This window comes from Acanthisitta chloris, unplaced genomic scaffold (genome assembly GCF_000695815.1).
Source record: "Acanthisitta chloris isolate BGI_N310 unplaced genomic scaffold, ASM69581v1 scaffold3436, whole genome shotgun sequence".
Classification (NCBI taxonomy): Eukaryota; Metazoa; Chordata; class Aves; order Passeriformes; family Acanthisittidae; genus Acanthisitta; species Acanthisitta chloris.
The window spans coordinates 1-66996 of record NW_008677549.1 but is presented as its reverse complement, the minus strand read 5'-3'; the positions used below and the strand labels follow the sequence as shown (position 1 = coordinate 66996).

The following is a 66996-nucleotide window of genomic DNA, read 5'->3' as shown; positions in this document are numbered from 1 at the left end:
CTTTCCCTCGACGACATAATCTCACCATTATCTTCATCACACATAGCCCCACCCTCTGACCCTTCTCACCAGATAAGCCCAGAGCCAACATGGGATATCAAGAGGGAACACGATGTAAGGAAACCAAAGGAGCTTTCGGTGAACGGTCACAAAAAGAAAAGGTTAGGAGAACAAAGAGAAAGGTCAGCAAGTCCTAAGAAGGTAGACAGGTCAAAGCATGAAGAGGCTTCTTGGAAAGGATATGCAGAAGGCAAACATAAGATGACTGATGGTGGCAGGCCCACCTCAGAGAGCAAAGCGGTGGGACACAGCGTTATGATCGAGGCTGGCGCAGCAGAGCACGTGTGTGCTGGAACCAGAGATGAACAGTTTGGGAGGCTGAGGAAGCCAGAAAGCAAGAGAGGAGGATCTCTTAGCAAAAAGGAAGATCACAGATCCACGAACACCAGTGAGAAGAAGTCAGCTGCAGCACCTGACCGTGTCAAGATCGATACGGGTGCTACCAAGACGTACAGTAGCAACCGCTGCAGCTCTCCTGGAAGTGATATGGACCAGAGCCAGAGGGACCCTGATGGGAAACCCAGCGAGTTCCCCAGGAAGGGACATCTCCACTCCATTAGCACTCGCGGCACCAACACCACAGTTCGAAAGGCAACAGTGTCCCCAGGGCCGTGGAAAATCCCTGGCTCAGATAAGCTACCTAGCGTCTTGAAGTCTGGTACTTCTGCCATGAGCAGATAAGCAAGGGACTGTTGCCCTCTAACTGTCTCAAACTGACGCAGAACATTCTTCTTAGTTTTTGTCTCACATTGGTTTGTTTTAATTTATTTTAACGATCACACATATACACAAAGCATTGAGGAATGAAAGCATTAGTGTGTAATTCCATGACAATGTGCACAGTATCTAATAAGTTCAAAAGCATATAGTCAACACAGAGATTTAAAATCGACCCTAAAGTCCCAGTTCCATTTTAGGGACTTTGGCAGCTATGGAAGAAACCAAAACAATATGAAGGACAGTACATCAGAGAAGGATAGTGCAGTGTAGCTTTAGCATTTTTTTCCCCACTGCATGAAGGACTTGGATTTCATTCAAACTTTGTATCAAGAAACTGGAACAAGTTAGAGCAATCACAAACTGGAACATCGCCTTAAATAAAACTGCACGGAGCAAGCTGAAACCGAGAGAGGATCTTTTCATGGAGCTAAAATGTTGTAAATAAATTGTTCTCGACATATCTAGACAGGGGTTAAAGGGTTTCTTTGAAGCATTGTTCGGAACTGTACACCCATGACACATCTCCACTGTTAACGCTTTGGGTTAGTCCACGTGGTACCCTGTAGCATAGTTCACTGGGCGTTAGGGGAGGAGTGGGGAATCCAGTGGATTAGTTTCTGTGATACCATTTCTACTGCCATTTTTGTGAACAAACCATCTTTCTGTACATTGGAAAGGAGTTGAGGTGGAGTTGTATTTGCAAATTATTCTCAAAAGCGATTTATTACTGGTTCCCCAAGTCCTGCGAGGTAGCACACAAACCAATTGGTCAGGCTCAAACCCCAGACATCTGCAAGGCCCTTGCAATGAAAGGAAGAGTGCTACAGAGAAAAAGCTGCAGTTTCCTTAAGGAAAGGCCTTTCCTTCCTGCAGAAGATGATAGCATCACTTATCAACAGTGCTATGTTTCATACCCATCCACATTTCCTTAGGACACTCTCACCTTCCATCCCCTCAGTTTGGCAGAGCAGGTGCCTCTCAGGCACATGTTGACAATAATTAGACTGGTTTCTGAAATATAGTTGTCGGTGTCCTCATTCAGTAAATTCGATGTATTTCCATCTTTCAAATGGTTTCCAATTTATCATTTCTTCCCTACCTCCATTTTGTTTTCTTTTTTGTCTTTTTGGGTTTTGATCTTTCTTGCTTGTCTGTTTTGAATTTCAAGCCTTAAGTGCCAGGTAAACATTCCAGTCTGCCTTCACAGGAAATAACTCCGAGTTCAGTCAGTCAGTCATTCTCCTGTTTCCAAAAGAAGCGTGTGTGTCTGTGTAAGTGTGCATTTGCCTATTCGTCTGTCAAAAATTAAAACAAAATCCTGGGCAATAATACATTGGTAATTAAGAACAAAAAAAAAAATCATAAGGCTAAGTACTGTCAAAAATTCGTACTTAAAAATTACTGTTCACTAGCAATCTTAGTTCCTCACATGCTCTGCTGAAAAATTAGATTGAGATTGGCTTTGTTCCAATAAATTAGCACATTACTGTATGTCTCAAACATTGCACTGGACTGCGAAATTTATAGACATGTTTCTTCCTGTTCAATTATTTGAAAAGCCTCAAGTCAAGGATTTTGCAGCTTTCAAACAATTTAGTTTATTTTTTTTTAGAAGGAAAAGTCCATTTATAATTTCTAAAAAAGCACAAGTCCATGTAGCTGTTTATAAAACTCTTATTTAATGGGAAAAAAAAATCTTTATCCCCTGAACTAGAATCCAATATAATTTGCCATTAATTTATTGAATCTGATTTTGGACAATGCTTCTGTAGTGTAGATGCACGTCCCAGTATCTTATTTTTATGTATAAAGAAAGCAAACAATGAAATCTGAAAAACAGTTGAGATTATGCTTGCATAAACTCTAATTTGCACAGTTCACAGCTACTCCTTGTGCAGTAATTGCTTTATGCGGCTGTAATCGATAACCTGTGAAGACAGCACATCATCTAAACCCCATTCCAAATAATATTTCTGTGTAGTGTTAGCTGTGAATTTACCCTGTACAGCTCTATCTCTATAAATATAATTCCATGTATTAATAGTCACAGAAAGGCTGTAAGTGAGCAACTATTTTTATGAAACGCACCACTATGGATAAATTAACTTTTACAGAAATCTTGTTTACTGTATGATATTCTAAACCACTGTCAAATAAAATATATATCCAAAAATCTTTTTTTTTTTTGCAATTGTACATAGTCTGTGTCAATTTTGAGCGAAGACCTTCAGTGTTAGCCTGAGAAAAATCAATTTCATGCATGGAAGTAGAGTTAATAAGCTATTGCCTTATCAAAAGGGGAATCATAGAATCATAGAATCAGCCTGGTTGGAAAAGACCTGAAAGATCATCAAGTCCAACCCTACCGTGGTCACTAGCCCATGGCACTAAGTGCCACATCCAGTCTCAGCTTGAAAACCTCCAGGGATGGTGAATCCACCACCTCCCTGGGCAGCACATTCCAATGCCTGAGCACTCTCTCTGGAAAAAATCTCTTCCTAATATCCAATCTAACCCTCCCCTGGCAGAGCTTGAGTCTGTGGCCTCTTGTCCTACTGCTCCAATTTAATTTCCTACTCCAAAGAGGTGCACAATTTATAAGTACAGACGTAGGTGACCCAAGTCCAAGTTAAGGCCAGTGAGGCTACACAGACACAGAGATATCTCTCCCATGGTGGAGAAGCCTAAACTCCTATTCTTCTCCCAGTCCCAGGAGACACAGGACCAGGGTGGCCACACTGACAGCACAGACACAACTGAGCATACATCATACACACAAAAACAACCTGAGCATACACCACATTTGCCCCAGAAATCTGGCAGTTCTAACTAACCCTAGAAAGGTTTTGTTGACAAGCTGAGTGAAGGGCACATAATTGGATTTCCAATTTACTTACAGAAATAATCACAGAATCATATAATTTAAAGGTTGGAATGAACCTTACGGATCATCTAGTCCCAACCCCCTGCCATGGGCAGGGACAGCTCCTCACTAGATCAAGTTGCTCAAGGCTCATCCAGCCTGGCCTTGAACACTGCCAGGGTTGGGGCAGCCACCACATCCCTGGGCAACCTGTTCCAATGTCTCAGAAAACATCATAAGGGTGTATAAATATTGGTAACAGACAAACCCTTCTGGGGCCAAATCCATGCCTCACTGAACAGAACAGAAAAATGATGCTTGCCTTCAGTTAGGCAAAACAAATCACCCGTTTGCTGACTGTAGACACTGTAAGATTTGCTGCCTGGGAAACCACCAATATTTTTCACACAAATATGACATTTTTTTAAATAAATATTTCCTCTTTCCTTAAAATATGATGTTCTTCAAAAAATAATAATTTGCCTTCATACTGCCTGAGTCAACTTCTGCAGAGCCTCGTTTTTCAGAAGATTAATGTTCCACATAAAAAGTTTCAACCAGCTGAACTAATAACATCATTTTGCATTACAATAAACACAGAGCAAATATGAAGCATCTCTAATACTCGAAAAACCACCTTGCTGCTCTTTAGTCCTTTCTCTTTTAAACATGGCAGTTGAGCTTTTGCTGATCTTATAACCAATTTTAATCTCTTTTTTTCATACCTATGCAATAACACAAGGAAATAGATGCCTTTTTTTAGGGGTTGGAATGGACCTTATAGATCATCCAGTTCCAACCCCCTGCCCTGGGCAGGGACATCTCCCATCAGGGCAGGTTGCTCAAGGCTTTATCCAACCTGGCTTTGAACACCACCAGGGTTGGGGCAGCCACAGCCTCCCTGGGCAACCTGTGCCAGTGTCTCACCACCCTCACAGTGGGTGATGTTGATTCTCTGTTCAAAATCCCAGTGTATGTAAACTTACCAGCCTGTGATCAGCAATGCACACTTGGGGAGGAGTTTTGGTAAAACCTCGTAGGCAGATGTTGCTGGAGACCTTTTCTTCATCAGTGGCAAATGTGGGTTCTGGAGCTCACTCCTTCTCCAGGTACTTGTCTGCTTTAGGCAGTCCACACAAACTGCAGAGCCTGGAAGATCAGATCTTCAAACAAGTTTAATAAAAATCCCCCATTTTAATAACTCCCACAAGGTCTCACCAAAGACATTGGATTTTTTTCCAGAAAGCTGCTGGACTGAGATCATTCTTCATTTAGTTACCACGGAGCACAGGTTGCACTCATTTCACTACACTATGCTTCCCTAAACAGGTGGGACATTTGTAGCCCATATATCTCCCTACTTCATGGCCTCAGTGCTAAGACTGCCAACAATTTAGCTCCACTGTGCATAGCTGCCTCCTAGGAATTGATGCAGAAGTTCAAACACAGCCCCATATCATCCCTAATATTTCTCATCTGAATGTGCAGCAAACCACCATTGCCAAGAACTTCTCATCTCCATCAAAGATCAGATTCCACATGCTGAACACAGACATCTCATGCTTAGCACCCTCTACATCCCATGTGCTCTCAGCACCACCAGATTTATTCTGAATCTCTTCCTCCACAGCTCCCCACTGATCTTGTTCTTAATCCTACCTCTAAGTGCTGCTGCCTTTCAATGATCAAGTCTTCCATTCTCTATTTTTTCCTTCTGTCCCTCAGAACTTTGTCTTCCTCTTATTCACTCTTTCTTCTGCCCCACTCTCACCATCTGGTATCATTTGTCACTCTCAACCTCTACCTGACATGTGTCAGCAGCTCAACAGGAGACACTTATTCTCTTTTTGTACATCACTGCTCCCACAGAAATTCGGGGCCAGAACTGCAGAGGCATAAGAGAAGAGCACACCTCAGCAAATGAGGATGTCACCCTCCATGTTTCTCCTTCCTTGGAGGAAAGTTTTGCTGTGAAGGGGAAAAGTTTCTTGGTACACTGCCATGGAGCTCAGAGTCAGAGAAGGCTTTCGACTTGCTCAGGGATGACTGATCCCTTTAGGGACTGACTTCAGAGTTCACATCTGTAAGTCTCCAGAACAGTCCTTTCCCTCTTTTCTCCCCTTGGTGCCTAGGGTATTTTTTGTAATTGTTGCTAAAAAGGCTGCCCAGGCAGGGCAAGCTGCCTATTCTCATGATTAATAGAGGACTTGAAGAGAATTGCCATGGCTGTGTCATGCAGAGCTCCCACCCTCTGTGCCTGTCACACTCAAGGACTCCCAAGGCTCTTTCACCATCTATCACATCAGAGCCAAACATCACCTTTACCTTCACAGCTCTCATCCAAACTGTGAGCCATTTTAATTAGCCATCCCTCCCAAAGTGAAATCCTGTGCACTATCTGGGCAGAAACAGCTGTGCTTTGGCCAGGAAGGACTCACACACCACCAGTGCCCCAAGCACCTCACAGATACCTGCTCAGCACCTGGGGCCATCCTCTCCTTTGGAGGAACAGCCTCTCCCCACCACCCAAATGAGTACCTGGAGGCTCTGCATACCCCACCACCCTCCTGGAGCCAGGGCACATGTTCTTAGTCCAGCCTTGAGGATTCTGGAGTGTTTTTCTCTGTATTTCTAACAGCAATGATGTGATTGCACATTTATCTCCATAGCTGGCACCTAAGCTTCGAGTGTCTTGTCAAGACACAGTAACATAAGCAATATCTCTGAATTATAGCCAATCTAGAAATTATGTTCTGTCCTTCCTGTCTTTAGTGCCTCTATGGCAATAAGTCACTCTGCCACTTCAATTAATTGATAAGGAGAGTTTGCTTACAAGGTACAAATGTCATAGAATCATAGAATTTAAGGGGTTGGAATGGACCTTACAGATCATCCTGCCCTGGGCAGGGACACCTCCCACCAGAGCAGGTTGCTCAAGGCTTCATCCAACCTGGTCTCGAACACTGCCAGGGTTGGGGCAGCCACAGCCTCCCTGGGAAACCTGGGACACTGTCTCATCACCCTTAGAGTAAAAAACGTTCTTCTAATATCTAACCTAAACTTCCCCTCCTTCAGTTTGAGCCCATTACACCTTGTCCTGTCCATGCAGTTCCTAACACAGAGTCCCTCTCTGGCTCCTTGTAGGCCCTCCAGATATTGAAAAGTTGCTCTGAGGTCTCCATGCAGTCTTGTCTTCTCCAGGCTGAACAGACCCAACTCCCTCAGCCTGTCCTCACAGGGGAGATGTTCCAGCCCTCTTATCGACGTCATGGCCTCCTCTGGACTTGCTCCAACAGTTCCATGTCCTTCTTATGTTGAGGGCACCAGAACTGTGTGCAGTATTCCAGGTGGGTCTCACGAGAGCAGCATAGTTTTAAACAGCTGGGGGAACACCAGTGCACAAACACCTGCTCCCACTCACACACACAGGGGCCTGGAGCACTACCTTCCACCCTGACCCAGGACCTGCTCAAATACCCATGTCTGAGACGTGTGACTGCCCCTCTCAGGGGAAAAAAAACATATAGGTATGCAGACTACTCCAGAAAGCTATTGGTCTTCCACAGACCAACTGCTGTAAGTGCAGGAAGATATTTAAACTGAAAAAAATAAGTAAGAGATGTGTGTGGAGAAAGAGAAGGAGCAATGGGACTTTTAGCGATGTGGCCGCTTGCTGACCTGCTCTATTTTCAATTACTTCAAGCTTAAAAATGGAAATAGATGACCTATTAAACATGACGAGCACTGCAACAAAGTACTGCAAGAAAGAATATTTAGTGATTACACTTCAGAAAAGAATTAATTTATTGAAGTAAAAGGCCTGGGCTGGTGCCAAGGAGAGGAGAGCACATTGTCCTCTGCCCTCCAGGGGCAACTCCAGGGTGTCAATGGGCTCCTCCAACACAGACTATAATCCCCCCATTTCTCCAGAGGCTGCAGCCATGCTAAGCAGCCTCAGTACCAGGCTGGAACTGCTGGGCAGGGAACAGCAATTACTTCCCTGCAACGCAGGGAGGTCAAGAATCCAACCCCTGGGATGCTCCTCTTTATCTCTGTGCCCCAGGAATGCTGCATAGCACCAAGGGACAGCCTTGTCATCCACCCAAAGATGTTGTAGACATGGGAGGAGTAACTAAAATATGAAAGCCAAACCCAGGCCTACGGTGAGAGTCGCAGTGCAGCTGTAAGCTGGAAGAAAGGTTCTGAGAAGCTACAGCAGGAGTGAGACAAGAGCACTGGCATCCTCCTGTCCTTCCCCTCTCAGTAAATTGGGACCACTGGTGTCACTGAAGCCACCTGAATATTTACACTGCTTTTCTAACACTCCACAAGAAATGGATTTTGCTTTCTGGACTGACCTTTGCTGCAAAGCAGTGACCAACAACAGCCACCCAACCACTCCAAGAATGTCCTGCCATCACCAGACAGTAGAGCTGCCCAGGGCTCTGAAGTTTCTATTCATACATCTATACGGAATTAATGAATATGGGTGTTTGTCCTTTCCCAAAGTGATTAAAAAAATGCCAAGAGCTTTAACCAAAGCACTTAAATAATTGCAGTCCAGAAACCAGAAAATTGTTCACCCTGTCTCTAAACCAGCAAGTACAAAGAGCTAGATTTAAGCACTTATTTAATTCAGACAGAAAAATCAGACCTTTCCCTGCATAGTCCAGAAATTCTCCATGTGTGAAACACCGATTCCAATTAGCACTTCACTTACTACAGAAGCTTTTAAAAAATAAGCCCAGCAGGCAATATGGAGCACTGCAATGTGCAAGTACAAAATATTTCAGAGTACCTCTCAACCCTTCAACATCACAAACAATACTAATTAATTACTCTTTTCTATCACCCCAGGAAATCTGAATGCCAGCATGTGCCTCCCCCTGAATGAGTCCTGTCTCCTGTATCCCTGGTACTACCCAGGGTTGATTGATGGTAGAGACATACCCCAGTGTCACCATGCCATGGTGACTGCAGCAGGTCACAAAGCTTTTGAGAGGCACCTTCTCATCTGACTTGCACACCAGCACCACAGCACTCCCTCTGCACCCAGGAGAGCAGAAAAACATCCTGTGTGAGAAAGGGTCACAGCTGCAGAAACAGCTGCAGAAACAGCTCTGCATCCCTGGGCACGTGGCACTAAGTCCTACCTTGTGACACCTCCCAACAACTAGCACCTGGCAGCACAAGCCTCCAAACTAGCCTTGTGTCAACAGCAAAAGCTCTTGCCCTAAGCATCACAGACTCTATTTTGGGGTGTACAGCCCCTTAACCTGGCTGTTTACTCGTATTAATTTATAGTTAGGTACTCTTCATGAGAGAAGGCAGCTACAGCAGCACTTCTGCCCAACTTCACATCCCAATACAAGATTGGCTTCACATCTGACAGAACTGCAAGAGCCTGGCCTCAGGCTGCTGCTCATGAAGCATCTCTGAGGATCAGCAACCTCAGTCCCTGTGGGAAGACTCCTCAAGCAGCCTCTGCCCAATTCCCCACTCTCATCTCTCATCCTGTTCTCTTTATATTGAACATTTTTCATGCTGGCATACAAATTGCAAGTGTAGCCCAAATTGATCCCCTTCATTCCTTCAAGTCCCCTGAGGTTAACAAGTAGGTCTCTACCTCACAGTTTTCTAGGTCCATTATGTTCTTTGATTAGCAGCTCCTTCCCAGATTCAATTGCTTCGGAATATGAAATTCAGAAGGTTGGATAGCTAGTGCTTTTAAAACTGGTTCTTAAAGTGTTTTGCAAATGACATAGAAATTATTCATATTTCAGCCCTACTTATAAGCACCAACATCCCTGGGCTTCATCAGCTGCAGCAAGCACCCCAGCAGTGCGACTGGAGGTGACAAGGTGACCAGAGGTGATGCCACCAGAGCTCTCTGCTCTGTCAGACCTTTCTGTCACAGATCCCTGCTCTGCTCTACATGCCCTCTGCAATCCCCACTGATAATGCAGCAGAGGAAGTCCAGAGGGAATTTATGATGGACCAACCTGGTGACAAATCCCCCCTGACATTCCCATTCATTTCAGGCATTTCCCTCACACCAGGAGGACGTGGCAAACACCATGCAGAGCAGCTCACTGTTCTGCCACCATCAGCCCCAGAGCAGGCTGGCCTGGGGCAAGCTACCCTGCAGAATCTGGTGCTGAGTTTTACCATCCAGGTCTGGATTGACTCCTGGTGACCCAGCCAACACAGAAAAGTGATTGGGGACCACTGATCCAGGACTGGCCATGCAAACATTGCATGCTCGGGTGGAATAAATGGGCCCCACAAGTCAAAGCAGGGTAGTATGAGCTGTCACTATACAACAGTAGCAATTACTCTCACATCAAGCTACCAAGCACAGGAACTTCAGCCAACATAGCCTGAGGGACAGTAAGGAACTATTACATGTTTTTTTTATAAAAGAGTGTATTGAATAGATCCAAAAGCAAAAAGGCAGTTGTAGCATGTGAAATACAAAGTATCAACTGACCCAGTCATTTAATGGCATGTCTTGCTCCCATTTCTTCCAGTTAGAGACATTCTTTGTATGCCAAAAAGCTGTCCATGGCCAGCTTTTCTAGGATACAGGAGTGGTGAGAGCTGCTCTGTGGGGAAGGGGGCTACAGTCAGACCAAGTGAGTTGCTGCTGCCCTTCTTTGGTGCCCTGGAACACAGAGCATGTTTGCACACACACAGGCACGTGTCTGAAGCAGAGAGCAGCAGGCAGCTCTGCCACTGGTGCTGACTCTTCCTCCCAGTCTCCCCACTGGGAAAGGACAACTCAGACCTGTGATCTTCGTGGCTGCTCCAGCCCACAGCCAGCTTTGCTGCTGGGCTGGTGGGACTGTGCTGCTGCCAGGCAGGGTATGCCCTGCTGCAGCTCTTCTGCTCTCTACACAGGGCTATTTATAGGCAAGGGAAAATAGACTCTACAACCCAGTGCTGCTCTTCTGAGCTCTAGCAATAAGCATTAGTAAAACAAATGCAAACTTCATATTTTCTACTGAGGTCTTTCAGGAGAAGAGATTCAGCAGCATAATATAAACCATAATACTTTAAAAGGAAACAATTTGATCCTCTAAGTCATAAATAATATACATAGTCATAGAATTCTTAGCATTAGCTAATATTGCGCCATTTAAAAAAGTGTTGTAAATTGCCATGTAAGTATGTGACCTTAGGGAACTACCAGATATTTTATGATGTCTAATGGAATGAGGGCATGAAGACACAGACCAAAACTGACACAGGAGAAACTACCAAGTCATAAGAACTCAAGTCACAGCAATATAGTTACATAGACTGACCTACAGCTGAAGTAACCTAATCAATATAATCCATAAAAAGTAAAGAAAACTAGAATTACATAAACTCATAAAAGTAGTAGTATGAGAAAATCTATTCATAAAAAAGTCAAACTCTGAGTCTCTGGCAGAGAGGAAATATCCCCCCCAGGGATGGTATCTATCAGGTGTCTGGTCAGCCTAACACCAGCTGGAGTCTTCTTCCCAAGAATAAGACTTTTCTGTCAGGAATACCATGGTGAGTTGATTATGCAATGTCTTTTTAATTAGTTTTCCACTTTGAAACAAACTTTTTGGGGTTTTCCTATTTCTTCCAGCATGACAAATATGGTGTAGTGCATTGCTCTCAAGATCCCAAAGGACACACAGCCTTAATCAATATTGGGAACGGGTTATCAATGGATAAGTCTATACAGTACAACAAGGAGTGCTGAAAGCACAAATATCCTAAATGGCAGCACAGGAACTCTTTAAAAGATGTGTTAAGGAACAGGCTGACACCAGGTTCTCAAGGTGACAAACACAAAGCACAAATTACCAATCTGTGGGCCCAAGAGCTGGGAAGATCCACACAGTTAAAATCATAATGTGAATACCCTGCATAGGGTGACAGTGCAAACAAGGCAGCAAGGGGGTACACAAGGCAGTTGTGGACCCTTCAAAACCAGGATCAAAGGACAGAGAGAGAAAATAATTGCTCCAGCACCCTCTCCTTGGTTAAGGACTCTTAACATGAGCAGCATTGCTGTGCATCTGCACCAGTTCCTTCATCAACCTCCAGCAAAGAAAGAGCTCTGCCCTTGGGTTTCCCACTTACCACATTCTGCTACTGCAGCTTAAGCAGCTGCTTCGATGAGGTTACCTTTTACTATGTCACTGGGTAAAGAAAAGCAGGATTTTTAAGAGCACTGTGTATGTGTATATGTGCTCTCTGCTCCAGCTTTCCCCCATGTGCTGATGATGCTGCAGTGCTCAGAGGCAGAACTAGTCATCATGGGTTAAAGGCAGGTCCTCACTCCCTGTAAACATTAATACAGCATAGAGCAAGTGAGACTGAGAATACTCAGTAGCCCAATGGCTGGAAAGATGAATGTTAGTGTCTCAAGTTCAGTCCCTGCTCCAGAGACTAATGGGATGCAAATGCAGAGCAGGATTCATCTCATTCAAGTTTAGATATCTACATTACTGTCACTCATCCCAGGCTTTCTGCAAAGGATACCAATGGGCACTTTTAGAAAGAGATTTGTCCAACACATTTAGGATTAATTAATTGTTCTGCAGAAGCATCTCATTCTTTCCACTGACTGGGAAGGGTATGCAGGGCCACTAGCCGCGAGCCATGTCCAACATCTCCATTTCTGAAGTCAGGATAGATAAATCCCTACTAAATATATTCCCTTCAATTTCCATATGAGGAGCATATCTGTAGGCTCAGTCTGCATGAAGGAGCTAAGCAGGTAAACCCCAGGGGCTCAGCCAGAGTTGTTTGTAATATTATCTCTGTGCAACATCTCCACTCAGGTGCCCATGGCCAGGACAGGGCTCAGCCCCACAGGCAGTTAGGAGGGAGCTGAGCTGCAGAGCTGCTGATCTGGGGCAAACCTGAACATTACCACAGGCACTAACAAAGCAGGAAGGTGACCAGGCCCTTCTGAGAGTTGTGACCTTCCTACTCTGCTGAGACCAAAGCTCCCAGTGCCAGTTATTGCCCTCCCTGTGCTGCCTGCACAGCCACTGCCTGTGGCAGCCCCAGAACACAAGTGCAGTGCTCAGAAAGCAGCACAAGAGTGAATAACTGCAGGTGTCACAGGTTTATAAGAACGAGTATTTCGCAGTGCATCGAACTAGCAGGTAATTACTAATGTGCTTGCAAAGGTGTCATGGTGGTAACTTACAGTCTCTCTTTCCAAAGTTCACATTTGCATCACAGATCCTGTGTCTTCCTCCAAAGAGATGACACTGCTTTTCACCATGCTGTGCATTCAGGCTCAGGGCTTGCTGTACAGCTGGTGGAGAAACCAACAGACTATGCACACAGCTTCCCTAAGAGTGCAAGTCCTGCAAGAGGTCAACACAGGTCCCTTCCTTCAGCTTCTTCTGCCTGGAACCCATCAGTGCATCTGTCCTAACACACAGCCCACCATCCCAGCTCTAATTCCTCAGACTCACTTACCTTTTCTTCTTGCAGATCTCACAAATGATTTGATTTGTTAGGTCTTTTCCCCTATAAATTGTCCTTCCTAACAGTAGCACGAACAGCCCTGGTCAGAGTTTTGCCAGTAAAGCCTGTGCAGGTACGTTCAGGCCTGACACTCACAGAATCACAGAATCGTAGAATTTAAGGGTTGGAATGGTCCTTACAGATCATCTAGTCCCAACCCCCTGCCCTGGGCAGGGACACCTCCCACCAGAGCAGGTTGCTCAAGGCTTCATTCAACCTGGCCTTGAACACTGTCAGGGTTGGGGCAGCCACAGCCTCCCTGGGCAACCTGTGCCAGTGTTTCAACACCCTAAGATTACAAAAACTTTTCTAATATTTTTCTTAGGGTGTTCATGACCTTGTATTTATGTGTATGAAATTATTATTCTATTCTCATGGAAATAAAAGGTGACTCATAGGAAAACAATGAGATTCACATTAGATGTTAGGGAAAATTATTTCCCTATTAGGGTGTTCAGGCTCTGGAATAGGTTGCCCAGGGAGGTGGTGAAGTCACCACCCCTGGAAATGTTTAAGAGGTGTCTGGATCTGGCACTGGAGGATGTGGTTTAGGGTTTAGGAGTTCCAGCAGTGAGAGGTTAATTGTTGGACTTGATGATCTTAGTGGTCTCCTCCAACCTTGAGGATTCTATGATTACAGTCATGATATGCATAGCTGAACTATGTTTGTCTGTTCTAGAATTAGCCCATCCATGATTTTTCATATTATAAGAAAAAGGAGATTATGGTACTACCAAGCAGTAACTGTAGTTATTATCTACTTGCACCATTCACAGCTCACTCTGACACTCCATCACTACTAAGTGACATAAAAGGTACAATACAATTTGGGGCACACAGGAGGCAATTTTTTTATTCCTTACCTAGGTGGTGATACCTTAATCAGTTGTGTTTGTAGCATAGGGATTTTGAGAATGGGAATTCAAAAGTACTTTTCTTCCTAATCCCTTTTACTGACTACAGCATCTTTGTTTCCTCCTAATATTTCCTCCAAGGAAGCAAAAAGCCTTTGAATTAAACTAACGTTAGTTGTCTATTACTGGATAGCACAAAGAGAGACAGAAATTAAGGACTAGCAATATTCTGAAGCTAGCATGACCTTAAATTACAGCAGGTTAATAAATCACTTCAAATGTAAATTTCTGTCTGCTCTCACCTTGAGATCTGAATACCTTTAATCAAGTAGCATAATAGAAATTTTGATGATCAAAGGCTGCAACTGCTGGTGGAGTGAAACTACAAGTTGAAGAGACAGCTGGGACTTAAAGTTTGGGCTCTTCAACAATAAAAATGCTTTGGAAATTCAGTCTCTCAGGAACCTGTAAAACATAAAGTGCTTCAAAATGTTCCAACACTTAACAAAAGCCATTGTAACACCTAGAATGGGTGATGCAGGTGGGAACTAAGTGGCACCAAGGAGACAGGAAGGGAATGAAGACACTTTGGGGCGAGTCACAAGATCAACCTTCACGAGCATGGCTGTGGGATGAGCTGGGGCAGCCCCTGGCCCCCGCAGGAATCTTCTGTAACACACCTCCCCAGGACAAGAACAGTTGACATCACCAGCATTCAGAGACCTGCACCTTGCAATACAAGCACCTAAGGGTGCACAGGAAAGCCAAGACTCACAAATGTGAGAGAACCAATGATAAACATGAGGTTTCTGTCCTGCTAAGGAACCAGAGGGCAACTGCAGCACCAGCATCCTAACACAACTGCTCTGCAACAGCTCTTTGTGGGAGCTGATGCAAAGGTCCAATGTTGCTCTCTCTGTGGTCTCCTTAAACATCAATACATATAAAACCTGTATGCACTCGAATTACCTAGACCACTTACCTATTCATTACCTAGATACCAAAAATCTGCAAGTATAAACAAGCAGTGTTCATGAGCCTTCAATCTGAAAAGCTGAAAGAAGGAAGACATACAGGCAAATTCAAGGCAGAAGAAAACTCAGAGCAGCACTAACCTCCTTCACACACTTCCCTCCCCACATGGATGTTGCACTGGGCTGCTAAATTTGTAGTGTTCATGTTCTTGTGAGCATGTCCTTGTTCATGCATTTGCTCTCTAGGGTCTTCCTAGTGAGGTGCAAGGCAGCATAAAGCTGTCATGGTTTTCTCCCTGTTTATCAATATTACTGGTTACAGTCACAAAAACACCCTCATCTCAGAGACATAATTTATGGGTATGTCTGTTCCTCCACACGTAGGAAGCATCTGAAAAGGGAAAAGAATGTATCCTTGCAAGAATAATAAGTTTTATAGAACTCTTAATCATATAAATCAGAGCAAACTGCCTTTGAAATAAAAAAGAAAGATTAGGTCCACTGAAATCAACCACAAACCTCTGATTTCGAGGTGGACAGAATTTCACATAAACCTGCAACAAAAAAATGGGCTGTAATGCCTGGTTTATTGCAGTGCAGGGGAAGCATTCCCAGCAGAGTACCAGGATACTTGAGCTCTTCAAACCTTTTTTACAAGGAACGTAAAAGCCAAAGCTCTGGTGCTGAGTCCCCTGCTGGGCTCTCTCCAAAATGATGAGTAATTCTCACGTATGATGGAGGATTTCAGCACATTCTCAAATGCAAATATCTACATTTGCTCCATCTGAAGCAAAGCAGTGGCTGCAGATCTGCTGAGTACTGCAGCACTGCTCTGCCCTGCTGTGTTGTCTCCAAAGCTGAGCTGGCCTGGGAATAGGTATAACCACAGTCACAGGGCACTACACCTCAGCTTAGAAGAGTGATGCACTGCAGCCAGCTCTGATTATCACTGTAACAACTGAGAGCTGGACCACCTGCAGTCCAAATAACCCCTTCACAGAGAACCAAACCCTTCCTTGCTGCTTTGCACCCCAGAATAGACAACATTCAAGATGGTTTGGCTGTCGTTTTGTTTAGCCAGCATTTTCTGTTTGCTATGTAAGCCAGAGCATACTAAATGCACATATGTGTGTGTGCAGTCCCATATATTTGAGCCAATTTCTTCCAGTGTTCTGCACCAATAAATTGTATCTATCACTGGTGCTCAGGTTCCTTCTGTTTCTCAGCAGAGGACCTGGGAAACCAGCTCAAGGGGAAGGACTGCTGCTCTTTAAACACTGCATGCCCCACTTCATGAAATGCTGGTCTCAGGAGGAGGCAGAGCCTGCCTTGCAGAGGATGAGTAATTGCCTTCTGGAAGTGAGCTGCAGCACTCGGAGCATCTGCGCCTTCAAAATGTAGTTTTCAGTCCCCATCTGCAGGCAGGATGGAGCAGGGCAGCTCAGCACCCCAGCTGGGCTGGGGGGCACTGTGCTGGGCTGGGGTGAAGCCATGGCACTGCCATTCAGGGCAAATCGTGGCAGGGATCTGCAGATAAGGTCTTATCTACCCTTCATCAATCACCAGCCAGTGCTTTAAGGGTCTGGTCTCCTCGTGTGGCTGGAAAAGAGCAGCTGTTGTGCAGTTCTACCAGATCAGCTGGGGGAGAGATGCAGGTGTGCAACATGTACAGACACCTACTTTGGTGAAATGGCAGAAAGTAGTAATTTTAAAGTTAAGGAGGAAAAAGCTACACACAGATACATAACGTGTTGTGCTGGTTTGGGCTGAAGTGGAGTTAACTTTCTTCCCAGTGGCTAGGATGGGGCTATGTTCAGGATTTGTGCAGGACACAGGGTTGATAATGTAGAGATGTTTTTTGTTACTGCTGAGCAGAGCTCACACAGAGCCAAGGCCTTTGCTGTTTTCTGTACTGCCATGCTGGCAAGGAAGATGGGGGTGCATGGGAGACTGAGAGGAGACACAGCTGGGACAGGTGACTCATCCTGAACAAAGGGATATTCCACACCATAAGATATCATGCTCAGTATATAAGGTGGGAGGAAGAAGGAAGAAAGTGAGGATGTCTGGAGTGATGGTGTTTGTCTTCCCAAGGAACCATTACACGTGATGGGCCCTGCTCTCCAGGAGGTGCTGAACACCTCCTGCCCATGGGAAGCAGTGAATTAATTCCTTGTTTTGCTTTGCTTATGTATGTGGCTTTTACTTTCTCTACTAAACTGTCTTTCTAGCTATTACCCTTCTGATTCTCTCTCCCATCCTGCTGGTGAGGGAGTGAGCAAGTGGCTGTGTGGTGTTCAGGGGGTGAAACCACGACACGTGTGCTGTTGGGGCAGAGCAGCACATGGGTGGCAGCACCCCGTGCTTTGGGACAGCACCAGGGATGCAGAGAAGAGCAGCACAAAGCCTTGCAGAAACAGGGGATGTGCATCGAGTGCTCAGGCTGATGCCTTGCTCTGGTGACCCAAAGCACCCCCCAAACCACAGCAGCTTCCCTAGCATCACACCAGACTGATTTCATGACAGCTGAAAGAAGACAAAACTACCTGCTCAGACAGCAACATATGGATCATTGCATGACCAAAACCAGATCAATTCCCAGATTTCCAGCTCAAGGAAGTGGCTATACACATGACAAATTTGGGGAGAGGGGAAAGTGCAGTTGAACTCAGAGCTCCATAGCACCTCTGTGGTGGCTCACTGCTCCCTTGAACACAAATAACCACCAAGCTTCCACCTATACCAAAGATTTTGTCTGCTTGATAAATTGGTGCCCAAACCCTAAGGCAGTAAAACCTTAAAGGCAAATTTTCCTTACTTCTTTACATTGGAAAGCAGTGATTGAGAGCAAGATTTTGAGCTTCAGCCCAAGGCAAAAGAAAAGCACAACTCAATCAATACTTTCAGGCAAAATACTGTTCTCTTTAGCCGAGGAAGCACAAGGAATCCAGAGGTTTTGATTAAAGACACCTTCCAGTTCTTCCTCAAGTTACCTAAGCACTCTCCTCTGCTTGGAACAGACAGTTTGCTAATATAGGCAATATTACCCAGATTTGTCACAAGTAATTTCAAATCCCATCAACATCAGCAAACTGAAAAGGGGAATATTAACCACTAATTCCAGCTAGTCAAGAATTGCACTTTCACTAGTTGCTAATGAAAATTACTCTGTAGTAAGTTTGTCTTCATCTTTTGTTGTGACACAGTCCTTTAATTAATACATTTTTACATCCAGAGTAATGAGTTTTCTCTATCATATCTGTCTGATAATACATCTTCTAAGAAAAATTAGATTAATCATTATTTTAAAACATTGGCTTCATGGCGGGGTTTTTTTTCATTGAATTTATGATATCTGCATAGATAAAGCAAAAAAAAAACCAGTTTCCATCGCCCTCAGAGAATGGGATTAAATTTACTCTAACGAAAATGGATGGAGCATCAGAAGTGCTCACTCCAAATACGCTCACAGTGACTAATACCATGAATATGAAAAGCTATCTTAACTGATTCTAAGTTGCAGATAGATCTTGGCAGAAAGGAAGCCAGAGGAAATGAATGTAATCGCTGCAAAAATATGTAAAAATGACAGAGAGAGGAGAGTCTAGACAATGTGAGATGATTGCCCTGCTCTCCAGCTTGGAATGCAAAGCTTGTCTTATGATTGTTCTGAGGTTGAAGCTGCCAAACACATGTCGCTCTTTGAACCCATATGGGCAAGTCATTGGCCATATGTTTCAGTCCATGGCACAAGCACCCAGAGATGTACCACAGCTAATGCTGCAAACAGCACAAAAGCAAGAAATGCCACCCATGTCTCTCTGATATATAAACAAGAGGGTGGAGTGATCCTAGGTTGTTTGCGAAAAGAGTATCAGCCCTCTAAGTGGTATCTTCTCCTTCTCCATGTGAGCATTCCCTGATTCCCAGACCCTGGTGCCAAAGAAAGGGATCTGGAGCTTTGGGTTGATGGCAACTTGAATAAGAGTGTGTCCAAGCAGCCAAAAGGGCCAACTTTCTCCTTACTTGCATGAATAAAAGACCCAGGGACAATTGTCCCTCTCTCGTCCCATCTGTTCTGAAGCATGGGAAGAAATAATAAAATCATAGAATTTAGGGGTTGGAATGGACCTCACAGATCATCTAGTCCCAACCCCACTCTACCATGGACCTCCCACCAGAGCAGGTTGCTCAAGGCTTCATCCAGCCTGGCCTTGAACACCACCAGGGTTGGGGCAGCCACCATGTCCCTGGGCAACCTGTGCCAGTGTCTCACCATCCTTAGAGTAAAAAATTTTTTTCTTACATCCAGCCTAGACTTTCCTTCCTTCCTTCAGTTTGAACCCATTACCCTTTGTCCTATCATTGCAGTTCCTAACACAGAGTCCCTCTCTGGCTCCTTGTAGGCCCTTCAGGTATTGAAAAGTTGCTCTGAGGTCTCCACACAGTCTTCTCTTCTCCAGGCTGAACAGCCCCAACTCCCTCAGCCTGTCTTCACAGGGGAGATGTTCCAGTCCTCTTATCAACTTTGTGGCCTCCTCTGGACTTGCTCCAACAGTTCCATGTCCTTCTTATGTTGAGGACACCAGAACTGTGTGCAGTTCCAGGTGGGTCCCACGAGAGCAGAGAGGGAGAATCACCTCTTTTGACCTGCTAGCTACACTCCTTTGGATGCAGGCAGGATCAGGATTTGGGCACCAGGACTCAAAGGAAACCATGTGTACTCCACTTAGCTTGATACCTTTCCTCTCCTACTCCTCTGGCTCCCTACACATGCAGAGGTTATGTGCAGTATGATCAAACCTGTGCTTTTGTGCAACCTTACTCCCAGTTCCCATCATTATTCTAAATATCAACATTCCATGCACTCAGTCTTGAACTAATCAGGCAATGCCATCTTTCTGTATGGAAAACATGATCTCTTCAAGATTCTAGCTGGTAATTCTTGGTCTTGTCCTAAACCTTTCTTTTCCCTCTGTGTACCCAGAAAACACTACTCTCCTTTTCCATTTCTCGGTGATTCCTCTCTCTTCATTCACACATGACAAAGATGTCACTCTATCATAAAACCAACATCTCCTCTAAATCTGAAAAGAAGCTGTCAGCTGATGGTGGCTAATTCAGATGCACAAAACTTCTAAATATATTGAAAAAAACCTTTATTATTGAGTGGACCATCTAAGCAGCTTGTACAATCTCATGTACTTACCAGTGTTATGTTTTTGCTGATACACCATTCACCTGAACAGCTGCCAGACCTCAGGACATCCTGGTTTAAACCAGGCTGTGGACACTTGCACACAGGATCTCTCTGGTCTTTTGAGTTTGATTGTATTGATGCTGGTCAAAACTATTTGCAGAATCAACAGTGTTTGCCTATAGTCAAACATTCAATAATTTACTCCTGCTTAAATCTTCAATGTACCTTCAAGAAAAAATTTCAACCTGATTGCAATACTAAGATTTTTTTCTCTGCTACATCAACTAAAAAGAGTAGTATCACAGGCATAACCAGATAATCCTGCTGCTGGTATTAAATCAAGTGCATTAATAAAGCACAGAAATAATATTATTCTTAGAATCTCAGAAGAATAATATTAGAAGAAGAATTAATAGTGCCTCCAGCTAATTCTGTAGTGCCTGCAGAAGCTGGGCATGCCCTGTGCACAGCCTGCAGCAGCCCCAGTCAAAGGAGCATGCTGTCTGGGCTTATCCTCACAACTCTATCCCAAAGGCTCTGGAAATGTTTTCTCAGATAATAACTGCACTTGAGAAGGAGCATCGCAGGGAATTAACCTGCAGCCTTGCTTGTGGGTCTTTGTTGGCTTTTGCCTTTTGCTTTGTGTTCTGATACAACAAAAGCCTTTGCATTTTTAGAACACAGAACTGCATATGCAAGGAAATCTGTGTCTGAAATAGGCAATTTGTACCCATTGTCCCTTGTCTTCTCTCTTCTTGTGAAGAGAGATTTTCTATCCTCTTTGTGGTCCCCTCTTAAGTACCATAATACTGTGATGAGGTCCTCCTGAGCATTCTCTTCTCCAGGGAGGAGACTTTTCTTTAGTCTTTCCTCATAAGGCAGGCGTAGATGGTGGTTTGATCATCTCCTGAACCCTCCTCTGGATCATCTCAAGCCCATCTGCATCTGAGGTCAGTAGACATTTGTTAGTGTTCCATACCACAACCACTACCCAAGCTATCTAGTCTACATGAATTAGTTCTACAGAGCTGGTATATTCATGAGTAGAAGCCACAGCTGCTGTTAGAAGGAGTTGGTTCAAGAGATGAGATCTGGAGAAAAAAAAGCACTGTGATTCTCAGTATATTCCCCACCTGTGAGCTCCAGGTGTTAAATCTGCATTGTCAGTAATAACTTCAACAAGGCATCAACCTTATCTTCAGTGAAATCCCCCTTATCTTCAGCAGGGGAGAGGGAGGTTCAATGTTATTTTCCAGCAGTAATAATGTATTTTGCCTTTCATTTCAAGAAAGGTTCCTGGCCCAGTTAGGAGAATTTGAAAGAAACAAAATATAAAGGTAGTGGCAAAAGCTGCTACTACGCTAGTCCCAGTAGGCCATTCTTTGGCTGTGAATTATTAAGCCAACACAAAAGAATATTTTCAGGAATATCATTATGCTACTGCATAGAGAAAAATGTTTCTGATTAGCATGTACTCGATACGCTTGGAAAATTAGTTCTCCTTCAGAGAATTCCAGCAACAAGTGAAACATCTGTTGTTTCTTCCAAGTTATAACAATTATTTCACAATTACTCTTTTGCATACTGTGAATTCCTCATTTTTTATTTTCATACAGAAAGCCAGGATTTGTGGGGCAATTGAAATGCACAATGTACACATGAGTGTGGGAAAGAAGAATAGGAAATAACAGCAGGCCCTGACTGCAGCGTCATGTCACCTCAAGGCCAAAATTGTTGGCTACCTACATTATTTGTATCCATTGAAATTAATTCCACACTAGACACAATGGGAATTAATCCCATTTCTATCATTTCAATGGGCTCCTATTTGTTCCAAGGTTGATGCCAGTGATGCCTATTGTTTGTAGCTACACAATATGCTTTCTGCAGCCAAAGTGCCAATTTCCACTGCCTTACCCCAGCACATTGCTTGTGCAGCTGCAGCTCGGGGTGTAAACACCCCTGAAATAAACTGTGTTGAAAGAAAACCACAAATGGGTTGGAGTAGCAAACAGCATGGAAGCAAAAATCGTGCAGAGGCACCCAGAAGAGGCAGGAATTGTTTAAACCATCTTCACCAGCAGTGAAAACAAGTCACAACACAGGATTGCAAGAGCTGCAAAGTCACATCCTACCAGAGCACAAGTGGAAAGACCAACCAGAAACCTTGTCCCACGGTGACATTCATAAGACTAGGGGTAGGCTCACCTCATTATATTCAGTGCAGGTTATCTGCTATCACGAGCTAACAAAGGAGAGGTGAGAAATGCAGGTTAAATACAGTACTTAGCTCTTCCTGCTCTGTTTGCCTGCACAGTAAGCACAAGTGCTACAGAAACAGAGCTCCAGCATCAGCCTCCGGGGGTCATTGTAAAGCTATTTCTGTCATCCACATAGGCTGGAGGAATAAACAACATACCAAATGCACTTAGAAGCAGTCTAACTTCATAGCACAAGAACCAGAACACCTTGCTGAAGGACAAGGGTAAAATGTCAGTGGTTCCCCCTCTGCAAGCTGGAGATATTTTGTGCTATTTTTATCTGCCCTGCAAACACTTTTAGGCCAGCCAGCAAAGGCCTTCAAGGAGTATCTTTGACTCAGCTGCAAATCTACAGTCCAAAGATAACACAGAAGGCATATGGAAAGCCTTGTCTGTGCCATCCCTACTCCCTCTGAGCACAGGGTACCCTTGATTGCAGCTGCCAGGAGGACACATCACAGTGTCTGCTCTGCACAGAGATCTTTGCCAAGCAGGGAGGACACTCTGCTCCTGGATGGGTTTTAGAGCTTATTGGCATCACACCTTTACATCTGGCAGCAGCATTGCCATAAGGGATTCCCAGTGTAACAGGCAAAGGATGAAAGCAAAATTACCCCTAAAACTCCTTGCAAAACCAGGAGCATTTCCCCATGTGTGGGGCCAAGTTTGGAGCTAATCTTACCCAATCCTCAAGTTATTCATTTTAGTAATAAAGACACAGATCACAGAGTCAGCAATGTTGGAAAGGACCACAATGGGTCATCTGGTCCAACCTACTTGCTCAAGCAGGGCCACCCTAGAGCACATGGCTCAGGATTGTGCCCAGATGGTTCCAGAATACCTCCAGTGAGCAAGAATCCACAACCTCCCTGGACAATCTCCTCCCAGGCACAGTAAAGTTCTTCCTCATTTTCAGGTGGAACTTGTGCATCAGTTTCTGCCCATTGCCTCTTCTCCTTACTAAATAAATTAAATTCATTCATTAATTAGTCTTCAGGTACACCTGCATGTTACTCTGGCATCAGCTGTGCCTGTTTTGGGTGCTGCTGCTGTGCCTGCTCACAGGGAGAGACCTGAGTGCTGGTGCAAGACTCTGAAATTCACATTTAAGAAATCTTTTCTAAGACAAAACTAATAAAATAAAATCTAAATTAAAAAATCTTCCTTTCCAGTGGCAGCTGAACTAATTACACAGCTGCAAATGCTGAAACTGTGGAACAAAAAACCCTCACAATATAACACAAAATAACACAAATATTGTGGAACAAAACAGCAAAGTCAGATTATCTGCCCTTAATTTAAGTGGCTAAAAGTTTTGAATGATTCTAAATTATCCACACTCTTTTCCTTTTACACTCAAGAAAGAAATACCCCAGAGGATCACTAAAATCAAAGATCAACTGAACAAATCCCCCTCTAAAGGTAAGTGTGAGCTTCTAGTTACTGCTGAGGAACCCCTGGGACAATTTGGTCTCTAACTTCTAGACAGCTCAGGCTGGTTGGTTTTGATCCCAGTCAGCACTACTGGAGAGATGGTTTAATGAAATATTGGAGCACTCCTTGATACACCAAGCAAGTATTTCACCAAAACTCACCGTTATGGTGCCAACTTCCATTTAACTGCATTTTCCAATTAGTCAAGCAATTCACTTCTCATCCATTCACATGCATGAGACAGAGCAACAGCAAGAGATTTCATTTGATTCCTAACCACATGTCTAGAGACTCAGACTTAGATTTTGACATGGGCAGGAGGCAGAGACCTAATCCACACCAAATTTCATTATCAATAAGACCATGCTCAAGGAGCAGGAGCTTGTTTGTAAGGGCTAGAAATGAAAAGCTGGTGGCTATTTAAGACTGTAGGCATGCCTAAACATAAAGTGTTAGCATTTTGAAACAAAAAGACTGAAGTAACAAATGAAATTAGTGGGCTATTTTTGGGAGCTTGTCCCTAAAGTGCATGCGCTTTCTTTTGCTTGAATCAATTAATCAATTAAGAAAGGCATGGAACTGCTGGAGCAAGTCCAGAGGAGGCCATGAAGTTGATAAGAGAACTAAGCATCTCCCCTGTGAGGACAGGCTGAGGGAGTTGGAGAAGCTGAAGTTGTGCAGAGGCCTCATAGAAACCTTCTAGTGTTGGAAGGGGCTCCAGGGAAGCTGCAGAGGGACTCTGTGTTAGGAGCTGCAGTGAGAGGACAAGGGGCAATGAGCACAAATTGAAAGAGGGGAAATTTAGGTTAGATATTAGGAAAAGGTTTTTTCCTGTGAGGGTGGTGAGACACTGTCCCAGGTTGCCCAGGGAGGCTGTGGCTGCCCCAACCCTGGCAGTGTTCACAGCCAGGTTGGATGAGCCTTGAGCAACCTGCTCTGGTGGGAGGTGTCCCTGCCCAGGGCAGGGGGTTGGGACTAGATGATCTGTAAGGTCCATTCCATCCCCTAAAATTCTATGATTCTATGATAATCCAACACAGGGGGGAAGGAAAACAAAGTAAAACAGATAAATCTTTCTGCAGCATGACCTTATTTCTTATTCCAGATCATAAACTTATTCAAACTTCTACTGAAAAAATTGAATCTGATCTGCCATCAATGCTGCTTATTTTATCAGAGCTGATTGTGTCCACACTGAATGTTGTGGCTTCATCTCTCAAGAACTAGAAAGGAAAAGAAAATCTCTCTTGATTTCTCCTTGCAGAGAATCCTGCTACTGATAGCAGGAGACATGGCATTGTTTCCAGCCCAGAGAACTCACTTTTTATCATGACACCTAATCTGTAGCAACTTCAGATTTCTGAAATTTTGTTTAAAGATAGCAAGTGTCAGCTCAAGGGTCAAATTATTAAAGAGTGGCAACATCTGAGAGTTCTGGCACACTGAAGTGTCACCTAGAGATGGATGTTTAGAAGAATGACTCCCAGAAGTTAATTTCTCAATGTATGCAGTGTCATGCATGACCACCAAAAGAAATTTTAAATTGTACATAGCCTACATTTGGAATTAACTTAGAAAGTGAACAAAAGGACAGTGTAACCTATTGCCCTGTAATTGGTGGTCACAGGGATACCACTAGCAGAACATGTTAAAAGTCACAGAATCACAGAATAATCAGAGTTGGAAGGGATCCTTGAGGACCATCCAGTCCAGCTCCTGGCCCTGCACAGGACATCCCTGACAATCACACCCTGTGCCTGAGAGCACTGGCCAAACTCCTCTGGAGCTCTGTCAGGCTTGGGGCTGTGACACTGCCCTGGGAGCTGTTCAGTGCCCAAAACCTCTGGGGGAAGAACCATTTGCTAATCTCCAGCCTAACCCTCCCCTGACACAACTTCAGACCATTCCCTCAGGTCCAGACTAGGTTCAAAGACTACATTGTCAAAAAGCCAAAATGAAGCCAATTAAAATGGGTGTTTCAAACTGCTAATAGAACAGTTTTCTGTTAGAAAAATACTTCATTAATCAGTAAACAAATAGAGAAGAACTCATAAGTTATCCCACATTATTTCTGTCCAAATATTCCATAACATGTTATTGGAACTTTCAACTTGGATCTCAATGAGTACTTCAGTTCATTTCTACCTTGTTTTTACAGGGAAATTTCTCTTGTGACATAACAATACAGTCAGAAAGGTGATTGAAATTGACCCCCTAAATCCTAGTGAAATAGGACTGAATTTTGTTTTAATGCCTTGCAAATCGAAAAAGTTATTTGGAAGCTAATCCAGTAGTCTTCATGAAGTTTAACTCCTTTGCATAACTAAAAGTGTCTGAAGGTTTGTGTTCTAGCAACCAACTGCAATTCTGACAACTATCCATTGCACTCTGTGCAGGATTTCCCTCCCAAACATGCTTTAAGGATGGATTTCAGTCACACCAGGCAGCCCAGAAACACACTGCATGTTACTAAAAGATATAGCTCACCACATTGTTTTTTTTTCTTTTTTTCCATCAACCATAGAAAGCTTTATTCCAAGCCTGATCACACTTTCAGTTACAAAACACGTGGCAAAAAATAACAGTAAACACGCAAGATCTGCCATATTTCTACTTGCCTCTATTCTTACACTGGACTTTCCACACTGAGGGATGGAGAATAAACCTCTCTCACTTTTAACATAATGAATATACCTAAGGGTAGCAAATAAAGGGTTGGTTTACTCTTTTTAATTCCATTTCACAAATCTTTTCCTGCCCCCAAGCCACCACTTGTTAGTGCAACAATCCAGCACAGTGCTAGTTGCTGAGGTATACATGGTTAAACTAATTTCACCTTCAACCCAAGCTGCAGTGTTTTCTCTCCCTCCTTTTATTTTGAAAGTAATGAAAGCCACATATTCACTATTTTACATCTCTCAAAATAATTCCACTCTAGAGTAACGAATGGTTTTGTAATCACAACAGGCTGTAAAAAGCCTCATCTTTTATCACCCATAGAACTCCTGCTGTAGATTTTTTTTTTCTTAAAATATATTTTGTGCAAAATTAAGTTCTGTGTAGGTCTGTACCATAATTTGGAAAAAACTGTGTATAAAACGTACTTAAAAACAATCCCAACGTCAAACAACAGAGAAAGGAGAAACAGATCAGATGCAGCTGAAGTTTTCACATGAGAAACTAAATATCATATGTTCTTAAAGCTCCAGTAATACATTCTTCCAAAAAACCAGAATGCACTTTGGTCATTATTAAACATTAGTACAGAGGCAAATAAAATACAAAATGCTTGTTTGTGTTGCTTTATATATAAAAATATTTCTATACCACATAAGTTTAAGACTCATTACTTCCAACCTTTCAAGACTCTGAAGATTAGCAAACACAGTGCAATGTCCAGACTCTTCCCACCAACTTACTAGTCATTTTTCAAGTATGAAGCCACTGTTTTAGAGACAAATGTAAGAATACTTGTGCCTGGTGATATTGATCCTCCCAAAGTACTTTGTAGAAGGAAAATTTGTTCCAAGTAACTCAATTCTACAGGGATGAACACGTAATTTTGTCACGCTGAAGAACCACAAGCCAAAGGCTGGTCCACTGTCTGCCTTCAATCTATCCCAGGCAGGGAGAGAAGGCACAGGGAGAGCTGTGACACTCAAATGCTGCAAATTCCCAGTGGAAAGCACTAGGGAATGACACCTGCTGGGAGGAATGGGAGGAAAAGTTACCTGAAGACAAAAACCTGCCCAATACCAGTCTTCATGAGCTCTGCTGCTCACCAGAGGAACTTGTTCTCTGTGCTTAACTGCTCTTAAACTTCAATGTGGTATGAATGGCATATACTATAGTGTACAAGAGTAGAGCACCTACCTATCTTATGCTCAGTCATTCATATCATTCCTTTCACCAACAGCTTGCTTGTTTAAATATTCAGCTTCAAACATAGAACACAAACTGCTCCATAGTTCACCATAATATATTCCAATTAATATACATTTATATGTATAAAGTTTCTCATCAAAAGTAACAATAAAAAGTGCACAGAGCTGTGCAGAACAGCCCAGTATTCCAAATAAATACAATATTTAATTCTTATCAAAATATCATACAGCATGGTAACCATTTACAATTATTGCTCTAACAAAAGTGTTACCCAAGAACACTTGTTGACTTGTTATATAACACCTTTTCAATATCTCAGGATATTTAAACCGCAGGCTATATGAGTTTAGATCCTGGAATTGCTCCAAATATTTGAAACTCCCACCTGCTTCTCATAGGAATATAAAATATTTCTGTTACCTGTCATCCTGTATTGTCAGTTCTTTATCCTTTTCTCTATGTCTCACTTTGCCATTGCAACCAAACATCTACTGATGTTACGTTGTCCTCATAAATGCTTGGCGCAAATGAAATATTCTAAGCAATTTTACCACACTATCAAAAAAACCAAATGACTTCCATATAGTGTTACTGTAACTAAAAATGTTCAGCATTGGCTTCAGCTGTAACAACAGATAAGAGGAATTTAGTGTAATCAGTTTTCAGGATTTTGACTTCTCAGACACACAGTTTTTTGACCCTTTGCAAAACGAAACAAATAAGTTTGAAAATAAAATATAAATGTCAACTAAAATGAACCTATACCAGAGAGAAGATGAAATAAATACAAAGATTGCACAAGACAGTCAGATGTAAACACTTCAGTTTTCCAAATGACATCCTTGAAGAGGTCTGAAATACAGATTCAGTGGCTGCTTTGAGGCAGTTTTGTCCATCAATGAGCTTTTCTGTAACACTGGGTTATTTCATCTTCTTTCTACACTGTCAAGATTTGATCTTCCAGAGCTGGAAAATAAGAGCAATATATCAAGATTATTTCTCATCTCAGTTTTCTGTTCATCAGAACTGCATTAACACCACTGTGGTTTTTTTACTTATTGCATTTGCTGCATATTCTATGATACATGAAACATATTTTACATTCATTTACTTCTAATAGGGAAAAAATAGGTAGAGGTAAGCAAACTCAATGGCCAACCAATGGCACTGTGACAGCTGTGAGCTTGTGGAAACTAACATAACAGCAGCTCAGTGTGAGCCAACAGTGTGCACAGGTGGCCAAGAAGGCCAAAGGCATCTTGGCCTGGAGCAAGAAGAGTGTGGCAGCAGGACTAGGGCAGTGATCATCCCCCTGGACTGGGCACTGGGGAGGTCACACCTCAGTGCTGTGCTCAGCTTTGGGCCCCTCACTGTAAAAAGAATGTTGAGTTGCTGGAGTGAGTCCAGACAAGGGCAACAAGGGCAACAAGGGCAGCAAAGGTCTGGAACACATGTCCTGTGAGGAAGGGCTGAGGGAGTTGGGTTTGTTTAGCCTTGAGAAGAGGCTCAGGGGTGACCTCATGGCTCTCTACAACTACCTGACAGGGGTTGGAGAGAGGTGGGGGATGTGTGTCCTGCCATGGCTGCAGGGAGAGGACTAGAGGGAATAGCCTTGAGCTGAGACAGGGGAGAGTCAGATTAAATGTTAGGAGAAATGTTTTCCCTGTTAGGGTGTTCAGGCACTGGAATAGGTTGCCCAGGGAGGTGGTGGAGTCACCATCCCTGGAAGTGTTTAAGAGGCATCTGGATCTGACACTGGAGGATATGGTTTAGGGTTTAGGGGTTCGAGCAGCGACAGGTAAATGGTTGGACTCAATGATCTTAGAGACCTCCTCCAACCTTGATGATCCTATGACAACCCAAATCTTGAAATATTTACCAGAGTCTGTAGCTCAGAGGGGACCAGAGAGAAGGACCTAGCAAGACCTTCAGCCATGACAAAGTAACACTGTGTAGGATTGGTCACAGTAATACTGTATCTACTACAATGCTTTACTGAAGGTGCAAGACAAGGATAGTTTGCATTTTTCTGTATCCCTTCAAGAACTACCTAGTCAACAGTGAGGAATTCAAGGGAGACATCAAATCTGGGATATGAAGAAAATTCAAAGAAGGTCTTGTATTTAGGTATACAAATGTCTCCGGATTTATGTCTAGGAATTCTTGTAATTAAATGTCTTAAATGAAGTTAGAAAGCCCCATTAAAAAGAACAAAAATACTAAAAGGGCTTCTCTGCCAAATACATTGCTAGTCTTCTGACATAGCTTTAATATAATAACCATTTGCAAGCAATAAATCTCCAATTAACACAGTTAAGAAATCCCTAAGCTACAATGTACAATTCATCACGATGTTCTGAACCCCATAGTGGAAACCAGGATGGTTCTTAGGTAGTTACCTTTAGGTTAAATCCAAGCAAGTCACTGATGACACCAGAAACAGCTGACAGGATGACAACCTGGGTGATGTTGTAAAGCAGTGGATTCATTGTAAGCCCATATAACCTAAAGGGACTGTCCAGTTCCTAATAATACAAAACAATCACATCATTAAAGCTTACACAAAGGGGTTTTGGTCACATATGGATTGAGCATTATTAGAGTTAAGGAACTCTTCAAGTCCCAGTGGAATAAAACCTTCTCCTGCTATTCTGCATATAAAAAACAATGGACAAGAAAATCCAACTCATTATCAGACAGTTGACTGGTGGTGTCTTACAACCCTTCAAATTCCCTTCCTTTTCCATTCATTTTGAGACTAATTACTAATCGACACACCCAGAAAAGGATGATGAAGAAAACAATACTCATAATTATTTGACTGCCAATATTTTTCTTTGTTTTTTATTGGAAGGAACAAAAAAACTAGCAAAAAGTAATCTGCAACAAAACTTGAACAAAGAGGCTATTTCAGCAATTTTCAATGATTGGTGTGTGAATATAATCACCCAAACTTTTCTGGCCTAGAAATATGTCAAATAAAGGAAGAAAAAGAGTTTTAAAATATAAGTGTGGGTTATATAAAGTATAATAACTATCACTACTTTGGCCATTCATATCTTCTAGCTTTAAATTCATCTTCACTCCTCTCCTGCATTACATCCTGGGCTTTGAACAAGGCCTTATAAAACCTTTTATAATACAGAAGAATTTCAGAGCTCTGACTCTTCTTTCAAAAGAGGTGAAATAAGAATGAACAACCTTTTCATTTAGATGTAATGCAGCACAAAACTCTGCTGCAAACATAAAAGGCACAAAAGAGAAGGACAGCAGAGAAATTCTTTAAGGAAAAGGTTTCTAGATTTTGGATTCATCTTAGCAATTTTGTGAATAAGAAAACAGTAAGAATATTCAACATAATCCAGTCTTCAATAAAAGCTTAAAGATCAAAACCATCCAAAAGCAAACTGAAAAAACCTGAGTGCATTTAGCTACTGGGCATAAAATACCTAATTGTGCTGATCACTGACTACCAAGAATTTGTTTAAGGCTCATAGTAGGTGGCTTGGAAATCTCACTTCTGGGCATGTTATCAGAGTAACTAAGTGATGGCCTGGGTCAGGGATTTGTGCCACAAAAGCCAAGTCCCCTGTTGAAAAGGCCATGTCAGCTGACACACTCCTAGAAAGAGTAAAACATGAACACACTGTTTGAAAACACTGAGAAGAACATGAAAAAGGCAGAAGCAAATCAGAACAAGAACTGATCAACAATCACCAGTTGCAGCTACTTCTCACCCTACCTACATTCTCACCACAGACAAACATTTCAGCTCATGAGATGATACCCTGAACCTTTTGTGCTTTGTGTAAGTCTACTTGTCCAGTCTGTCCTAGAATCCAGATAACTTTTGTGCATCCACATTGTCCTCTGACCAACAAGTCTGCTACCTAATGCACAGAGGTTTTGTTTGCTCCAAAACCAGGTATTAAAAGCTTTGAGGTCCCTTAATCTTATACCAGGAGATACAGTGAGTATCTGACTTAGCCAGGCTCTCCTTATTGCCATAGCAGAACTCTCAGGTTGCTGCTTTGTCAGCTTTGAGTCCTTGCTGACTCTTCCAGTCCTCTCACAGAAAGTACTGTATATTTGTTATCTTTTTGAGGGGACCATCACACACCTTGTTAAAGGTGTGCTGGTAGGGAGAATGACTCACCTAGCTAGAAGAAACACTCCATCACCTCAGCTATTCGCTGGCTAGATAAACCAAATTCAAGCTGCATTTTCAGAACTGCTCCTGGGTGCACAGGAATCAACTGGCTAAGGGACAAGAAGTCAATGTGTGGTAGAATGAGGCCACAAGGTCTTAAAGAACCACTATATCAACACTCAGACAACAAAAAGCATCATTTATTTCCCAAAGGTTCACCATCCTGCCCACTCTGAAGTACCTTCTCTCACACTGCTCATATACCATCAAAGGATAAAACTTACTGGAATACTAACTTGCAATCCACAATGATAACAACGTAACAGGCTGCAGAGTATGAACAAGCAGCATCACTGGGAGAGAGACAGAGCAGATTTAACCCAAAGCACAGTTTACTGCCTGCAGAAGTAATACAAATGACTAACCAATCCACTCTGCACCTTTGTTACACATAACACAGGAATACTATCTTAATTCTTACCTTCAATAGCTTAGTAGCAAGCTTTAAAACATTGTTCACTAGTGTCAGTTCCTCCTTCTTATTAGGCTTTTTCTCCATTTTCAAGTACAAGTTTATCTGATTTAAAAAACAAAGTATCACCACTGAGTCAGAACTTAAAAGAATTCATTTGGAAGCATTTAACAATACAATGAAGTGATTACTCAGCAGACATATGACAGAACTGCAACTGCATTTCTGCAAGCACATTTTTTTAAATTATTTTTTAATATTTAAGAAGAAATTCTGGCTCAGCACCATACGGAAATACAATGCTTTATGATCTAACAAAATGCATCTGACACTATTCATAGTATCATAAAATTTAGGGGTTGGAATGGACCTTACAGATCATCTAGTCCCAACCCCTGCCCTGGGCAGGGAAACCTCCTCACTACATCAGGTTGCTCAAGGCTCATCCAGCCTGGCCTTGAACACCACCAGGGTTGGGGCAGCCACAGCCTCCCTGGGCAACCTGTGCCAGTGTCTCACCATCCTTAGAGTAAAAAACATTTTTCTCACATCCAACCTAAACTTCCCCTCCTTCAGTTTGAACCCACTGCCCCTTGTCCTATCCCTGCAGTTCCTAACACAGAGTCCCTCTCTGGCTCCTTGTAGCCCCTTCAGATACTGAAAAGTTGCTCTGAGGTCTCCACACAGTCTTCTCTTCCTCAGGCTGAACAGCCCCAACTCCCTCAGCCTGTCTTCAGAGGGCATTTTTATTATAGCAACAGCTTGAAAGTTTAGTCTAGTCTACAAATTAAGCAAGAAAAACCACCATATATGTAAGGTTTGCATAATTTTCCTTCTCCATCAATTGCCTGGGGTTTGTCAATTCATTCCCAGAAGGGTTTCTTTCACTAGTAGGCAGGACCTTACAAGGCTTAACATCCACAAAAGGTATTGAATAGACTGAAATACTAAAACACAATTCTGCTAAAGTGTAATTTCTCTTAAAGGATTTCAGTCTAATTTAGTACTTCATGGGCACCTCCACTGCAGAAAATCAATCTTTCCAGTGCCTTGAGAAATGATTAAACTCTTCAATGCTGTAGAAGAACAGTATATTGAGCACTGCAATACTTCTGTGATGCAGACTCTTTTAGGTCATTGTCTCTGAGAAACTTCAGTTAAGAGTACAAATTAGCTCTCTTTTGGCCTCCTAGCAATTCTCAGACATCAACTTTCATTCCTGAACGACCTATCTTTGATACCCTAGACCAGACAAAGGCTAGCTTTGCTTTTCTCTTGCATAACAAATGCAAATCAAAGGGGAAAAGATCTTGAAAAGCCATGAACTTTTTATTTTAGGATGATAACCAGTGCACAATTTAGCAACATGCTGAAATAGTCCTTCAGATGACAATTCCCAAGCTACAGAAGCAAACTTGCAGAAGAGAATTATGCTATATGGTAATATGATATATTTAACCACCTTATTGTAAGGTGGTTATTGAAATAAGGGCCACAGACATCTAGACAAAGTAACTGAATATTATCAGGACTCCTTAAAAAGGCCACTGTAAGTTTCTTATACAAGTTCAAAATCAAAACCTATGCCTAATATATTCCACGGCATATCAAGCTCCTGAACTATCAGCTTCATTTTAAAGTAAAATTGTGCTTTCAGAGGCAAAGATATTCCAATCTTTAAATATAAAACTACTGATTTCAACAACTCAAGCATTTATAAACAGGAATAAACTAAGAATAAAGGCTCTAATTAGCAACTCTGAAAAAAATGGCAGGTTAATAAACCCTAGGAAGGTTCAAGTCTCTTTTAAGTTACTATGATTTCATTATTTATGAAAAAAAATCAACATTCAATAACAAACTGTGAATCAGGAGGGGAGTTTGGATGTGTACATGCACAGCCATCTACCACACCTTTTCTGAGACTCAGCACTGGCAAGATGACAACTTTGATCAGACCATAGGTTGTCTTTTACTCAACAAAGAACACTGAGGGGCTTAATTTACAAGACCAATTAAAAAGACTTTCAGAAGGACTTACAAAATTACAGGCAAACAGCATACAGTAAAAAAAATCCCTTTAGGTAAAACAACTGAGCTCTTTAGTTGTCACCATGACTCCTAGTTATGAAATTCATAGGTTGAGTATAAAGCACAGAGAAGTGCCAGGAACTTTGCTGGCAGAAAGTAGAATTTGCAATTTCATCTTATCCATGAACCATTTAAATTGAATCTGGGCATTGTTTTTGCTGTACTTTTCTGTTTGTTTGGTTTACAGCTTTGTTCTCTTCTCAGTAAGCCTAATAACTCTAGTGTGTGGTTTTCAAGGACATCAGATCAGATGTGCTCTTTAAGATCAAGTGTCAGTCAATTGTTTGGGGTTCATCTCTCCTGAAAAGCCAAACTTCATGAGCCCTTCTCAAGAATACTGTAAATATGCTGCAGTATCCACCTAGCAAGTGCAATCAGTCCAAACTGAGTTCTACCTAGGGTGAAGTGTATTTCATTTTCTGAGAAACAATTCTGAATTCCATTTTGGTTTTCATCTCATAAAGCTCTCTGACATTTCTGAAGAACAAGACTTAGAACAGGATAAGCCAGATTTAATCCAAAGATAAGTGTCTGATGACACAGCACTTCCTGAATTTTTATTTTTACTTTATTTTTTAAATTCTGGGGACATACAGAAAGTAGTTCTTTCAATGTCTGTGCTGGATAAAAAAGTTCAAACACCAACTTCCATGAAAAGCATCATACAGAAACCTATGAAAGCAAAATAAAGGTTTGACAATCTCTCCCATTGCTCTCTGCATGTTTTCCAAGCCTTATTCCAAACACTTCCCTGCATTTTCATTCCAGAAACAGTGGACAAACTTCACTGGGACATTAGGCTATTTGAGGATCAACAGAACAATGCGAAGCTCTCCAGGCTGAGGATCTCTGAGAGGTTTTAGACTGGCACAAACCACCATATGCAGGGCAAGGCAGACAGGCAGTCTGGATTCTCCATGTCCAGCCTCATCATCTTAGCAAAGACAAAATGAATTGAGCAAAATATGTACATGATCAATTACACCACCTGTCATAGGCTTCACATCCTAGCTTTGGGACACACAGTTTGGAAGATTTTTATTCTCCAACTTCAACACATTTTCTGTAGGAAACCTGTGAAGGTTTCTTGAACTGCCTATTTGTCTTGCCCTGAATGCTATGTGTTGGACCAGGGTGAAACTTCTCCAAGAAGAAAGAGATTTCTTCTCATCCAATGTTAACTGAACATGCTTAGCTGGGAAAACTATTAGCAGTGCCAGGCAGAGCAGAGAGGGAAGTTTGCAGTACAAACACCAACCAGAAAATTCCTGAGAAGACACATACATAGACCCAAAGCCAAGCTTGAAAGATGACTGAAATAAAAAGTTTCCAAGGGATCTAGAGAAGACTATGTAATCCATGCAATTTAGCAAAGCCATTGGACTGGAAACAGTGACTCAGTAGAAAGTTTGTTTCCAAATCTTTTAGTTTCCCATCTAACACTTGGAGATCTCAGGTTTCTTTTTCCTATTTAAAAACTTTCTATGTTTGTGCTGTTAGATCTTAAATTACACCAAATGACTCACACTGATACCTCTAAGCCCACTCAGACAGAAATTAGGATACAGCCATCTCAATGTTCCATACACCTCTTAAACAAAGCCCCACACTTATCTCAGAAACTGAACTTCAGGTGGTTAAATGTTGTTTCACTTCATCATACTAAACGCCCTAAATCCAAACTATTTGAATACACCTACAATGCCTGAGACCTCCCAGATGAATGACTTGTTCAGATATAAAAATAGAGGTCTCTACAAATTCTCACCTGCTCAGTAAGTAATATTGAGGTATTGCTGTACTTTTTACTGGTTTCAGATCCAAGAGTAACAAATCTTAAGAGAAAAAGAGTTAGAGAAATGCACCAAATTACGAGTTCCCAATTATAGTGACAATCAAGGAAGATCTCGTGCATGTGAAGCAGCTGAAAACAAAAGGGAAAAAAGAATAAAAACTTAATTTGAAGTAATAATTACATTACAACATCAGGAAATAGTTACATATCTCTACAACTCCAAGAAACATTTCCCAGTAATAAATATATGGAAAGTTTTTAGCCATTTAAGATTTTTGGATCATAATTTTAATCAGCACCATATGAAAGACAAGGTTGGAGAAAAGATGTTCTGAAAGGTTCAATCAGAATTTAGACTCTTTTTTTTTAAGGTCCCTAAAGAAATAGGAAAAAAATATACTCTAAGACAACTCATGTTCAAACTTGCACAGACACTATATGGGATAATAAACAAAATATACCCTCAATTGTACTAAATTTGACATAAGAGTTGCAGATAAATTACATTTATAATAAAATAGTTAGCTACCAGAAAAACACAACAGACTTAACTAGGGAAGAAACAGAGAAGAAAATACAACCAGAAGCCATTCAGAAGCTTCCCTGTATTCTGAAATGGAAGGTCAAAGGGAAACCTTAAGCAGCAGAAATCTTCTTTAAACACCAATTTGCTTACTAAAAGATATTCCACTAGAGGGCAGGCAAATATAGCCAACAAGAGCTTGTGCCTCTCAAAAATCATCAACCGAGGTCAGTCTCAACTGACCCTGCAAAAGTGTTTCGGTGCAAGATGTTGAGGGGGGGAAGTGTTCCAAAAAACACAGTGAAAAATAAAAGGAGACAGAGATTTAAAAAATAATAATGATATCACAGAATATCCTGAGTTGGAAGGGACCCACAAGGATCATCAAACCCAACTCCTGGTTCTGCACAGGACAATGCCAAGAACCACCTTGTCCCAGCTGCAGAATCCACCACTTGCCCTGGTTAAACTCCATACAGCTGGTGACTGCTCAGCCCTCTAATTTGTCAAGATCATGCAAGGAATTGTGTCATAAATAAGTTTCTTTAGCTCCTACAGAATAACATTCTAAAAATGAACAATACAAATGGAGCTCAATCTTCGGAAAATCAGTAACAGCTACTACTATTTTTTCACTGTGGTCTTGGAACTTACTAGAAATCAACATGCAAAAGACACTCAAACTTTAAAACTATTAAAGTGATGGCTGTTTCTATACAAGTAACATTTCCTCACCTGTGCACAACAGATAAACACAACTGAGATAGTCAGTAGGAAGGCAGATGAAACTATTACATCAACTGAGCGTTGAGGACCTCGACGCTGAAAATAAAGGAGATGTACATATATGAGTGAAAACCACCTAATCAGCATTGATATTTAGCATAACTACTTGGACTCATACCTTGAACCTGTGTTTGATCATGGCTCACAATTTGGCAAGCTAAGTTCTATGCAACATACTGGATCTCAATAACATCACTACATTTGGATAGCCCTGAAGGCACGAGAGATGAACCACTTAAAGACAACTATGAGAAAAGATAATATTCACCACTTGTTCAACCAATTCCTTGATGATGTGTAGTAACTTTTATTCAGAAAACATTCCCTGACATAACAAATTTGATACTGGGCTTCAACCCCAAGTATGAAACCAGAGAATCATCAAGGTTGGAGGAGACCTCCAAGATCATCGAGTTCAACCATTCACCAGCCACTCTGCTGGAACCACTAAACCCTAAACCAGATCCTCCAGTGTCAGATCCAGACACCTCTTAAACACTTCCAGGGATGGTGACTCCACCACCTCCTTGGGCAATATTCCAGTGCCTGAACACCCTAACAGGGAAAACATTTTTCCTTATACCTAATCTGAATCTCTGCCCTGTCTCAGCTCAAGGCCATTCCCACTAGTCCTCTCCCTGCAGCCATGGCAGGACACACATCCCCCACCTCTCTCCAACCCCTGTCAGGGAGTTGCAGAGAGCCACGAGGTCACCCCTGAGCCTCTTCTCAAGGCTAAACAAACCCAACTCCCTCAGCCCTTCCTCACCAGACACATGTTCTAGACCTTTTCTGCCCTCCTTGCCCTTGGCTGGACTCACTCCAGTGCCTCAATGCCCTTTTTGCAGTGAGTGCCCAAAGCTGAGCACAGCACTGAGGTGTGACCTCCCCAGTGCCCAGTCCAGGGGGATGATCACTGCCCTAGTCCTTCTGCCACACTCTTATTGCCCCAGGTCAAGATGCCCTTGGCCTTCTTGAGATATGTTTATCTCCCAGCTCACCTGTCCACAGATGGACACATATGCAGACAGGTAATATGCAAGTGTATTTTGGGCAAATGCTCTGTCAGCTCTGCTCCACACTGAATGTCTCCATTCCTTGCACTGTGCTGGCACAGGCATTACAGAGCTGCCCAGTGAACCAAGTAAAGCAACCGATGGAAATCAAAATCACTGTTCTTGACTGATTATTTCTCAGTTGAGTCAGTTCCCTATGTGCCTGCCTTAGACTGCTGATTGCTTTTTTTGTTAGCCACATTATTACACAAATGTTCCTGGTGGCATAAGAAAAGGTGGAATATATAGATGTGGCTATGAGGAAAGAAGCGAAGACATTCTCTCCCCAACAATGCTACCACATGCAGATTTTAAAACATTAAAATTACAATCTATTATCCAAGTGCTGTTAACCTTTCCTCCCACTCAGCACCACACTACAGACTATAACAAAAATGATTCACGTCTCTCAAATGTAGTTTAAATAATAATAGAATTTTAGGGGTTGGAATGGACCTTATAGATCATCTAGTCCCAAGCCCCTGCCCTGGGCAGGGACACCTCCCACCAGAGCAGGTTGCTCAAGGTTTCATCCAACCTGGCCTTGAACACTGCCAAGGTTGGGGCATCTACTGCTTCCCTGGGCAACCTACGCCAGTGTCTCACCACCCCTACAGGAAAACCCTTTTTCCTAATATCTAGCCTGAAGTTCCCCTCTTTCAATGTGATACCTCAATTTTACAACCTCCCAAATGATACTACCATAACACAAGGGAGTGTTATAAACTAATCACCTCAACTCCTCTTAAAATGACACATCTTTCAAATTTAAGATTGTGCTTTATATCAAAAATTTTTGCTTGCTTATAGTTCCTGCTTTCCACAGTCTCCAGTCTCCACACCATAACCCTTTAACGCTTTCATACAACTTTTCCTGCTTCTAGAAACTGCTGATAGCAGATTTCAGGGATCAGATAGACAATACTTGAGCATCATTTCTAGCTTCACACACTCACAGCACAAATAGACACACAAACTCTCTTGCTTTATAAATTCCTTCTGTGCTAATGACACTAACTGATGTGGCTCCTACAGTAAGATATTGTCTGTACTATACTACAAGTGGTCACTTTTTACCCAACATATTCACGCAGAGACTTTTCTCCTAGCATGAGTAAGACAAAACTCCCATTCTGAACACACTCATACTTTACTCCAAGGTGAAAACCAGACATTTATTTTCTCACAATCTGTCTGCCTGCAGACACTGCTGGTCCAGAGTCACTAAAATGAAGCCATCTATGGGACACATGCACCAGTAGTAAATGCATATGAGGAAATACTCAGACTAGAATAGAACCTTCCATTAGCAGCACAGGAGATATTTTAACTTGAAACATAACTACACATTCTTTTTTAAACATTTAAAATGCATTAAATGTATGAAAATTTTATGGATGCCAAAATACACATTATTTTACCTTTAGATAGGACCTGAGAGAAAGCCACATTTTTATATTCTGTACTTTCTTCAAGCGGAAGTGAGGAACCTCTGATTTTCTTGCCCTTCTAGCAGATGTTAGATGACCAAAAAGTTTGGCAAAAAGTAGTCTCTGCAGAGAAGAAAAAAAATTGCTTTAACTGTTAATTGATTTTCAAGGGCACTGAAAAAAAACAGAGAAAAGGCATCACTTAATAAGTCAAAGTAATATACAATGTACCAGTGCAAATTAAAATGTTAATATATAAAGCAGAAATAAGTGCAGCATATAATTAAAAACGTTTTCAAAGTCTCCATAGTCCAATGATAAACAAAATTTAGCTACACTTTAAGTTTATTTCTTCCAATTTTAGACAACAGATCTGCTATGCTTTTAAAATTCTGAGGGGAAAAAATGAAACCTGCCAATCATTCACATTAGAGAGCACCTGCACCACAGAAGTTCCTTTCAAAAGGAATATTCAAAAGCAGCTGAGTTTTATTCTACTGCATTAAGTCACATATTTTGACTATGGTTTGAAAAGAGAACGTCTAAAATTTTTTTCTTTTGCTGACCAAGAAGTATCTATATTCTGCAGCTAGTAAGGTTGATTGATACTCTCTTAAGAGTTTAAATGGCAATAAAAAGCTATAAAAGAACAGGTTCATTACTTCAGACAGAAGCTCTCACCATCTCCAGCCACGGAACTGATCTAAGAACAAAGCAGACAGGGCTCAGGGCTCTTGGTAGGGTCTAGACTGAACAGCTCCATCCCTGGAGATGTTCAAGGCCAGGCTGGATGAGGCTTTGAGCAACCTGGTCTAGTGGAACATGCCCCAGTCCAAGGCAGGGGGGTTGGGACTAGATGATCCTTAAGGTCCCTTCCAACCCAAACCACTCTGATTCAAACTGAAGATAGTGAATGAAACACGCTGGCAAAACAAACTGGAAATATATAGAGTTATTTTACTGAAACTCCTTCTCCTTGTGGAAACCTGAGACAAACTAGGACATGACTAAGTGCTGGGTAAATGCACTGAGCCAGTTTTTCCTCAGAAATGCTTTCCAGGAAAAAAAAAACGTCTGGGCTACAGAGACTTCAGTCCATTGCATCTGAGTCATCCCCTAAACTGTAAGCCCACTGTCATCACTGCTCTATGAATCACAGTGTGCTGAAGAAAACAAGTTTAAAATATCCACAAAGTCAACAAACACAAACATTAAGCCTTGTTCTGTTTCGGATGAAGCCTCTTGGTTTGTGGTTCCTACCTGTTTATATGTCCTCTCTGCTACACAGAGCAGAAAAAAGAAAATCCACACTAGAGACACACGGACCACAAAACTGATGATAACCATTGAGAGAACCAGAATGTCTCCATTTGACCCAAATGCAGTCGTGCACAGTTCCATGGCAGAATGTGCTGCTAGTTGTTCTAAATCTTTAGCTTGGGAAAGTCGAAAGACAAAGGGCATTAAACCCAAGATTAGAGATATGACATTCCCAAAAATCTGATAACCAATTCCTGGTATGTAGCTGTTCACCTGAAACCAAGAGAAAACAAGGTGTATTTTTAATTTTTGAATGAATTTGACATTAGTTCAATAAACAAATGATTACTGTTTCTGTCTTACTACCACAAAGAACATCTATAGCCTGGTAAGCTATAAAACTTCAGCCATGCATCTTCACCTTTTACTATTAAGAAAAAGGAAGGCCTCAAAGAGCACTTAATGCAGAGGAACCAAATCAGACAAATCATTGAAAAACCAAACAACACAACATTGCAGTTAAACTCTGGTGCATATTCCTGCATTAAAAATTCATTCAACGCTGAGTTAGCAAAGTGCATCAATCTGACTCTGCTGGACCCTGCATGCTGCTCCTGTTTGGGTTTGGGGTTCAAGTTGTATGATTTTTAAAGGAATCAGAGTGTTTACAGTGCAGATGGGACTGGAGTTCTGTTGTGCTGGCTCTGGCTTTGCTAAGTTTACTTCTGCTGTGGATTGCACCCCAAAACTGTAAAATTTCTGAGTCAGGTGCAGAGATCAGAACTAGGTTGGTGAATATGTTGCTTTTTAACAAGTTGGAGATGGTAAGTATCAACTTGTCAGAACTAGTGAGAGTTTTCTTAAGCTACACTAGGATTTCATGTTCAACTCTACAAAATAACTACGTTGTCTATACTGTAAAAGAGCACAACATCAATTAAATGCTTTTCCAATTGTTCCTGGAGAGGTGTACAAGGAAAAAAGGAGGGAGAACTAGTGAGACATCCCCACTCATCCTCTTGGATGTTTGCTTCTTAAAGAGGAAAGCTTTCTTTTCCAATCTTAACTTCAGCATCCAAATACTCAGATCTGTATATTTCTAACACAACATAATTATTTGTTCATCAGAATCAAGGAGATAAATAGGAATATTCACAGCATTTATCACTTTGAAACAGTAAACCAGAAGTTGGCAATGCTAGCAAGTACCTAACAAAGCAAACACATTTTATTGTCCCTACACTTAAGATTTGGTAGGTCTTTAATCTGCTAATGACAAGTAAATCAGAGTGATGCAAGTCATAGACAATAATGTGCATAACAGATACTTTAAAACAAAACCCCAAACGACAACAAAGCAAACAAATGAAAAAACCCACAACTAACCAAACCAGAACAAAAACAACAACAAAAGTAGAAGGAAAAAAAACCCCACAACCATAAAACAAGCTTATTTTTGGCAGTGCTAAGACTTCTAACTACAATATTGGCATAAAGTAAAAGAAATACTCACTCTGTTCATTATCATACCACTGATTTCAAGCACAGACATATCTGCTTTCTTGCAGTCATTACCCTCCCATACAATTGCGCTTATTTTTTCTAGTCCTGGATTCAAAGTGTGGATCCAAGGCAAATGACTCTGGGAAAGACAAAAAATACATTCCAATAGACTTAAAACATCTGTTGTCATGTCAACATGCCTTTGTCAGCAATATACTGACACAAATATTGCTACAGTGTTTACTTCTACTATATGTTAACCACATTGCTCAAAATCATCCACATCTTTTCCAAGAAATAGTACAGAGATCTCTCCTTCTCCATACTCCATTTTCTAATAGTGAAGAGTTACTGTGATTACTGATGAACTGGTTTCTTTTTCACTCAAACATATCAAAGAAGAGAGAACTATGAAAACAAAGTTCTACCTAAGTCGTCGTTGTTCTGCCACGTTTAATGGGGCTTATTTAGCATTCTTTTTTTGCCTTACCATGCTGAAAAGCACTCTTCTCAGCTTGAGCCTCAGGCAAACAAGCTTCTTTATTTGCTTTTAATGATATTTGTGTCCTTCACAATACTTGCTATGGATAAACTGTATGCAAACTGTATCTGGCAAGAGCCAGAGAGTGGTAGGTGTGTAATCAATAGAAGCTGCTCCAACAGCCAAGCCACCCCAGGCTAATCTACTGAACACACTTAGGGCTGAGGGACCTTTACTCTAACCACAGAGCCACGTGACAACTGAAGGATATGGAAAAAGATTGAGGTGGCAAGTTCTGCTGCAGCTATTTCTTGACCTCTCTCAGCCCTGTCTAACTCCTCTCCCATTCAGGAGATTAAAATTGCTCTCACCTCTGCCTGCTCACCTGGCACTATGAGTATCACACCATTGCTGGGGCATAGGCAGTGGCATGATACTGGTTTTCAATTTTAAGTTATCATTGATTAAAAGTAAAGCTTTGTTTTATTCTTATTTTATTGCTTGCTCACCACCCCTGGAGGTTTTCAAGCTGAGACTGGATGTGGCACTTAGTGCCATGGTCTAGTAACCATGGTAGGGCTGGACTCTATGATCCTTGAGGTCTCTTCCAACCCAGCTGATTCTGTGATCAGTATTTATCTGAAATCTTTGTATTCTGCTAAGTATTCGATTATCTCCGTTTTTAACACCATTGGGTGAAAAACAAATGGATTTATATTATTAAAAGAATGTAAATATTTGTTGCAGGACTTTCTTAACTACAGATTTCCGAGGTCTCCCTCTAGAGGGAGTATCAACACCAAGAGCTGAAACTCAAAAATTTACAACCTCTAATCAAACAGAAAAACCTTCAACTGCAGAAAAAACGAGTCGATATATAGTGAAATTCAACTCACTGCTGCAAGGTTTACGTTTTGATGTTTTATGGAATGTAAGCAAGAAGAACTAAAAATAAATCAGAAAAGCAAAGACTTCATAAAATCCAAATTGTTCTCTCTTTGGGTTATTGTTTCAGGGTTGAGGGAAACTTGGCTTTGGAGAGGTCTATGTTTTAGAATCAACAAGTACATAATTTTCAACTCCAGCTATGAGTGAAGAGCCTGTTTCTTGCAATTATTTTCCTCAGGTAGCATTAACATCGTCCCTTGCAGGACATTCCTCAGCACTGATGACACACTAACAACACGTATGACATGTTCACCCAGAAGAATGTTTCATATTCTTTACACCACTTTACTTAAACAGTTCAAATCAGCAATGCAATTAACATACATCGTTAAGGTAAGGCTTGTCCTACAAATGAAACTGGCACCGAGATATATGAATGGGTTTTATCAAATGAAGACTAATTACTTCATTGTTAATACTGGTGAGACACTGGCACAGGTTGCCCAGGGAGGCAGTAGATGCCCCAACCCTGGCAGTGTTCAAAGCCAGGTTGGATGAAGCCTTGAGCAACTTGGTCTGGTGGGAGGTGTCCCTGCCCAGGGACCCCAACCCCCAGAATTCTGATTTTATGACTGTTAATGATCAAGTATTAATAATGGGTTCTTGACCAACATTACCCTAAGGCAAGTAGCAACCAAAGTGTTGCCCGAACGAACACCAGACTCTCCAAAATGACTCTCTATATGCTGCTATAGAAAAGCATTAAAGAAGGGAACTAAAATTGTTCACTTTAAGGTAAAAACACCCTTATAACTTAATAGAATTTAGGCATATATAATATACATGTGACATCACATATATACATTATATATGCTATATATAACATTAGATACTACGCATGTAATTTCTCAGTTTTATATATAATTCATATACAAGCAAACAGAAAGATGTCTGTTACATTCTCACAAAAAAGTAATTTCGCTAGAGAAGAAAAGGGGGGGAACAGAAGCAACACCCCCCCAAACAAAATGAAACAAAAGAAACCCATCAAAACAAACAAACAAACAAAAAAAAAAAAAAAAGCCCCAACCAAACAGAAACAAAATCCCAAAACAGAATAAAACCCCCAACCACTAGAACCATCTGACACAGAGGAAACTTAAGGCAATAGGAGTTGCTCTGAACTCGAATAAAAATTCAAATATCCTATAGGTTATTTTGGTAGATTGTCATATCCTCTTCATTTGACAAATTAAGGACTGAGTATCAGAAATTACATTTCCCTTGTTTTAGTTCTATCAAATCACTTTGGCTTTGCTACTTTCATTTAATATAGGGCTCTTTCTGCCAGGCCCCCTGACACGTGATAGAATGGGTCACACTGAACCTCTGTGTGGTGCAAAACAGCCCAAACTGGGGGACACCAACCTGATGAAATGGGTCATCTCTGTATTCTTTCTTCATACATGGATTCACTTGAGGGCTTTCCACATCTGTCTCACTGGTACAGGAGGAGTGACACTCAGCACAGTGCAGAAGGTCCTCCCACAGCACATCTTCAGTCTCTGACTCTGGCCTCGTGCTCTCAGAATCTTGTCTGGAGCTTGAACACCGAGAACTGCAGCTAGTACCTGATTTAGGTGTATCCTGAAATGAAAACATGCCTTGGCATTAATGCAGCTTTTTTATTCTACATCATTTCCTGGTGGAACAATCAGAAAGTTCCAATCTGCATTTATCTGTTTTAGTATGTTGCAATCCATTATTTTCTCATCAGAAAGAACCAGATGTTTATTGAAGGTGTGTCTGGAGGCTGCACACTTGAAGACACTGTACAAAAAGCAACAGCCCGTGGTCTTTGCTTTGATGGGGAAGGGTCACAAAAAGAAGAATCAAATCATATCAACTACTGCAAAGAAATAACAACTTTACAAATTTTTAGAACTCATTAGCTTAGAATTAAATAGCAGTTATCAAGCCACAGACTCCAGCTATGTCTCAAACTTCTGATTTAATAAGGTATAAGTTAAACATCTTTTAATACACTTTACAGCTTCATTATTTTGGTGAAAATATGACAGACAAGTAAGGCTTGAAGCCATATATACAGACTGAAATTGTACTACAGCAATGTGACCAAGAGGGAGAAAAGCATCACTCACAAAGTATTTTAAACTAATTTGATACTTTGATTTTCTAATTATTTGAGCTGAAGCACTTTAACTACTTATTAACTTCTCCATACAGCAATGGAAAGGGCAAGGCCCTGGATGAAGAAGGGATAGATATTTCTAGTCACCCAAGGCCTGAGGAACCCCAATTGCCTTTCAAGCAGTGCAGAAACAATTCCAGCAGTTTTAAAAGCAAGTTTGATATGTTCCAGGAGTAGATTTCTAAATGCAAGAGCTTGTGAAACAAGTGGAATTGACTCTCACAGTCCCTTAAAATCACACTGCTACTATTAATACACCTTCTCAAAGAGAGAGAGTTTCTTTGCAGATAGCTATGCATCAGGTGTAGAGAGGAGAAATAAGCAAGGGTATTCATCACTAATGCCATGCATATGACTAATCTGCATAGTCATACATAAAATTTAAATTATTTTAAACAAACTGCACTTGAGAAACAAGTATGCTCAAGTTTTACCTAGACCTTAGATAAAGAAAGAAAAATATCAAGTTTGGGCTTTCAAGTTTCTCCTGAGAACATTCACAATTTTTTACACTGAAAAACATAATTAAGCTGTGCTTCTGCAGACATACTGACTTCATATGACTTGCAATGCATTACTGTCTGAAGAAATGTTCTTTATTCTTCCTAGAAACTGTGCTTAATGCATTTTATGGAAACAACTCTGTAAAGAAATGTTCAGACAAAAATTTGGTCTGGACTCTTTTACAAAGGGAGAGTTTTTGCATCAATGCAGGAAGAGTCTGAACAATATTTTTTAAAGAAAAGAAGATATTTATAGAAGGCAGTCACTATTGGGTAGTTAATAAAGTAAGTAAAGTGCCTGAAGTTAATAAAGTAAAAACATTAATAAAAGTGTGCCCAAACAACAATTAAGTGGACAAGGACACATGAAGATAAAATGTAGGACAGAATTTGAGAGTATATCCACTGACTTCACTAATTCTTTTTTTTTTTAATACAAAGAAAGCTTTCACTGATTTGAAAACTATTGTTTCATTTCCTTTGTCATTGTGTGGGGGAGGCGAGCTGGCAACAACAAAGAAGGGTTTCCTCTTTCGTGGCATCAGGCAGAACAAGAGTAAAACACAACTGCCAGAGCTACCCACCGAGCAAATTTTGCCTCTTTGGTTTCTGAGGGTATCTACACAGTCTTCCCTAGCTCTGAAGCACTCTATGCAATAGAAAATAGATTTCAGCTGAAAAGAAAAATCAGCTGTAATACTGTCTTTCTGCTTCCTCTTGTCAAGCACCACAGCTGCACAAGCTTAGTCAAGAGACTTCTCTGTAATGTGGAACAAACAGTTCCAAGTATCGACCTGTTCAGTTATCCTAAACCACACATGCATAAGGCATTAAACACTCAATCAATTAGCCTTTTGGACCTTTTTAACCAAAGTCTGTGAGAAATAAATGGAAGGATAGAAGATCATCTAATAATGTTGTCATGCAAAGCATCAACTTCAAGGCTTTGTAGTTGTGACCAGAGAAAGGAATATCAGAACCATTCCAAGGGGATGTTTCCTATATCAAGTAGAGAGCTTACTTGTGTGGCTCTGCCTATCCAAGCCATCTGTCAGTGGACTTTTGTCAGAGCTGACTCTACTCTTTACACTCTTTGCTCATAGCCTTAGTAAAAAAACAGCAATGAAGCCTTTAAAAAGTGTTCCATGTCTCTGCTGAATTGCATATTGTTAGCAAAAAAGAGCTACATAAACAAAACCACAGTAAGAGATTCCTTTATCTTTCAGTGTCCGAGTCCTTACAATTAAGGACTCTCCTAATATGGAGTCTATTAATTCCCCTCTCCTAAGCTGTGACACTGTCAGGTCTCATAAAATGTCAGTATTTTTATTCATTAACAATTTTGTTGAGATTTCATGACAATATTTTAAATTATTGTTACAACAAATATGAGGGAATGAAAACTCAATGAGACTTCTAATGAACCTGAAATAACTAACTGGAGAGAAACAGGAGTAGAAGCTTGATGAGAATTTGCATATTGCCAATTACTTCTGTTTCTGTAACAAAGCAGATTTCCAGAGGAGATAACTGTTGTGAGGAGACAGCAACAGAGTTGCCATAACCCAATGGAAGAGGCACAGAACATACCTTAGGCTCCTTATAACAAATTGAAAAATAGGATGAAGCTCAAACAAAATCAAACCCTCTAAATTTCAACAAAAACCCCTTCTGTTCTCCATGACTTCCAAGTAACAGACTCCTAAAATCCAATAAGGAGAAAAAAGGGTTTGAGGAAAATGTATCTATTCAATGAATAGATAAAGAAGTCAAGAGGTTTTAAGGATTTACAGACAAGAAGCAATAGATGTGAACATACCTCCAGAGGATAGTGTTTCTTATAATGGTGAGATTTCCTGTTTCGCAGTGCACAATCACTTGAAGTGCGTTCGACATTCCGACGTAAAGAGTATCCAGTTTCAGGCCCTTCCTCACTAGAAACTTCATCTGATAAATTTGTCACAGTTCTGTGAGTATCCTAGTGCAAGAAAAATTGGATTAGTAAGACATGGTCATATTTACTCACTCAAGTTTATTTCTACAACATTATGGCCTGTGCTCAGTTAAACCAGGTATTAATGCATTTTCAAGTGTCAAAATTAACTGGTACAGAAGAAATTATCAAACAGAAATTGTAATAGCAAAATAAACATTTTTTTCCAAATGAAGGGCTGGTTCATATACTTGGGAAAAATTCTGACGTTTTTATTCTATATGTGATTTGGTCTCAACTGAACCTATTGAGAAAGGTTTAGAGGAAATGGATCCACACAGGGGGAAAGAGAAGAGAGGGACAAGCAGAGCCCTAACAAAACTGTGACAGCAGACACTACAACACTGAATTATCAACACATACAGTACGAAGCTAACATTTGCCTCTTCTCCCAAGGATAAAGTGCTATAAATTGCATGTTCAATACTGAAGTCATTAGTTCATTTCACTTTTCATTTTCCTGATTCTAAACTGAAGCTGAAGTAGCCCTTATAGTAACAGAAAGGAAAAAAGAGAGCGAAGGATCAGCTGTGAAAAGCTCTTTTGTATATTCTCATTTATTATGAGATCACCAGAAAGGACCCTGTAAAGTTTCCTTAGGAGTCCTCCTGTCGTCAGTGAAATGAGAAAAGGATAAAAATAGCAAAGCTGCTCTGTGGATAGAACAAATCCTTTCCCTGCCTTGCAACTCAGACATCATTCCCTCTCACATCACAAACTGTTTTCTGAGACGCTTCAAGGTCAGGACATTTCCCCTTTTTAACTGCTGAGCTGCACACAGAAAAAGGGACAGGCAGAACAGACACAGGGGTTTCTTCTCTATTATGTTTTGCAGAGCACTGAAGTGCTTTCATATTCTTTGGAGGAAGGGATGAGAAGCAGAGAAGAGAGGAGACTATTCTAGCCACTGCCAACCTCTCTTTAGTGTGAGTGTGTTCTCACCAAGCAAGTTAAACAGAAAACATCTCATCCATTCTATCAAAGAAACTTTAAACTGTTTAAAATTACTTTCTCTTCAAAATCCTTGATCTGCTGAATGTCATGAGGAATGCAAACTGCTTGGAACTGACATGACAACTGAACCTCAGTTGCTATTACTGCTGAGAAACCACCTCCTGTAGAGCAACAGAGAGAAGTTTTTGCCTGAGATTAACCTTCATCACCTTCATTCTGACTTAATCATCATTTGCCAAATTAACAATCCTGACTGGAAAGCAATGAACACACTCACCTTTTGATGACTGTGATTGCTGAAGACATCTCTGGCTGTTGCAGTGCTCCACCCTGACTCCTCTGGCCTAAGCACTTCACATCGCCGTTCATGGGCCTGAACACATTCTTCACTGCTTTTCCCTGTCCTTTTCCCATCAAGGGACACGTAGCCATTATCAGTTTCAGTGGATTTATCTATTGAGCTTTTTGCCTTCTTAGATCTATATTTAAAACAAATACACGTATTAAATTCATTATTCTCTCAATTATTTCCCAGTCTAAATCCTCCTTATTGCTCTCAACTCACATTTTAGTTTTACTACTAAGATGATCACCAACTAACAATATTAACATTTGATGCAATATTTGTAACCATTTAATCTCCTAAATAACACCCATTATCCTTTCCTAAGACTATTACAAAATAAAATATCAGTGTGTGAAAGAAATGTATAGCATTAGCTACTGAAAGAAGAGAAAAGGAAACCTAAAACTTAAACTTCACAGCAACTTTGGCAACAGAAGAACCACAAGCCTTAAATGTAAATGATAAAGTTCTCTATTCTACCTTAACCCCCCCCAAAAAAAAAGGTATGCTAAAAGTTGCTTGAAGTGTTATTAATTCAAAGCAAGCATGCAATTTCCTGAAGCTGCAAACAAACATGCTGTTTGTCCTCTGCACATAGATATTTGCTGCTGTTTTACAGACACTCCTTACTGACAGTTCTGCTAAACAGAAGGGGATTTACTCCTCCCTGTATCATCCAGTAACGTCCCTGGCAACATTTTTCAATGGATCTTAGAAACACACTAAGCCTTTTTTCAAAGCACAAAATCTTAAATTTGCTTATATTGGTGAAGCCTTCCATAAGATTCTCTGGAATCAAGGCCCTTACCTAGCCAATAGATGTAGCAACAAGACTATCTAATGCCAGAAAAAGGCTTTCTCAAAGCAAACGTTTGGATGATCACACTTCCAAACTCAAAAGTGCAGTTGATGCAGGAAGGAAAAGAAATAGCAGCTTTCTACCTTAGTCTTCACTGTATTCTCAGAGTAAAGTAGATTTTGCTTGTTAGAATCCCAGAATGCTTGATGGGGGGAGAGGGGCAAGGAAAAAAAGCTCCCAGAAGTTTTATTATTGGGGATAGTTCACAGAACTATCAAGAATCTGTTCAATTGATCCTGTGCTCCCACGAGGGAATATGCATTGACTTTCTCTTTAAGGACTGAAGTGTTCTATGTGGGCTTGGATTACACAGCAGAAGATTAAATTCCTCTTTAATATGTACATCAAACAAATTGGGAGAATTTGGATAGTCGCCTCACATTCTTCCCAAGATAAGGTATCCCACATACAAAGGGGAGGCTTGAACACAAAACCAAAATTGGCTAGGAAGAGCTGGATAAAATGGAAAAAAATACCCAAAAAGGATCATTTCAGCTGTTGGAATGCAGACAAAATAACGAAGAGACAATGGTTCTAAGGTGCTTCATCTTCCTTTCCCATCTTTAACCTCATTTCCTTACCCCTTCCTAGGAAAAAAGCTAACATTTATTTTCTTTTAAAGCAAAAGAACTGCTGCTCCACTTCTCTGGTAGGAAGCTATAGAGTTCATTCCCTCACCTATTTCCAGAACTCTTAGTCAACTTGATTTCTATATGAATACAAACCCACCAGAAACACTTTCTATAGTTATCATATGTTTGTATGGATTCATTTGGATTATAAGCTTACGAAGATAAAGAGTCAGCACATGCTTCAGCATGTGTGCTGCTCTGGAGGAGCAGGCAGTGTTTGCAGCCTGCCAACATGTGAGCTCACATACAGAGTCTGAATTCTCTAGGTCCATTAAGATAATCTAAAACATTACTGAGGCTTTGGATGAAAAGGTCAAACTATTGCCAGTAAACACGTTAGAACTTTATTTCTGTGCCATTCCTTAATGTCATTGTTTAACCAAGTAAATGGAGATAACTGAAGAAAGAGAAAGCTTAGCTTATTATTGAATGGAAAAAATTTGCTGTTCCACCTCTGGAATAAAGTAAGAACTAGCTTGTCAGTGGCAGCTCATTGCAAAATAATCAGTTTCAGTAAGGTCAGTTGTGAGTGCTAAGGACGTAGCACTAATACTAAATTATCTGCAATAAGGAGGAATCCAGAGAGGCCATTTTTTAACTTATTAAATACACTTTCAGCACTTTTTTAAAAATTTTTTTTCTAACAGTGCAAAAATGAATGAAGTTCCCATCACACACACATCCAGTCAGAGACACTTACTCTAGAAGTTACTAGACTATCAGAGTGGATGGACAGGACAACTCTTTCAGGTTAGATTTGGGATGTTCTTATACATTTTATAGGAAACTTCAGAGCTACCAGGGAGAAGTAGCCTCGAACAGTTGGATAGGAACAGATAAGAGAGAGAAAGTAGGAACAGATAAGAGAAAGAAAGAACATACCTACATATGTACAATTGGTTCAGATAGGATTTCACTACTCAAGGAATGTGTAAATGCTAAAATCAGAAGATGAATACTACTCATCTGATAAGAACTAAGGCTCATTCTAAAAAACAGGTAGCTTGACTGAAGTCTTTATTTGCTTCTGACATGGAAACCAAGGTTATTCTTTGTAAGAATCCCTAAATTTAAGCACACCTCTAGTCAGAAAAACAGACACTTGGGCTTAAAGTTAGGCTTTTGTGTACTACCCTATGTTTAAAAAAATAGCAAACCAGTAACAGTGTTTCCCTAGTTGACAGAAATGTATAGTTTCCTAGAATTACTGTATATACATACATTATTAATCAACTTCTACAATTTCATGTGAAAACTAAAAGTATTTAGAGCAAGACAGACAACAATATGAATAAATCCAAGGTCTTAAAAGGCTTGAAGATATGCAAAAGCTAAGACTGGCTTTCAGTCTCATTCATGCCTTAGCTAGAGAAAATACTAAGTAAGATTTCAAACAAGTTTCTGGAAGACTAGATTTTCACTGTCAAGTATTCTAGTCCAATGTATTTTCATTGGGGTTGGTCACAACAACCCTCCACTCTGTCCCCACTGCAAAACTTTGGGAGTTGAAGCATTTCCACTAGAGTAAGGACACACAGTGCAAAGTCCCAAATCAGTACTACATTCTGAATACATCACCTATTTGGATATTGCCCTCAGTGAAACTAATAAGTAGCATTTTCTAAATTGCCCCTGTGCTGGATTAAAGTTTAGAAATCTGTTTTATTAGTCAGAGTCAGTTTTTCCATTCAAAAGGATATTTATTGAATACAAAGTTCCAGATTACCAATGACCTGGAGTGTAGACAAATAGTCTAGGCACACAGGGTCCTGCCCTAAAGTAGAGAACATAATTTCTGAGGCTAATTTTGAAACCATGTATTTAAGACCCACATTTAAAACTCCAGAAAATGGTACATCACAGCTTAACATACATGAAAAACTGCTGTAAATAAGCACTAATGAGACAGTCTAATGTGATTATCTAAAGAGCTTCCAAATATGTCTTAAGAAACAGGATACATGTTGCTGTGAAATTTCCTTGCACTGAGCTCTCCTAAGATTTTCTTTAGCACCATCACCAAGTAGTCCATGCACTCCACACTGTGCTCTTGCTTGCTCATTCCCAGCCCCACTCTGCCATCCCACTGTGCTGACAAAACTGTTTGTGTTACCATCAAAAAAAAATCACATGAGGAAATTGAACTGCATGATTCCCTGGGAAAAAAAAAAAAGCTTCTTTTTCAGCTGGACAAGTATCTGATATGGTTTGTATAGCTCCAGACAAACAACTGTGCCTCTCCAACTGAAGAGGTAACGAAGGACTGAAGGCTATCTACAGCACTGTCACTCTGTGTCCTTTATCCTTTGAAGATACTGTACATACTAAGTAGTAATCATGGAGGCTTAACATCTATATATATATATATACACACACTACCTCCCATTAAATGGTTTAAACATGTCTTTAGAGTAAGTTTCAGAGAGACCTTCTCAACTTAAAACACTCAATAGGAGTGAAAGGTAAGGAAAACAGGAGGAAAAGATAAGGAAAATAGGAGCACAGGTAAGGAAATAGGAAGAAAGGTAAGGAAAAAATGAATCTCCTAACACTCCTCCTCTTACTGCAGATCAGTATCTTCAATGAATGGAAAACATTCAAAAGTTTACAAGATGACATCAAAACATACCAGAAAGTGATGCCTACAGACCCAAAGAACAGCCATGGTGCTTATCACCATGACTCCCAGTTTATCCAAGCTAGCTTAATCCACACACGAAAAAGTCAAATCCACTCTCCCCTTGCAATACTTTTAAATATTTTTAACACTTCTCCAAGATTTCAAGTAGATATTCCCAGAATGTAACATAGCCTAAGTTTTAGCAGTGGTTAAGAGCACATATCATGGGTCTGACAGACATGTTTGTGTTGCCTTATTTAAGATGCAGCATGCACAACAAAACATCAATGTCATAACTTGCAGTATCCCTTTTCTCAGTTTCATGCTATTTTAACAGCATATTTCCACTCGATAATAAATACTGATACGCAACACTCAAAATGATGTGTGTATCATGTACCTTGAACACACACTGCTATAGAATGGGGTTTTCTAAAAGAAAACTTTTCAACTGCCCAGAGCAAAAATCCTTTCCAAAACAGCTCTGGAACCTAGTAGAGTTAGATGTTTCTTCCAAGCATTACAGAAAATGTATCTTCAATGCTTATTTATAGACTGAATGCTGTGCCTATTTGAATCCTGAAGGTTTTTTCCTTCAGCAAAAATGTGTGATTTTTTGAGAGTGACAAGAGTTCACTAAGCATTCTCTCAGAGTAACGAGCAGTTAATGTGATAAAGTAAAATTAAAGAGCTGAATTTTTCTCACTGGATTAAAATTGTGCTGCTGAGTTGGTTTGTTCCTGATAGCCCACACAATGTACTCCTACATGAACATATAATTTAACTTAGAGTTGGTTTTGTACTCTGCTCTCCTGAGATCCCACCTGGAGTACTGTGCTAATCCCTGGGGCTCCAACATGTGAAGGACATGGGCCTGTTGGAATGAGTCTAGAGGAGAGACAAGAAGATGGTCAGAGGGCTGGGGCACCTTTCCTATGAAGACAGGCTGAGAGAGTTGAGAATGTTCAGCCTGGAGAAGAGAAGGCTCCAGGGAGACCTTAGAGCACCTTCCAGTATCTAAAGGGGCTACAAAAGACCTGGAGAGGAACTTTCTACCAGGGCATGTAGTGACAGAACAAGGGGGAATAGCCTCAGACTGAAATAGGGTAGGTTTAGCTTTAGATATTAGGAATGAATTCTTTACTGTGAGGGTGGTGGGACACTAGAACAGATTTCCCAGAGAAACTGTGGCTGTCCCATCCTTGGCAATGTTCAAGGCCAGGTTGGATGGGGCTTTGAGCAACCTAGTCCAGTGGAAAACGTCCAAGCCCATGTCAGGGAAGTTGGAACTAGATGGTCTTTAAGGTCCCTTCCAAATTATTCTAAGATAATTCAGTATTTTTTCAAAACGATTGCACCGGCATTTGCAAAAGTCAAGAAACAACACATTAGTACATTTTCAAACACTGAGACGAGTTTGTTATTAAGAACAAAAACTAGATCAACAGAAGTTTAATCATTACATCAATGTTTACTTATTTAGAAAAGGGATAGTGCATTTCCAACACATATGTAGCCTTGAATAAATACAAACCCTGATAAAAAGAAAGCAGCATGCCAGATATCTCTGAAGACAGCGCCAATACTGCAAGAGGTGCTTGTACCGTAGCTCTGCACTGTTCCCTCCTGTGTGTTATCTGTGGTACTAGAGCCATCTCCTTCCCTATGTACTTCCAAATGTGCTGCTTTCCTTAATTTCCTTCATCAGAAGAGATTAAAATTGGAAGGTAGCTTTGTAAGTGCAATCTGCTAGTTTTGTAACGTGTTCAGCAGTTTAAGCATGCAAAAACAAGCAATATTTCAAAGTCTTTTGCTAAAGCTTTACCACATCAATTAATAAACTCCATTTAATAAAACACATTGATAATCGTAACACTTAAACACAAAATGACATTTCATTTCATCACCAGAGGCCTAGACCTATAAAATTCACTACTGCAGGGTTTGCCATTTTTATGGGACTAATCACGTAAGCAAACCAGTTATTGGAGTTCTTGGAAGACTTAAGTTCTACACTTCCAAGAGAACCTTCTTTAATGTATGCTTCCCACAGATCATTAGCCAATATTGCACAGAGCCAGAAAACTAAATTTGCAGTAATACAAACATTGTCACTCCACCACTATTCAGATAGTGACAGTTTTGAGGCAAAATTCGAGGCATTAAAATTCAAACAAAACGATGCATGTATTAGTCAATGCATAAAAGTTAAAGAGCACCAATTAAACACCCATTTTAAAGTTACAAATAAAAACAGAGCATAGATTTCTCATCTCTTGCAAAGCACAAACTGCAAACCCCTACTTATTTTCATGCATGTTCTTTACAGTACTTCAACAACCCTAAATGATAAAGTACTCGAACACAGACTATACCTTCTTCTTTTACCCCCTGTGCTGGGAGGTGGCTTAGGAGTTCGTGTTGAAACAATCTGACAATGCACAGTCCCAAGTAGCAACATGAGCCATATTGGCCCAATGACTTCAGTCAGAGGTATATTATGTGGGCTTTGGGCTGTATAGAATAGCACTACAGCAGCAACTGCAAAAGAAGGGAAATGAAGTTCAGTATTTGAAATGTCTGCAATGGCCAACTCATTCTATGACTTTTATTAAAACTAAAACCAGTCAGAGGTCATCCTTTACCTGCATTTTAAACCAATTCATATATCTCCAGGAGACAGAAATAATTGCTAAGGAATAGCAGCAATAAGGGTATGAAGTGTTGCCTACTGTCTTAATATCCATCTCTTCTTTCATACTTGTGATATTATAGGTATTGCTCCAAAAAAAAGTTGGCAGAATGAAATAAGGGGTGGGAGGGAACCATTTGGAAAGGTATATCCATCAATAAACAACTTTAAATTATGGTGAAACATCAGTGGGAGACAAAACCAAAATGTAAATGTCATCTTTCAAGCAGCCTAACTAAATTTAGTGCTCTATTACCTATAAGAACACAGCAGAATCCAACAAGTTAGGTGAGACATGAGACTAGAAACCCTTTATGTAGCAGAATGCATTTTAAACTCCATATTCCATACAATTGGACAAAATTGCCACATGGATAGACAACCATGCCTAAGTGCAACCCTGGAGACATTTCATGTATACTTGTGTGTATATTTTTTTAGCAGTGAGGAAAGATCAAAGACAAAGACAGACCATGTAAACTATGAGCTAAGTCCAGCTGAAGTGACCAGGACTCCAACTGGCACTTGTGGTTGGAAAAGGGGCAGCTTTCAACCTCATGGCTAACTGTTAATTTTGTAACCCTGTAATCACTTTTCATATACAGCCAACACCCACAGCTATTCTTGCTCCTGTACCCAGAGCCCAACCACTCAGAAACATCTTTACAGGCCCCAGGTCACTCTGAACACTCACTCTCCTTCTCTGCTTATTCTATGTCCTTGTTGCTCTGCCTCTCTGGCTTGAAGGGCTGTGTTCTGCAACTCAGGTGAGACAAGCTATTAAAAAAAAAAAACCACAGAAACTCCAAGAAACAATCCAGAAAGAGAACTGGGAAATAATTCTCTTTGCCTAACATCCACACATCCCATTAGAATTTGGTTTTGTTCTGGTACTACAAAGAAGTGAAAGTCCCACAACTTAGACCTACCCCTTGCAGAAGAAACACATGGCACACGTTCAGCAGCTTTCACCAGTTCTCTACTGCCACATTCAAACACCTAAAATAACCCACAGGAAGCCACACCTAACGCAGCAGACACCTGGATGTGCTGTTCTCCACTAAAAAGAGATTCCATGTGTTTTTCATGAGCTAATCTTTAGCCAGGTAACAACTATTAGAAACATGATGAGCATACAAGACAATGGAATCATTTTTGATCGTGGAAAAACTATTTCTAATCCCTCCTTCAGTCTTTTTCTTAAATTAAAGCACAAAAGGTTTGTATAGAACACAGAGTATCTTTAATTACTGTATGTGGACTAGGTTTTTGCTGTGTGAGGTGTCTCAGGAAGACAATATGCATCAATAAGAAATCCAGCTTACTAAAAATAACTTAAAAGGTACAGATAATATCATGTCTTTCTAAATGGGCTTGTCTGAGTTTCTCACACATACAATTAGTTTCATGAGGTAAAGTAGCCAGTTTTGGTTTCTCCCATACAGTTTGGATTAACACATACTTCTGAGAACACAGAGCTCCACAGCTCCACATGAAATGATTTGCAGGATAATTTTTAGAGCACATAAAGCTCTGAAATTACCAATTTTAAAACCACACACATGAATCCATATGTATCTCTCACCACAATAAACAATCATTACATCTCTATTAAAGCTGCTTCATATTTCAGAAACACACAAAAACCACTATAATTTCACACTTCATTTTCCTATTAGAGTACAAAAACATATTTAAGTGAAAATGAGGTAAATGGATAAGCAGTTGGAAGAAAAAGGTTTTACTTCTACCTTAATTCATTGGCCTGTTCTGTGACCTTGAACAGAACACATTTCTCTGTAGTTCTCTTATCACACATTGCGCTAATCACTGCATACTAAAGGAAACCAATGCAAATAAAGCCTGGGCTTTAAACCTACAGCCAAGGAAAGAGCTTTTTCTACAGACTGACATAAACACTAGCAAGTACCTTGCTAAAGCTAATCAATTTCAAAGCAGTAATTCCAAGTTATGTAGTTCATAAATCTACAGAAAATATTTCAGCATTAAATAATTTGCCTAAACATCTATAAACCAAATAAAGTCATACCATTTTACAACAGTGTCAGTGAGAATCTGCTATGACAAAGTCTGAACTACAATACCAAATCCAGACTCAGGGCAGAAACAGAGTCACTGAAGTGGTTTAGTCTTAAGTTTCCACCATAGATTCTTGATGTTTTGGTGCTGCCTTACCAATCTTGTACTGAATTATCACCTGAGCACACCTTGCCCAGAGAAACAGAAGCAAAACATACAGAAGGGCTTGAGGGAGGTGTTTAAAAGAGTTTCCAATAGGTCAATATGTCAATTTAATTTCACTTACATGTTCATGTATGTTCACTTACATGTTCAGGGGTGACCTCATGGCTCTCTACAGCTCCCTGACAGGGGTTGGAGAGAGGGGGGGGATGTGTGTCCTGCCATGGCTGCAGGGAGAGGACTAGAGGGAATGTGAGCTGAGACAGGGGAGAGTCAGATTATGTTAGGAGGAATGTTTTTCCCCTTTTAGAGTGTTCAGGCACTGGAATATTGCCCAGGGAGGTGGTGGAGTCACCATCCCTGGAAGTGTTTAAGAGGCATCTGGATCTGACACTGGAGGATATGGTTTAGGGTTCAGGGGTTCTAGCAGTGACAGGTTAAGGGTTGGACTTAGTGATCTTAAAGGTCTCCACACAAACCTTGATGGTTCTATGATTCATTTTAAGTCTTTTAATTTATTTCAAAAACTATCAAAACCTCTGCACTTAATACAGCACAGTTGAAATTACAAGTATTGAAATTAGTTGGATTATAGTACAATATGGAATCCTGTTAATTATTTTCTGGTATTTGTTAATTCGCAACCTAGGTAATAACAGAAATCTTCTGTCACATTACATGGATTAGGAAAATGACACATTCCAACCATAACTTGGTAGATCATAGATCCCAAGAAATCTGAAGGGGAAAAACATTATTATAAGATAGCTCTGTAATTAATGTCCTAAAAACTGAGCCCAGAATCTGCACTGTCTTACCATCTTGCTGCTTTTAAAGCCTTATGAAGGCTCCAGAAATTAAGTGTGGAACATAAGAAATTACTATTATGGTGTTTCTCAGAATAAGACACCTAAGAACATGGTAACAAACTACAACTTAGATATTTTACCACTTATATTACTATACCCAAGATTAAAATCATTAACACTATGGGATCTCTTACTGTAATACAGACAAACGTTAATGCACACAATAATTCTTAGGAACCTCTCTCAGAAATGGGGATAAGAAGAAATTTTGATAGAGGCCACATGAATACATGTCAGTTTTTCAAACCTTGGGGCACTGGCACTGTGAAATTAATTTCATAGCTGCTAACATCACCGAACAAGAGGTATTGTCTTTTTTTTAAAAAAAACTCCCTATCTTGTTTTAATTAAAATTTCCAAATGATCCAGTGATTCACAACTGAAAAGACACATGGCAAAAATGAAAAAGCAATATTGTGTTTTAATTGGATTTCAGTGGAAAATTTATGAGTCACTTAGATTCTCAGGGTACTTAAATTGCTCTCAACTTTCATTAGCCTTCTGTTCCATCTCTGCTGTACATACACTTATTCTTGTGGTGACTTTCACACTGTTAGATACTGACTCATATCCATTATATTCTTCCCTTTCTAATTTTCCTCTTATATACTCCATATAATTAAGAGAAGCACAAAATCAAACTGCTAGAACTCAATGCTGAGCATCCCATAAGCTGTTAACTGCCTTCTCATTGCTAACAGTTGCCCAAAAGCCCTTCTATAATCTAGGAAATATCAAATTAAGATGCACAGTCTCCCCATTGCAACAGGAAAAACCAGCAGAAGCTCAGAGGACAATAAGGCCCCATTGGTCAGTCATTCAGGAGCACAGCTGAGGTCTGACTAAAGTACAAGCTAGAAGTTCACTGTCTCTGATGTGACAAAATAACACATGGAAGGACAACTGGAAACTGGTCAATCACATCATCCTACTAGGCTGCACAAGCTGCACACACCTTGGCAGGCTTGGCCTTGCTTGTTTCTTGATCAGAGCTCTTGATCTGCACAAGTACCAGACAGACCAAAAACCCAAGACAAGATACACTGCCTAAGCCAAAGGTTTCTTCACCATTGCTCAGTCCTGAACTAAATTCGGTAGTCCTGAAAACCTGAATTCTAAACAGAGGTGACAATTTAACGTGTGCTAAAAGCTGCAGGAAGCCTGTGAGGAGATGATTAAATTTGTCATCATGCAACCTTTATATTCATAAAAGCAATGTTAACCAAGACACATATGCTTGGGGCTGTGTCATTCCAGTATTTTCTGAAAACATTGGAATAAACCTTAACAGCAATAAGTGAACCAAGCAGCATGCTGCAGCTTCCACATGTTTAAAATCAGACATTCAGCTGAAGCTGATGGTGTAGTCCAACTCTACCTTGGAGAAGGTAAAGAACAAGCAGCCAGGAAAAAATGACCCTTGATGTCACTTGTAGCCACCACCTGTAGAAGAACGGAAAGAAAACAACTCTCACAATTCCTTTGCGGGTCAGAGATGTCCAAGGACTTTCAGGTTTTGCTTTAGCAAAAGCAGATCCTTTAAAAAAAGAAGAAAAGAAATTTAGATTTATTCCATTGTCATGGCTAATAAAAAACTTTATTTGTTCAATAGCAGAGCAGTTGAGATAGTTATCTAAAGGAGAAGTTATTAAACACAATTATTTGAATAAAGCTTGGACTTCCATTGTTTCACTATCTCCTCAACCCAAAATTGGCATACATTTTTGGTGCTCTCTTAACTGTCATTATCATGAGCTTCTACAAACACCTGCATTTTGGAATGTTTGGATAACAGAGCGTTGCCATTTCTTACTCTGCCAAAATGATTATAAAATAAATGATTCAAAAGTCTTCTGTTTCATAGAGGTATCAGAAACTTGGGATGAGCAACAATAGGTCATGTTAAAACTCGGCAGGCACAGCAGAGCCCTTTCCCAACACAGCAAAGGGATCTAAAATACCAACATCTGTATATTGCTCCAACCACATCATTCAGGAAAATGGAATAAGGCTGAGAAGCATTGAGATGGATGTGCCCATCTGAGGACCAGCCCCAGGAGGAAGGAAGCCACCCAAAGAATAATTTATCTCTCCTTCTACACCTTTTTTATCTCTCTCATTCAAATGCCCTTTCTCTCCCATATTCCCCCATTTCTCTTTCTTTCTGCCAAGTCCCAGATAGAAAACTGTGTAACATTTACTTAATGGGGATGTGACTGAAATTATGCTGAGTTGTTGATTGGAAAGGGCAACTACTGCATGCTGCTACACCATCCCCACCTCATTTGCAAGCAGAACTGGCATTAGTGAGCTCTGTGGTGCCACAGGTAAAACTGCCAGCACTGAAATTACTTTCATGCCAACTGAGACACCCATGCAATGCAGCCATTTAAAGGCTATTTATGTGTATCACTATCCTGAAGTGGTCTACCACTGCTTTTTAGCTTCTTTAAAGTTCAAATGTGACTTGATTTTGTTTCTTTCTCTCACATTCCCATTTTTAAAAAGTTAGATTGGTAGGTGATGTCAGAAAAGCTCATCTGCACAGCCACAGAGGAGATCAAGGAGATAATGGCAGGAGGGGGAGTTCATCGATAAAAATGCTAATGTTCTCCTAGCCTACACAGGGGAAATTACATACAGATAAAAATAAATTAAGACTAAATAAAGGTCTCAAATCATCTGACCTTCTGTTGCTGTTTTGTTATTTAAAACAGGAACACTGGAAGTGTTTAAGAGGTGTCTGGATCTGGTGCTGGAGGATATGGTTTAGGGTTTAGGGGTTACAGCAGTGGCAGATCAATGGTTGGACTTAATGATCTTAAAAGTCTCCTCCAACCTTGATAGCTCTATGATTCTTTGATTCTAGGAAAGAAACAGTCACAGACTATACAATGTTTACTCTCCAGAAACTTCAACTTCACCTTTCCTCTAGATGTCAGAAGATCTGGAAGAAGTCTGAACACAAGGCAATAGGAAATTGCTAAACTAATAACTCTAAAATGCTGATCCTTGACAATGCACATGCTTTTTTTTCAAAATCTAAATCTATACAACAAAATTTAAATCAAGTTCTTAAGTTTCAGTTTAATCCAGACATCACCATTTAAGAGTATTTCCTACTGATCTGCTTCAGAGAGGAGTTCTGTGGGGTGGGTTGTGTTTTGTTTCATCTGAGGTTATTTTTAACTTACCAAGACACTCACAATACAGGATGCCTGTTATTTTTACACTGAGAAATTCAGCTTTTTCTAGCTCAGGACCTACCTCTTACAAGATCAACATCTATGAGGTCTGGTTTCACATGTCCTGTTTTCTTTGGTTTGTTTCTCAAACCCTGCAACAGGCAAACACTATCAAAACACATTCATGCAGGTGACAGGCACAGATTTAAAGCACTAAAATTAAACATTCCAAGGAACAAGGCACAATAGATGCCTTTTACACACTTGACAACCTAAACAAAACCCACACAATTACTGACCCATTAGGCAATTTTTCCAAGCCAGCTATGCACTGAGCACTCATCTCCCTTGGCTTGGCACTCTGCAGACAATATATGCACACACTTGCAAGAATTAGTAATACATGTCTATTAGGTTTTCAGAATTTCTGCAACAAATGACATTCCTGGATCTCTTTTCTCCTCAGATGTCTAATTAAACTTCACAAAATGCTTACACTGCAACTCCTTCAGTCCAAACCTAGATAGCAAATCATGTTGCAATGCAGGAGTCACAGCAAGCTCTCAGAAATTCAAATTCTAGATAAGTATTGAATTTTTCTTAAGAGTGAATACAGATTAGCCAATTAAAAAGGGGGAGGACAAAAATCCCACACAACAGAAAAGCAGCAGGAAAAAAAAGCAAGATTATTTTGTCTTTTACAAACAGCATCTTCCATCACTGAAGAGCCAAACTATGTTGCAAAGCTTCCTAGTTTGTTTTTAATGCTAAAATGTGATGCTCTCAAATCTCAGAGACAGCTGTGAATTTATTCTCCCTTTAGATTAGGCTCTTGGTCACACCAGCGAATCAGGAGACCACAGAGTACAATTCAAACAGAGTAAAATGAAATGTTTCAAAAATATTTAGGATGCAAGTTGAATGATGATGAAAGTCATTTAATTTGCAATCAAAAAGCAGTTGAATTCACCAGTGATCTGTAGATTTCCACCACTGCCATATTTTATCCAGGTGTAAAAACACTTCCTAATTCAATGCAAACATTAAATAGAGATGAAAGCATAAAAATTAAACTGTTATCAGTGAGAGACCAATCAGTGAACTCTGCTAATGCTAATCTTTATAAGCACAATAGCAAACAAAATGAGTGCAGCTCAAAATATCTCTCACTTCTAAATTCAACTGGATTTATTTTTCATGCTCTTTGCAACTAACTAGGTATGTAGTCATCACCTGATGTGTCTATTACAAAAAATGAGCCTGTTTGAAACAAAACAAAATTAATACATAGAACTGATACACAGATAGGACAAAATGTGCTCTGAGGATGACAAATACAGAAAAACAGTTGTATTATAGACTTAAGCACTGCAAAGACCTTAATATGCAAGACTTTTACAGAACAGCAGTCCTAAAACTGCAGTAATTTCATGTGGAATGAGAGAGGAAACCCATAATTAGAATTGGAAATGATTGTAATTCTAGAATCAGCTACAGATTCGTGTGAAATCTTGCTAAGTGAGCCAACTCTGTCAGAAAAAGATTTGAAGCTTAAAAAGAAAATGCTGAATGATACAATCATTTTCAAATGTGTTAGTGCTTATGAGCCACATGATCTGTCTTGAAAGTCTAAATAAAGATGTGTTTCTCAGAAGAAATAATCCTCTGGAAACACATGCACAATCCTAGGGAAAATCTACCACTGAGGCTAAAATTATGTTTTCGTTTAAAGGAAAGAATTCTGAATAAAAGTCAAGAGTATAACTTGATGCAACTTTCATAGGAAAAGAAATGGTGACTCATTCTCTAAAAATTCCATTGGTCAAATCACAAATCTTTCAGTGTCCATGGATTACACTGAGTTGGTTCTTGCACTTCTTGCCACACACAGTGAAAGAATTCCATTTATTCAGATGCAATTTCTCTCCCTTAATGCATCACAAATATCTGCAACACATGTGGCAAACAGCAGTGTTTTGAGCTAGGGGTATTGAAATAAAAAATCAATGGTGTTTCATGCTGCTCAGACCCATCCAGTTAGCTCAGTCATTTTCTAATCGGCACCAACCACATTTCAGCTAAGTAATAGCAAAAAAAAAAAAAAGCTTAAATAAAAACGCTTAAAAATAGTTGCTATCATAAAAATATTTGCACTGATTTTAAAATTAACCTTAATAGATTCTGTGATACTTCTAACTAAATCCTAAATTTATAGGAAGCAAAACAGATTTTTCTACTAAAAGAAGTTGTCAGGTTTTTAGTCACGTTCGCTTGCCACATAAATGAATGTTGTATATAAAATATAGATAATATGTTGTGTATATAACATATATATGATTATATAACAATTCTATAATAAGGTTGTTCTGTATCTATTTATAACCTCAAAGCACTGTAGGAGCTTAGAGATTAAAGCACCAACATGCGATACCTGCGCTTGGTTGCACAGAAACTCTTACAGACACCCCTGGTTAATCCCTTAGTTACTGGACTCCTGAGTCAAATGAGATGCATTTCGATGCATTTTGAAGGAGCATAGGGCACTGTTTGCACTAATGATGTGAATCACCTGCTATTAATCAGCAGCTCCAAGAACTCTCCTAGCAGGGATGGGTTTGCATGGCCGTGGGAAAGACCTGCAGACGAGCCCCATGCCAAGGGTGTCAGTGTGAAACCAGCTGCAGGAACACTGCTGACAGCTCCCTGCACGTTTCACACAGCAGCACAGGCTCAGCCTTCCCAAAACTGGTCGTGGCATCCCGGGATGTGCAGGTACCACCCCGGGATCCACAGCTGGGGATGCTCCACACTGCTCAAACACCATCGGCTCAATGTGTACAGAAATCAGGGAACTCTGCAGCTCAGGTCAGCAACAGCTTCCAGGGAAGGCAAGCAAGTCCCTCCCAGCACATTCTGCGTAGCTATTTAGGTACTGGGGAGGGAAACAAACCACCCCCAGGGATGCTGAAACAACGTACATGTTGCTGATGTTAAGTATTAGCAACCATGCAGCAGCATGCAGTGTTCGAGGAAAACCAGGTTAACTGCCAGAAATGGTTAACTACTTTATCATGGAGTATGACCTAATATCCAAACCATAAAACTATTATATCTAGGGCTGATTTCTTTTCTCTCCAAAGCAATTTAGCAATGTGGCAGGCACTGATGGCACTGTTAGTTAAACCAAAATGCACGGAACACTGTGAAATTGCTTGTTCAGAGAAACAAAGCCTGAGGTACTTACCAGTCTAATAAACTGTACAAAACAATGACAGCATCATAAAGGAGGAAAAGTAAACTGCAGGTATAAGGTAACTAACTGAAAGCAAAGAGAGCTCAGATAACTGACATTAGAATTCATCACAGAGAAAAGTGAAAGACAGAGGTACTAAAACACCTAAGCCCTGGATTAAGATAAGTGAAAAGAAGAAAAAAAAAACCAGACTGAGATACAGCAAGACATAGCACACTGAATGCTGCAGAGTTATGAATTATGTAAAATAAAGAGCATAGTATGTCAGTTACATTTGGTTAACACGCCAGAAGTCTAGTTTTACTTTACCAGTATTAAATACCACCACATACAATGTAAATTACATCAGTGTACACAACCACCCGAAAAAAAACCCTTGAAATGCTCTATTATTACCTTTATTTCTCTCTGTTCTACTGATTTTTCCCATATTTGTTGATCATATGCTCCAATCTGAAAAGAACAC

General features: G+C 40.6%; 2 protein-coding genes across 2 annotated transcripts in view; one reads left to right on the top strand and one right to left on the bottom strand.

The window, feature by feature from the left end:
- The window catches only part of MAGI2 (membrane associated guanylate kinase, WW and PDZ domain containing 2), a gene marked incomplete at its 5' end in the record, with an annotated part of 49136 nt that extends 47389 nt beyond the window's left edge, over window positions 1–1747 (top strand). The window contains 1 exon segment of the mRNA XM_009076544.1: window positions 1–1747. This exon segment is cut by the window's left edge and continues 22 nt beyond it. Within this exon segment, the coding sequence (XP_009074792.1) occupies window positions 1–741 (741 nt within the window).
- Window positions 1748–28612: 26865 nt separating this feature from the next.
- Window positions 28613–66989, bottom strand: PHTF2 (putative homeodomain transcription factor 2; the record flags this gene model as incomplete). Its single annotated transcript, XM_009076543.1, has 17 exons — window positions 28613–28742; window positions 30176–30301; window positions 32408–32503; window positions 36258–36413; window positions 37543–37629; window positions 40070–40201; window positions 41339–41611; window positions 42852–42980; window positions 45639–45857; window positions 48745–48903; window positions 50150–50351; window positions 55864–56028; window positions 56705–56870; window positions 61471–61629; window positions 63360–63429; window positions 66522–66533; window positions 66927–66989. Coding segments are annotated over 17 exons (2235 nt in total), but the record flags the coding sequence as incomplete, so codon positions are not given.
- Between the last annotated feature and the right edge of the window lie 7 nt (window positions 66990–66996).